We start from the raw sequence: 60175 nt of genomic DNA, 5'->3' as shown, positions 1-60175 counted from the left end.
TTATAGAACGATTGTAAACGTTCCAGAAACGTTGAAAATAGTTCGTTTGACTAAACGTAAAAATTCTCTAATTAGTCTGGAAACGGGGGACCTAATTCTTGCATTCTGTGAAAACGGGTAAGATTAGCTATAATGTAATTATCTTAATCTTCACTATCGTTACTTTTGCCCAGCGAAGCGGGTCCTTGCAGCTAGTATATATATATATAAATGGACGTGTGTGTCCGTATATTTCACTTTTCCGCCAAAACTACACATCGCAAATGAATGGTGTTTGTATGTGATAGTAGCCTCAAGTCTCCATTCGTGCACTATGGTGGTTGCATCTCGATAGCTATAAGGGTGCGGGAGATATGGGGCTGAAAGTGGTTGAAAGTGGAAGAATTTCTATTTCGATTTTAAGAATTTTCGAATTCGAATTGGTTCGATTATAGAACGATNAAAAGTGCTAATAAATATACTAACATTAATACATACAATATACAGTATATATGCATTATGAATTTAATACAATCTCAAAGTTACATTTCCTGAAATAGGAATAAAACAAATTCGTAACAGTTTTGTAAGAAGATATTTTTATCGTTCTTCCTGGACATATAATCCTATTCGATTCTGGGATTCCAACTGACTTCTTTTGTTGTTATAACTAGAATGTAGTTTATTCTATATACATATATTGTATATAGAATAAACTACATTCTAGTTATTTTTACTCAGAAATTTAGTTCATTTCTAGTTTGTATACTACAGTAAAACCACTGACGAACATAAAAATGCCGTTGTTCGGAAATGGTCATTCTTTGGAAGTTATTTTGTATGGATTTCAAAAGAAACGGCCTTGAAAAAATGGTCGTCGTTTAGAGGAGGTCGTCATTGGTGGTTCGAGTGTATAATATAGTTGATTCTATTTTTCCTATTTATCTAAAAATGCGAGTTAGTTTATTCTACTTTTTACAGTATCTAAAAACTTTATTTTTTCCTTTGCATTGTATAGTATATTATTCATCTGCTGTAAATTATATGATTTTTAAATAAAAATGGGGAAAAATGTATATTACTCTAAAAATTAATAGAATACAATATTAAAGTAATTTTCAGATATAAGTAAATAATAAAATAGGAATATTATTACCTAAAAAGTACTTTGTAACTATTCTTGATATAATAGAATCAGTTTTAAAAAATTAAAGTTAAATGATGATAATTTAGCTTAAAGAAATTGATATTTGCAGGTTGGACGCCATCCGTTAATTTTATGTACAGTACAGTTTAAGCAGAGGGAGGTCGCGTAAAGTACTGTACACTACATCATTGTATACGATGAGAGAGTGGAGGTGGAATCATTGTGTACGCTTTATTAGTGGTATTAGTAACATATGAATTTGTACTTATAAACATATTTACTATCATGTGAATAAACTATCATTTAGAAAATATTTGCAACATTTTAGTTTCTCCAATGTCAGTTGGGTCTATGAACTATTATACACGTAATTAAAGAGGAATGGTTTTGACAAAAGTTCATTATTACAGTATACAACAGGAAGAGAGTCAAAAGTAACTCTAAGACTTTACACGTAAATAATTGACTGCCCTTTATACTTCTAAATATTCTTGCATTGACTTCATTTTCAAGGGCCTTATTTTCTCTGTGTTAAAAACCGTGTCCTTCTTTAAATTATATTTTGAGACACCGTAAAGTGTTGATACTAGACGCTGGAAAAAGTCCAGTGTCTAGTATCAACACTTTATGGTGTTTCAAAATATAATATAAGGGCCTTATTGTTAAATTGTATTTAGAATTTTCCAAGATACTTTTATAGATTCACAATAAATGCTGGATTTTATATTATGAATACATAAGAAATCCTTATGGCATGTTAATTATACTTAATTATCTGTAATGATCATTAATTACAATCGCCCTTTGAAAGTTAAAAAGTGTAACAAATTTTGTTTATGTTTAGGAAATAATTACAGTAAAACCTGTGTAAACCGGAATCCCACGGCTCCGAATATTTTTCCCAGTTTGGAAGGTTTCCGTTTTATTCAGATTACGTTTTGGACAGGTTTTACTGTACAACTTTTAAACATTTATTTAAGCCTACTATAAAAATTCCTAATTTACAAACATTTTTAATATGTTAACTAATTATACTATTTAGCGATTAACATTTAGGTATATCGTTTAACATTATACAATAATTATATTCTAAATTTATTTTCGTATATACATTTTTATTAAATAGAATTTATCTATAAAAATACTTTTATATTTATCTTTTCCATACATCATAATTCTAAAAATAAAAATAAAGTTGACTTATTAATTTTACTACAAAATAAGTCAATATCCTTCCCGAATTAACCTGAAAGATCGTGCTAATATTGTAAGAACATTAATAAGCAATTTATCTAGACTTTAAAAAAATATATGACATAATACTCATAAAAATTTTAAAAAAGCAAACATATAATAACACTTACATCAATGAAACTTTAACAGAAAAGTTCAATTAGGAACAAGGGCTCGACTTCTGGAAAATATCCAAAATAAACATTAATTTTTAGAGAGTTTCTTCGAAAAACTAGTAAATATATTCTTAAAATATCAAAATATTTTATTTATATATTAAAATACACATAATTTTGAAAATATGCCAAGTACTGTAATCCTTTCTCATTTTCTTCTTATCTTGTGTATAGAATGACAATAACAAAATTTATTTCGTCCTATTGTGTAATTAATAAAGAGAAGAATGATTTCATATAAGAATAAAAGAAAATTTCGCTTTCTTATAGATATTATTGCTTATTTATCATCTTTTCCTATTGTTAACTTTTATACTTCAACTCAAAACTTACATTAAGGTTTTTCAGCTGATACAATTTTATATTTTTATATTAATATTAGATTTTAAAATTTAGAAATTACATAATTCAAATTCTGTAAATTACTTTTGAAAATATTCTTTCAACAAGAATCTAGCTAATAACTTATCAACTAACGTCTTACTTTAACTATCGGAATTACTTTTTATATAATTTCTAATCCTCTTTACTGTGACTAAATCTGATTTATTCAGATTTATTCAGAGAAAGAGGATTTATAAAATTCAAAAAATAAACTACATTACACTTTATTTTTTTTAATTTTCTTGTATTATTTGTAAACTAACAATGCATTTTTACAAGAAATGTTCGCATATTTACGATTTATTCTTAACTTTGACATTTACTAATTTATATTTATTCTTCATTAAATCGGTTAATGAACAAGAAGATAAAACTGGATTATTTAGTATTATTCTAATAAAAAATTATTATAAGTTATGTAGAATATAAATATACCATTTAATTTATATTAATTTCTTTGTAAAACTCTTACTAATTTTATAAAATAAATCTCAAAAACTAAGTAAAAATGTACTTGGGATCTGATAGAATTTGCTAGTTTTTCCGAAAAATAAAACTATGATTATCTCAGATCAATAGATCGATAATTGTAATTAAATTAATCACCTAAATTTTAAAGTTACTTGTCGGAATATGAGATTAAAAAATGCAATAATAAATTAATTTAAGTTAACAAGAAAGTCATAAGTTTTAGACATATAATTACATTGTCTATAGAAAGTGTTTATGATGAATTATTAATGACAAAAAATAAAATTTATAAAGAGATTTTTCTTAATTTTACATGATTTATGGATGTACGAAAATCGCAGAAAAAATTTTAAAGAAATTACATTTTTTAATTAAAGTAAAATGTAATGTCTCTCATAGCAAAATAACATTTTCATCAATGTGATAATGTTTGTAAAAATGGTGAAGAATAAAACTTTATAAGGTTTTATTGATTTTTAAAATCCCTTAACGACAGAACAGGACTAGAAAATTTGATCATTTAATACCATTTTATACGAGATTTTTGAAAATACTATTTAAAATAATTACAGTCGACCCCCCCTTATAACACTGTTGATAATTCCTTTTTATATGAATTCCATGTTGTGCGAGTCACTTAGATTTTACAAATACGTGAGCCGTTCACAGCCCGGCACACGTATTTGTAAAATCTAAGTGACTCGTACAACATGGAATTCATATAAAACGGAATTATCAACAGTGTTATAGGGGGGTCGACTGTATTTATAAATATCTTCAACCTTGTAAATTTATCAAAAACGCTATTTTCTCTTCAGCAATAAATTAAACTAAGAAAAAGTTTTGATATAAAATTTAATAATTGAATATAACATTTGTAATTTTTCCGCAGTAAAGTTTTATATTCTTAGTTATTGAAATGTGAAAACTAAATATTACAAAAAAATATACCTTGCTGAAGTGACTCGTTGTAAACTCTGGTAACAGTTAAACCACACATCGTCTATGCCTCCTTAGTATTACAGAAAGGGATAAGTGATGTTGCCTCAACAGGACTCTACAGTTAAAACTTAGAATTAAAACTTAAATTCATCATAAAAGATATCTTTCGATAAAAACCTTATCTGAATTGTTGCTTTAGATCAACGTTCAAGTTAATTTTCAAAAAGCTAAATGTTAACACTCTTTTCGGCGGTAGTTTCGATAATAAACTTTTTCAAGTAATGAAAATGTAATATACACTTTATTCTTATATCAGATTATTTATATCGGTTTCGTTTATCTTCGAATACTAATTTTCAATAATATTCTTGTATTTTCTGTAATTCAAGATTTAATTTACTAAGCTGCAGATTTACATCTGTGAGAAATTGGCAGCCAATGTGTGGTAATTAATTCTTTAATTTTCCTCATCTCTGAATTAAAATTTCGAAAAATAATTCATAAAATCTCTTTAGAATTTTCAATCTACTTAACAATGAAATCCGAATACTCAAATTCCACTCTGATGAAAAATTTAAAAATCTATGTTGCAAGTTCTTAAAAAAAAAATATATATATACGTGAATCCACATCCACAGCAATAATGTTTTAAACCTGAAAAATTAACTTAAGTAAACTTGATGATTTTGAAACTATACGGCTCAATTAGTGCCAGAAATGAAGTATTGTATCTTTCTTACGCAGACTAATGAAACAGAAACTGACACCAATCAACACTGGTGCGTTATCAATATCACAGATTCTGGTTTGGGAGAAAAATTTGGTTTCCGGAAGCGTAAAATCTTTAAATATTCAATAAATAATTTCGCCTTTCAATGCCATTCAGAAACTTTTTCTATCAAATTATTGTGTTATGTGAATTGCAATCGTTATTTGCGCTGTAATTGGCATGTTTATGGACTCATCAAACTTTAATGAATAGCAGACACATATGTAAATGTCAGCCATCAATTAAAACTTTAAATTTTAAAAAATTTTTTTTAGTTTTCTCTTTTATAATATTAGCAAATAGTTAAAAATTCTCAATTTACAAAACAACAATTGTTTTATTGTTGAAACATTAAAAAAGAAAACATGCAGCAGACAACATTGGTTCCTTAACGAGTTCTCCATCGTCAATTAGCCTTTTTCACGTAAGAATACGAGCAATATTAGAAAATAATATAATTGCATTCAAAGACTTCTTAACGGATTAGTAAAAATTTCTCTTGAATTGAAATTCCTTATTTTAAATGTACTATACGTACTGTACTTTGGGTTTGTTTTTACGTTATATCAGAGCTCTGCCTTCACCAAAAGTTTTGATTTGTTTTAAAATGTCTTTTAATGTATACAGTAAATCCCCCTATAAGACTGATTCCTATAATTACGATTCCTATAAGACGGCGAAAAAATTGTGGCGGTATCCGTACACAACGGTAAAAAAAAAACTCCTGTAATTACGTAAAACGTCATCGGGCAGCCGAACTACTTTCCCGCCGTCCGTAGCGCCACACTACGGACGTTTAGGCGGGTAAATTGAGTTTAGTTTCGTCTATACATATAATTATATATAAATTATATATAAATTAGGTACTGTATATATAATTATATATTAACTTAATTTATTGTAACTTTATTATAATTATATATATTTTTTCCGCCGCGTAGCGCCACGCTACGGAGAGTTTAGGCGAACTATCGTCTGTACAGTGTGTAAATTAGGTACCCTAAGTCTAATACAGTACTGTAATTTTATACATTTCTTGTGCAAGGACATTAATGGTTCACACTCGATAAGTAATCCTACAATTTTTTGTTTATAGCGTAGTTTATACGGATTATTTCCAAAGAAAATATACGTCTAGAATCGATTAATTTTATGAAAGAAAACCTTTCAAACAGCCGTAGTCCGTAAACTTCACAAGTGTCGGGCTGTGATTGACTGTGATTCCTACAAAATCGGATTCATAAAGAACGGAACGTATCTACCGTCTTATAGGGGGATCTACTTTACTTCATTGTTATTGCTACAGAATTTCCACACAATAAGCAACTACATTTTCTATTATAGGCTAAATGACAAAACAGAAAACCAATTTTGCGTTATCTTTGCCTATTCATATTAAGTTAGTATTTGTTAATGTTCTTATTGTTTTCAAGTCTGTAGAGCTTCTAAGTTTATTTTAAACCATTAAAAAGTATTTTCAGTACATAATTTTAAACTAATACTCATTATTGTCGGTTTATCCGGGTTTCTGTTCATTCAAATCGGGTTTGGTCCCGTTTGATACGGATAAACTGGATTTGTCTAATATCAAACCCAAAAATCCATTGTTAGAATCATATAAATCTGACGTAACCTGGTTTATGCAGTGTTTTTTGATTGTCTGGTGTATAGAGTATAAATTTTTCTTCCGTATTTATTTATAAATGAAGGTGTAAACGAAGATAAATCCGAAATAATTTCTGATTTCGGGCTTTTCTCACTTCAGACAATCTTAGATTTGCTCAAAGCTTCTTGATAATATAAAGACCTCAGTCATTTATGTCATTAATTAAGATATTCAAACAACACAGAGAACGTAAACACTCTCATAAGGTAATCACAGTGACACATCACGTATTTGACTATGACAGGAAAGATTTAAGAGCTAAAAATTTCTATTAGTGGGAATCATCCTATACTCTGCACTTCGCTCGAAACATTCTAGATACATCTCTTGCTTCATTAGCAAGAGATGTGAAAGCAAGATTCGTACTTACACGTCTCCTAAAATTCTTATTGTAAAATTTATTTGTTTAAGAACGTGTTATGTAATTGTAAATTCATAATTCTATTCGCGAGGAATAACGTAATTTCCAGATTGATTACTTTTCCGGCTCTATTATATATAACAGAGGGAAAGTATGGCGATCGGTCAAAAATGACTCCCTAAGATTTTTATATTTTTGAACTCAAGGAACCTTGAAACGTCGAGAAATGAAAAAAAAAATGTTTTTTTTCTGTATGTATAGATATTAGTGTGTGTTTGGGAAGGCACGATCTTGTTCATTCTCTTTGAAGCTTAATTCCTGTGCTTAATGTCGAAAATTTCTGAAATTTCGCAAGGAGGTTTGTGTATGAAAGGGATTGATGTGTTAAAACTGTTTAAAAACAGTAATATGTTCTATTAGATGAATATTATATGTTAGTGATAAATACAATCGCTTTTATTTATACTTATTCAGAAAGTTTACAAATGTAAATTTAAATATACATCGAAGATAACTAGAAAGTGAATTAAAGGATAGTAATGAAATTATGAATTATCTCGTTAAAAACATTTCAGAGATATTAAATTTTAATGATTTTTAAGAAAAGTTACCCTAGTCCTTATATTTATATACTAATTTTAGTTTGTGTCATTATAAGTTCATAGATATCACATGTATTATATATAGCCTACACATACACACACATATATGCATGTAGAATAAAAAAGTATTTTAAGTTTTTCAAATCAAATGTAGTAATTTCTTGTACACGTATAGGTATAGGCTATATTACAATACTTGATATGTCAAAGTTCAAATTTCTTCTATTCTTTAGTGAAGTCATATAAGCTACTTGTTAGTTTCTATTAGTATTAATTTCTTTAGTTATTAAATTATGAAGTTCAAAATGTGTTTTTAAATTATAATTTTTAAACTGTTAAAATAAACTTTTTGTTGTATGAAATGTAATAAAAAACGACATAAATTATTAATCTTACAATCATATTAACTCTACTGGGAATTTGACATTTTTCGGATTATTTGTTGTGATATAAAAAATATACTTAGATAAAGAAGTTTACTCTTCTTAAAGTTGTATAAAAAGAAATATAGTAGAATCTAAATTGTATTTATTCAACTTTTTAGAGCTTGTCAAGAAACGAAAAGTAAAGTCTATCGTATCACAACCAAATCTAAATGGGTCACTTACACCTCCAATTGGTTAAGGAATAGAATACTTTACAGATCCAGGAAAAATATACAGGAATATATATATATATAAATCTCTCAAAAAAATGGATAATGAATAAGCGGAAACCTGTCTAAACAGAAAAAAACTTTGGAACAGAGCGATTTTCTTTGTTATATTTTACTATAAACTAAACTGTAAACATGTCTAAGCGGAAACAGAAAAGGTTTTGGATACGAAGAATGCAATTTAACCCGAGTAGACGAACCTGAGCGATAGCCTACGGGCACGAAGATACGAGGGTGCTACAGTAAATAAAGAAATAATAGATCGTTAAATCTTTTCGATTTTTAATTCTAATAAAATACTGTTTAATTTAATATTAAATAAATGTTATTTAAATATTATAAATAAATATACTTAATATTTTAATTTAATTTAAGTATTCTCAGAAATAACAGTAAAAAAGACAAAAAACTAAAATGTCAAAATCTTACAAGTTTAACGGTTCGTGCTATTTAAAAAAATCATAACAAAATATCCAAAATGTTTGCAAACGGGTTGTCTACTTCAGAGCCGTAACTAGCCATTCCTGTGCCCTGTGCAAGAATTTGCATTTAGGCCCCTTAATTTATTTGGTTTTGGGAAAATAATAAATCAAATACATTACAATAGACTTTTAATAAGATTTATTTTAACTTTTTTTTCGTTTATTAATTTAATTTAAGAAATCCCTTTTCTATACTTTTTGGTTTGTTTTAAGAATATGATCAATACAGGTAACCCCCGTATAACACGGCACTTCTATAGCACGGATTCACTCTGACACGGTTCGAGAAATGGGTAAAATCCTCGTACAACATGAAATGTAATAAATTTTTACATACTGAAGTACTAACAGTTCACGAAAATAATAATTTTCGTAAACTGTTAGTACTTCAGTATGTAAATTTTCTTTTATCGCATTTTGTCCATACACATGGTCCTTCTCGAAACTTGTTTCAATTTTGCCAGATCTCGACGCTTCTAGTATTGCCAGATGTTTCTCCCTTATTCCATAAGTGCTTAGCACCATATAAGGAAATTAATAAAGATCTTTTAACTAGAAGCAAGCAATCTAAAATTGCATATTTTTTGCAAAAGGTAAAGCATGAATCTGAAAATAATGCAGAAATATGCTCAGAGGATAAGGATAACTTGCCAAAAAGAAAACGCTCTCGGTTAATAGTGCTTTTAATGATGACGAAGAAAACATTGTTTAATTTATATTAATATGTATCACTTAAAAAATTTTAATAAAGATATTTATCTTCTAACGTTCCAAAAAACTGCCGTGTTATACGAAACAAAGAACTAGTACGAAAAGGAGGGTTAGGTTCCAAAAATTAAAAAACATGCTANCTTCACGAATGAAGTAGTTTTTTTTTGTTGCTGAGAAGTAAACTCAGGAAAATCCGCATCGCTTGTGAACTCAACGTCATCAGTGTTAACCGAATCACTTGAATGGCAAGTTTTGGGGCCATTAGCTATTGGTGGCATCCTTATCTCCATAAAGCATTCAGAACTCTTAGTAGAGCATGTTGGACCACTGCTTGCAGATTCAGCTCTTGATGACGCTATTTTCCACCAAAACGATGGAGCCCCCGCCCATTGGGGTCTTCCAGTTAAAAACTGGTTACATGTCACTTTTCCAGATGGATTTATTGAGAGGACCAAATTCATAGCCTCTTCCGCTCTCGTGATTTGACGCCATTCGATTTTTTATTGGGCTAAATACAGGACTGGTTTACGAACAGCAATTGAAAATATCGCAGATTTACAACAACGAATAATTAAAACTTCAACACAGATAACGCTTAGGAAGATAGACGAAGACTTTATGAGTCGTACTGCTTACTGTCAGGTAACGCGGGAATCCATTTCGAAAACCTTATAAAATAGGTAAAATGTCTTTGCCAATACTTTCATTTTTTTTTTTAATTTACAAGTGGACTTTTCTTTCATTTCAGCAAAGAAGCATGAAATTAATATGTAATTTTATTTCCAAATTAAAATGTTTCCAATTTAAAACAATCTGGTAGTTATTGTTCAATCAGTATTATACATGTGTGGCAAAAGATTGCTATTCCTATGTTTTATTTTAAATTTTCGTATAATTCCGCGTACCGACAGAATACTGCATATCACGTATGCTCGGTTGCATTTTACTTCGTCAAGCATATGCTTCTATGGTGATTTTATTTCTCGTGTTGCCAGTTTAAAGATTCATCCTAGAATATTATATTTTCATTTATTTATTTTTATTTTTTTATTGTTTTTACAATTGTTTTATTGCAGTTTTATTTATTATATTATATTGCCGCCGTTGTTACTTTTTCTAGTATAATTAACAAATGCTAAGTTTTTACGGTGGCGCGCACACTGCACACGTTTTGTAAAGTTATGGTATAACTTTACTCGATTATGCACTAATTAATGATGTTACGCGAGAGTTTGCTGTATAATAGTGTTATTTTTGTAATTTATTTAAAAAACAATGCTGTAAATAATATTTGTTTTATAATACAATAGTAGTAAATGTATTTTAAGGCTTTTCCTTTCTATATTTATTAATATTCTTCAAAAATTAAAATAAAACAGTTATCTTATATTTACTTTGTGTATAATTTAATGTCAATTACTATTTAATTTATTTTCCTTGAAGAGTAATTAAGCAATATAACTTAATTACTCTTTAATTAATTACTTAATTTAAACATTTTGTTGGATTCTAAGAAAGCAAGTTTAAAACATGATTTTACTGTAAAGAAATATTTTTTATGATACCTTAATATCATATATGTATATAGGCTACTGTACGTCCAATTCTTCTTACTTAACAATAAATAATTTTAATTAATTTGGCACTTAAATTATTTGTAGTTAGAAGCAAAATTATTTTGAATGCATTACACAGTTCAGCCTGATAAACTCTTGTGCCAAAATAATTAACTAACAACTAACAAAGTGTATTATTTTTTCTAAATTAGCAATATTCTACAGAAATTTTAAATTTATTAGGTAAGTATCATAAATTTTAACATCACTTTGAATCTTCAAATGTATATAAAATATTCACTTTAGTATTTATTAGATTATTGTATTAAACAATTTATTATTTTTATAAATATCTACATTATGAGTGCTTGCATGAGTATGATAATATACATATACAGAAAATGTATAGGAGAATTATAAATTTTCTTTGTTTAGATTATATGTACAGTACATCAGATTCTACTGCGACGGCCCTGCTGTAGAGCGTGAGAAGTTGAACTCCATAAACGAATTCGAACCCTTTCAGAAAAACGAAAATTTCGTGGCAAGTATAATGGGTAGGCCTGATCTTGATTGATTAATCAATCAAGATCAGAATTGAATGAGTTTTTGAAAACCGAGTTCTCGAGAACAAGCAACGAATGTAATTTGTTAAAATCAATGAGAATAAGGTAACATTTTCTTTAATGAAACCTAGTCCTCTCAAAATTAAACTTTTTGCCATTTTATAATAATTAAAAATATAAAAAGTTTTTAAAATAAAATATCATAACAGATGGCGCCACATGTAGTTTTAAATGTTGTCGGGAAAGTTAAACTCGTTGATAATTTTTTTTATAAATCTAAGATTTATCAAAAAACAACGCCGCAAAGTGGTCGGAAATCAAAAATTATCTCACGATTCGTTATTTTGCGTTGTAGGATTTTTTCTGGCCAACTTAGCATTGCTACAGCAAAGGTCATTGACCGTAACATATATAATAAAATGTCTTATTTTAAAAATTTAACAATTTGGTAATTTAAAGAAAATGAAATATTTCGGATGTTCGGAAAATAACGCACTACAGGCGCACTTGACGAAGCGTGAATGCCACTCAGCAAAACACTAATGACGGTGTTTTGCAAAATGGCATTCTTAATGTCGTCAGGCGCGCGCTACGGTGTACTTGATGACATTAATTAATCTGACCCATGGTCCCGTCCCGTCTGTGAGAAGTTTGCAGATTGAATTGTTGCAAAATGCTTTCAAAAACTGCCTCTTTAATTCCTGATGTCAATTTTCAATAGCTAGTAATAAATATTTTCTGTATAACGTAAGCATCTGTTATTACGGCAATGATGCACATTACTGTATTTTCCGCGGTAGTATTTTGTTAGTCCAGATAAGTATTTAAAGACTGTTTAGCAAAATGCAAATAGTGTGTTACAGAATGAGATGTTACAACTTTATCTTTCAGAATGCAGTACAAGGGATGGCGTGGCACGATTTCATGAATTGCATTCCAATCGGTCCCATCCTCAGCATACTACATTCTTAAGAATGGTAGCTAAATTTCGACGCACGAATGAGTTGGATGATGTACCAAGACCTGGTAAGCCCGGGAGTTATACGACAGACGACAGAGCTACGTCATAGCCACATTTACAGTAAACCCAACTACTTCCATTTGTCCTACGGCTCTGGTGGCAGGATTTGGGTCAATCTTTGTCATACTATTCTCNCGATTTTCAATAGTTAGTAATAAATATTTTCTGTATAACGTAAGCATCTGTTATTACGGCAATGATGCACATTACTGTATTTTCCGCGGTAGTATTTTGTTAGTCCAGATAAGTATTTAAAGACTGTTTAGCAAAATGCAAATAGTGTGTTACAGAATGAGATGTTACAACTTTATCTTTCAGAATGCAGTACAAGGGATGGCGTGGCACGATTTCATGAATTGCATTCCAATCGGTCCCATCCTCAGCATACTACATTCTTAAGAATGGTAGCTAAATTTCGACGCACGAATGAGTTGGATGATGTACCAAGACCTGGTAAGCCCGGGAGTTATACGACAGACGACAGAGCTACGTCATAGCCACATTTACAGTAAACCCAACTACTTCCATTTGCCCTACGGCTCTGGTGGCAGGATTTGGGTCAATCTTTGTCATACTATTCTCGAAAGGTTATGTTATCATCCGTACAAGTTCCAATGTCGTCAAGATCTTCTTCCTGATAAGTACAATTCAAGGATAACTTTATAGAAATGTTTATGGATCTTGGCAAACAGGACCCTACCATTCCCAGGAAATTTGCTTCACGAATGAAGTAGTTTTTTTTTGTTGCTGAGAAGTAAACTCAGGAAAATCCGCATCGCTTGTGAACTCAACGTCATCAGTGTTAACCGAATCACTTGAATGGCAAGTTTTGGGGCCATTAGCTATTGGTGGCATCCTTATCTCCATAAAGCATTCAGAACTCTTAGTAGAGCATGTTGGACCACTGCTTGCAGATTCAGCTCTTGATGACGCTATTTTCCACCAAAACGATGGAGCCCCCGCCCATTGGGGTCTTCCAGTTAAAAACTGGTTACATGTCACTTTTCCAGATGGATTTATTGAGAGGACCAAATTCATAGCCTCTTCCGCTCTCGTGATTTGACGCCATTCGATTTTTTATTGGGCTAAATACAGGACTGGTTTACGAACAGCAATTGAAAATATCGCAGATTTACAACAACGAATAATTAAAACTTCAACACAGATAACGCTTAGGAAGATAGACGAAGACTTTATGAGTCGTCCTGCTTACTGTCAGGTAACGCGGGAATCCATTTCGAAAACCTTATAAAATAGGTAAAATGTCTTTGCCAATACTTTCATTTTTTTTTTAAATTTACAAGTGGACTTTTCTTTCATTTCAGCAAAGAAGCATGAAATTAATATGTAATTTTATTTCCAAATTAAAATGTTTCCAATTTAAAACAATCTGGTAGTTATTGTTCAATCAGTATTATACATGTGTGGTAAAAGATTGCTATTCCTCTGTTTCATTTTAAATTTTCGTATAATTCCGTGTACCGACAGAATACTGCATATCACGTATGCTCGGTTGCATTTTACTTCGTCAAGCATATGCTTCTATGGTGCTTTTATTTCTCGTGTTGCCAGTTTATAGACTCATCCTAGAATATTATATTTTCATTTATTTATTTATTTATTTTTGTTTTTACAACTGTTTTATTGCAGTCTTATTTATTATATTATATTGCCGCCGTTGTTACTTTTTCTAGTATAATTAACAAATGCTAAGTTTTTACGGTGGCGCGCACACTGCACACGTTTTGTAAAGTTATGGTATAACTTTACTCGATTATGCACTAATTAATGATGTTACGCGAGAGTTTGCTGTATAATAGTGTTATTTTTGTAATTTATTTAAAAAACAATGCTGTAAATAATATTTGTTTTATAATACAATAGTAGTAAATGTATTTTAAGGCTTTTCCTTTCTATATTTATTAATATTCTTCAAAAATTAAAATAAAACAGTTATCTTATATTTACTTTGTGTATAATTTAATGTCAATTACTATTTAATTTATTTTCCTTGAAGAGTAATTAAGCAATATAACTTAATTACTCTTTAATTAATTACTTAATTTAAACATTTTGTTGGATTCTAAGAAAGCAAGTTTAAAACATGATTTTACTGTAAAGAAATATTTTTTATGATACCTTAATATCATATATGTATATAGGCTACTGTACGTCCAATTCTTCTTACTTAACAATAAATAATTTTAATTAATTTGGCACTGAAATTATTTGTAGTTAGAAGCAAAATTATTTTGAATGCATTACACAGTTCAGCCTGATAAACTCTTGTGCCAAAATAATTAACTAACAACTAACAAAGTGTATTATTTTTTCTAAATTAGCAATATTCTACAGAAATTTTAAATTTATTAGGTAAGTATCATAAATTTTAACATCACTTTGAATCTTCAAATGTATATAAAATATTCACTTTAGTATTTATTAGATTATTGTATTAAACAATTTATTATTACTTTTTATTAAAAAAAAATGATGTGTCTTTATAAACCAAGATAAAACTGACATTTTAACACTGTTTATTTGTTAAAAATAAAGAAATTTGGCTTATAGCTACAGTGAAGCGAGGGCCAAGTTAATCAAGACAATTAATCTGTTACTAACAAGAATTGATGTCGACATCCAAACAACATTGTTTCAATAATTTTTAACTTATGCAGGTCGGCTAGTAAAACGGCTTTAATAGGCCTATAGCTGGATAAGCAAACCAATGACATAGTCTGTCTCAAATGATCAAAATAAACAGTCCATGTTATTGGTTTGCTTATCCAGCTGTATAAAGCTACTTTACCAGCTAGAGCGTTCTAAGTAAAAGTTATAATAAGGAATTACACATATAATCTCAAAAGCCACATACAAACACAAAATGAAAATTATTTAATACATTTTAACTTAAATTTTTAAACAAAACTTTGTTTTAAATACCTGAAAATAAAGTATCGCACGTGAAAAACACATTAATATACTTAAACTTTCGTGTTTTTTAATAAATGGGATTTATGAAAAAATTTAGTGTTAAAATATTTAATATTAAAATTAAAAAATTTTCTTTGTATCAATAGTTTATATATTTTTAATGTTAGTAGACTGACTATGGGAATAATATTACTATTTATCTCATAATAGACATTGTGAAACTTAAGGAAGTTGTTAAAATTAAATAGTAGAAATAAAAAGAAAGGTAAACAGAAAGTTAGAGTTTTGTGTTTACTAAAGAACCAGGAAGAAAATAATTTCCTATAAACATTTTTATACACTTTATTCTCCTTTAATCAACCTTACGAGATTAAACAAAACTTTTTTAGTACTTTTCGAATTAATTATAAATATTCTACAAAGTATTTTTTTAATTAAACAATTTGTTTTGTTTGCGTATAACTATTATAAGAAAGAATAATTGCTTCTTATATTCACTTTATAATTTTTTTTTATTCTTTGCTTCCTTATTGATTTTTATAATCAATAAAATCAGTAAAGCAGCAAACAATTAAATTATCTAGAAAGAAAAAACCGCAATTAATATTAATTAAACTGTATTAAAATTAAATAAAATTATTTTAATAATATTTAGTTTTACAATTGTCTTAGTTCATAATCAAAACTTACATATTTGAATAAGTATGTTTAAAAATCCAGCAACGAGTTACTTAACTTTTCCGGCAATATTTGGGGCACCATCTGTCGTCATATTTTATTTTAAAAACTTTTTATATTTTTTAACTATTATAAAATGGCGGAAAACTTAATTTTGAGGGTAGGGATAGGTTTTATAAAAAATTCTAATAAAGTAAAATCATTAAGTCCTACCCTACTCGAGATATGGCACTTCTTTATCACCCCACCCCGATCTTTAACCACTAAGATTTAATAGCCTCAATCCTCCTAATATACAAATCTCCCTGCAAAATTTCAGAAATTTTTGACAAAAAGCACGGGAGTTATTAAGCTTTGAAGAGGGTGAACAAAATCGTGCTCCCCACAAATACACTAACATCATACATGTAGAAAACCCCGAATATTTTTTTTATTCCCCCCGATCGCCATACTTTCATTCTGTTATATATAACAGCCGGAAAAGTAAAAATGTCATTTATACACTGAATTATATCTCTTCATTTTTAGCTCTTTCTTCCTCGTAGACACTAAGAGTTTCAAATTAATTAATTAATAGAAAATCATTAATTAAATCGATAGAACTTAAATAAATTAGTTTATAAAGTTTCTTTAATTTAAAACATTTATATTGATTTAAATGTTAAAGTAATACAATGTTATAAAATTCTTACGAAAGTAATCATTATCTGAAAACCATTCCTCGTAAATGAAATTTTGTTATTTACAGTTTTTCTTAAACTTTCATAAATAATCATAAAGATGTATCTGCAGGAAATTATGTTTTTAATATAAAATTATTTATGTAAATTTCACTTTCGTTTCTTTAGTAAATATCTTCAAAGAAGGAGATAATTCGAGTAAAAATAGATAAAAGTGGATGACGATCTATGTAAAGTATATTTAATAATAAATAAACCTTCTTAAGTTAAGTGTATGATATATAACATCTCTAAATTCTTAGAATGTTTTGTTTAAATTTAATTGAAAAGTGTCATACAGCATCCTTCAAATTGATGATAAATGATACCGAACGAGATGTTGAGATCTCGAATGACGTCTTTCAATAAAGTGATCTGTTGACAAAAATGAAATAAAATAGCGTATTTTATATTTAAAAACTCTGTTTATATTAACTTAATAGAGTATAAATTTGCAAATAAATGTAAAATAATTTTCCCGTACAAAAATATAATAAAAATTAGAAACCATCGGCTTTTAGTATAATTGCACTTTGAATACCGTATTAAATTTATATTTTCAGGAGCTCAAATTCAAAAACTTTGGTCCTTAATACTGCGTGGCGTTTGATTGTATTGGAAAATTTATAAAAAATCGTGGAGTCTGTTGTATATAATCACGAGCATCTATACGGTTAGAATTACAATATAAAATATAAATAAATAATAGTTGAGATATCAAATATTCGAAAGAAGCACTTATGAGTTAAAATAAATCAATACACCACACAATAAAAAATGCATTCTCTTTCTGCATCAAATATATCTTATAAAGTATATTTGAAAGCTTTCTAATGCAATTTACATTTATTTATTTTTAAATTACTATATTTATAATAATGATAAATCATTATATTTACAGTATAATGAGCAAAGTATTGAAATTCATAAAAATAATTAATTATATTAGAACTGTTTCAAACTACGCCTGCGAATATCTCACACCCGATTACATGAATCGCCTGCATTTATATTTAGCTAATACGTAGCAGAAGCAATATATAGCCTGGTGTATTGTTTTTGTCTACACCTTGTACAGTAGGGGAGACCGGGGCAAGATCGGCATGTTAAGCTTTACTTAAATTTTGTGTAATAAATACTGCTGTAAACTGAAAAAAAAGCTTTGCATATTGTCTATTGGAATGTTACCTTACTATAGAACTGGTTAAAATCAGTTTGGAAATAAAAATAATTAAAATAATTACAACTTTACAAGAAGAGAGAAATTGACGAAGTTGCCCCGGGTATAGGGGCAAGATCGGCAACTTCTCTCTTTTTGTAAAGTTGTAATTATTTTAATTATTTTTATTAAAGTTGCCCCTGGTATAGGGGCAACAGTAATGGGGCAAGATAGGCACGTATATAAAATTATGTTATTAACAATGTATAAGTTGGAATTCACTATTAAAACAAAGAAATACAAATCCAACACCCATTTAATATTATTACAACGAAATGCAAGTTCAAAGACATATATACATGAATAACAAATGCAAACATGTTTTCATTTATCATCTGTTTGATTTTTATCCTTTGCTTCTAATGTGGCTTTATGTTGCCGATCTTACCCCGCTAGTCATGATTTCGAAACATTAAGTACAACCCTGAGAACAGAATGCCAAGCCACGATCTGGCCACGTGAATAAGTTGAAGTTACATCCTTCTAACAGGAAAAGTAACTTTCGTTATCATGGAATTATAACAAAACCTGCCAATTCAATATAAATGGAAAAAAAATATTATATGGAATTGAACGAAAATGAAAATTTGCTTGATAATTCAACTACGCTTGTTGGAGAACAATAAAAACACTACACTCAACAAGCCACCAATAAAACTCAACTGCCTAACCTATAACCAAAGTCTCCTTTTAATTTGTTTTTAAAAAAAAGCGCTTGACAAACTTGCCCCGCATGCCGAAGTTGCCCCGGTCTCCCCTATATGGTGAACTTTCGTTTTATAACTGGCATAAATTTCCCATCATGTTTCATTTTGATTATCTCGGTATAGTAAGGATATTATACAGTTCAAATTTTAATTTCCGAGAGTAGAACCTTAATTTATGACACTCTAAATGTATGAAATATCAGAGTTTAATTTACTACGGCTAGGTTTTCAGGAACAATTAAATTGTAAAACCGGGAGACTGTGGTATGCATTCCGTTATTTGAAAAAACTAAAACAGTTTATAATTTAAACACACTATTTTTTTAAACATCGATAACAATTAATTTTCACTTTTTGCAATTAGTACGTGTAATACCGAACTTTGTTTTCTGTTTTGAACACGTTTTGGTATTTTTTCTTTAAATTATATTAGATAAATGTCTCACAGTTGCGTTCATTTGTGAAGTAAAATTACTTTTACATATGCAAAATAAATTTTACTACTATGCTATATCCAAATTAATCCAAGATGCAATTATAAACGGTGTTATTCAAATACAAAAATCTAGAATTATTCGAGTAAGGAAAGTTCTCGTTCCCGAGTTGTGCAAAGTATTTGAATACTAACAGATTTCATCCTTATAAGTTCACACGACAGCCAACAAACCAATTCAAAGACAAAAAGCTGGTGGACTCACTTCCGCGTCCAATTAATTGTCAACCTTCTGCTCTGGACAACCTGGAATCAAATCCGGATGATTGAAAAATTACGGATTTGAATTCAAGGATCTGTTCCAGATTTGTCAGCTGTTGATTTTCATTACTCAGTATTCATTATTGTGGCCTGGCCGAATACACGATAGGCATGAAAAAGAGTCCTTAGAGCTCACAGGGCAGAAAGAATTTAATAAAAGCTGGAAAAATGTCTCACTCTGCCGTCGGGAATTTTGATCGTAATATAGTAACACAGCGGCCAAATTATTCTGTGATCTAACTTCTCGAGGAATTTTAATAATTTAATTAATTGTTTGTTTCAATCTCCGTAATTATCAAGTTCTTTTGGAATAATCGGTACGAGTTAGTTACTAACTACTCTGTACAAGGTGTGAGACTACGAACGATGTTTTTATTTTTTCACTAAATGCGTAGTAAGTGAGGGTGACTTTCGTCGGCTGAAGGTCATCGACGAGGAACCACGATGTCACGTGACCCCCATACGTCCGAGCGACCGGACGCTAAAAATGACTATATAAGGAAATAAGTTTTTCGACGGCGCGGTAATAAATCAGGGAGAGATGTCAAAAGACGTCAACAAATTCCCAGATTTTTCCCACGCAGATCGGGTATATAAAGGGGTCGGATTTTCTACTCGGGGCGCTGAGCCAAGGAGCTAACGCCGAAGAAACCCCTCTGCACACCTCAAGAGCGATCGTCGGGGAAGAAACATCGACGCACGATCTTCCAGCACTCTCAGGATCTACGAAGCTCATAATCGCCGCTCCATGAAAAGGTAAAAACTTTGAATATTTTTCTATTCTCCTGATACGACGGAATTACTCCTCGAAGAGGTTAACAGAAGAAACCTCCGAGCAAACTTCACCAGGAAGAACTCTCTACAGATTAGGAGCGACGGAGCATACACCGTAACCGGACATAGCCGCACGGCTCGGATTACAAGACGACGATCACAGAGTGTTTTATCAACGCCCTATAATTGGAGAACGTTGCCTTCGAGGTAAACCCTTGCCATTATTATTTATCTCTCTCTAACGTGAGCTCTCTCTCGGATTTTAGCGTTAGGTTAGAATAGATTTTAGAATACCTATTTATATCTTGATACGCGTATGTTGTATTTAATATCTTTGTGTAAATTTTCTTAGTTGTTTATTAAATGTGTTCGTTAATTTAAACCNTCTCGGATTTTAGCGTTAGGTTAGAATAGATTTTAGAATACCTATTTATATCTTGATACGCGTATGTTGTATTTAATATCTTTGTGTAAAATTTTCTTAGTTGTTTATTAAATGTGTTCGTAATTTAAACCCGCGTAATCAATTGGACACCTGATCATTACGACTTCCGACTCCTCCCCACTCATATTTTTAGCCCTCCTATGCCATCCGACAACCGAGAGCGGGTTTTTCCGACCCGTGCAGACTAAGTGGTCATTAGGGTTCAACCCAGTGGCCCCCTGCTACTCACAAAGGCAAATTGGCAGCAAATGTTACCTTATTCTCATTGATTTCAACAAATTACATTCGTTGCTTGTTCTCGAGAACTCGGTTTTCAAAAACTCATTCAATTCTGATCTTGATTGATTAATCAATCAAGATCAGGCCTACCCATTATACTTGCCACGAAATTTTCGTTTTTCTGAAAGGGTTCGAATTCGTTTATGGAGTTCAACTTCTCACGCTCTACAGCAGGGCCGTCGCAGTAGAATCTGATGTACTGTACATATAATCTAAACAAAGAAAATTTATAATTCTCCTATACATTTTCTGTATATGTATATTATCATACTCATGCAAGCACTCATAATGTAGATATTTATAAAAATAATATAATTATGAACGTTTTAAAAATTTTTTTATTAATTAACACTAATACATTCGTATACATATATGGTTACTCCTAATATCTGTGTAGGATAAAAATTATTACATCTTAAATACAAAAATTATGAAAAATTAATTTTTCGGGCTTTTTCTTAGGCGAAGTTTTGAATTAATTTGTGTATATCGATTATAGATGCAATTTCATGCTCTAAAGATTTTATTGTTAGAAAAAGGCTCACGCTTGCCCATTCGCAAATCCTTAATCTGAATTTGGAGCGTTTTGAGTATAGAAATTCGAATTTTAAGGGCTGCGATCATGCGACGTTGTTACAAAATTCGACGGCCTTAAATTTAATTGTAATTATTATATTGGAAATTAAGACATTCATATTACCAAAAGCGTTCTTTGACAACAGAAATTTTGACGATTTCGCCATTGGCGAGGAGCATATATATAATTGCTGACCAAAAGGCAAATTATTCCGAGAAGTGGACAACCCATTTGCAAACATTTTGGATATTTTGTTATGATTTTTTAAATAGCACGAACCGTTAAACTTGTAAGATTTTGACATTTTAGTTTTTGTCTTTTTTACTCTTATTTCTGAGAATACTTAAATTAAATTAAAATATTAAGTATATTTATTTATAATATTTAAATAACATTTATTTAATATTAAATTAAACAGTATTTTATTAGAATTAAAAATCGAAAAGATTTAACGATCTATTATTTCTTTATTTACTGTAGCACCCTCGTATCTTCGTGCCCGTAGGCTATCGCTCAGGTTCGTCTACTCGGGTTAAATTGCATTCTTCGTATCCAAAACCTTTTCTGTTTCCGCTTAGACATGTTTACAGTTTAGTTTATAGTAAAATATAACAAAGAAAATCGCTCTGTTCCAAAGTTTTTTTCTGTTTAGACAGGTTTCCGCTTATTCATTATCCATTTTTTTGAGAGATTTATATATATATATATTCCTGTATATTTTTCCTGGATCTGTAAAGTATTCTATTCCTTAACCAATTGGAGGTGTAAGTGACCCATTTAGATTTGGTTGTGATACGATAGACTTTACTTTTCGTTTCTTGACAAGCTCTAAAAAGTTGAATAAATACAATTTAGATTCTACTATATTTCTTTTTATACAACTTTAAGAAGAGTAAACTTCTTTATCTAAGTATATTTTTTATATCACAACAAATAATCCGAAAAATGTCAAATTCCCAGTAGAGTTAATATGATTGTAAGATTAATAATTTATGTCGTTTTTTATTACATTTCATACAACAAAAAGTTTATTTTAACAGTTTAAAAATTATAATTTAAAAACACATTTTGAACTTCATAATTTAATAACTAAAGAAATTAATACTAATAGAAACTAACAAGTAGCTTATATGACTTCACTAAAGAATAGAAGAAATTTGAACTTTGACATATCAAGTATTGTAATATAGCCTATACCTGTACGTGTACAAGAAATTACTACATTTGATTTGAAAAACTTAAAATACTTTTTTATTCTACATGCATATATGTGTGTGTATGTGTAGGCTATATATAATACATGTGATATCTATGAACTTATAATGACTCAAACTAAAATTAGTATATAAATATAAGGACTAGAGTAACTTTTCTTAAAAATCATTAAAATTTAATATCTCTGAAATGTTTTTAACGAGATAATTCATAATTTCATTACTATCCTTTAATTCACTTTCTAGTTATCTTCGATGTATATTTAAATTTACATTTGTAAATTTTCTGAATAAATATAAATAAAAGCGATTGTATTTATCACTAAGATATAATATTCATCTAATAGAACATACTGTATTACTATTTTTAAACAGTTTTAAAACAGATTTCAGAAAATTTTAGCAGAAATTATGTAAATATATACATTATTTAATTTGTCTAAATGTTTAAGATAAATTTTTTCCATATAAAAATGTTAAAATTAATTTAAATTTTAAATTAATTTTTACAAAGCTTACATTAGTTTTGCAAAAATAATTTTAAAACTTAAATTTTTAGCTATTCAATTTATATACTAAGATATAATATTTTTTCATTAATTCAATTTCAATTATTATTTTTTTTTCATTTTTTTCCTTTGAAATTTTACACTTAAATTATTCATTTAATTTATTCAATTTAACTTCTAGCTTACATTTAATTATTTTAGTTTTATTTTATTTACATTGTATCTATGGAAGTGTTTAAATATAATTAGTTTTATTTTTTAATCTTAAGATTTAGGCTAACTAAGATTCAAGAAACAAGAAAATTTAAAAGATTTATGACGACTTTCTTTCATATCTTTTATATTAAAAATTAATAAGTTAATAAAAGAAATACGCTTGTTATTATAAATACGTCTTTTTTTCTGATTATTTTTTAGACTAAAATTCTGATTTATTTCATAAAAAGTACATTATATTACATAGTTTTCCATTAAAATTTCATTCGTGAACATTGAAAAGTTTAAGTATTTTTAAAGGTCACCTGAACTCTTAATCACTGGAATAGATGCATCATTTATATAATAATATCGTAACATATCCTATGGCAATGCTGATAAAAATTAAAATATATAATCTAAAATATAATACAACATTGTAATTCTTGATTTTCAACTTATGTAGAAACTCAATGTCTTCGTTTCCAGGAACGAAGACATTGAGTTTCTTACTTTATCATAATTTGGCAAAGATAAATTGTGCAGGAGACTACTATGGTAACTTAGTCAAAACAAATTAATTTNATCGCTCTGTTCCAAAGTTTTTTTCTGTTTAGACAGGTTTCCGCTTATTCATTATCCATTTTTTTGAGAGATTTATATATATATATATTCCTGTATATTTTTCCTGGATCTGTAAAGTATTCTATTCCTTAACCAATTGGAGGTGTAAGTGACCCATTTAGATTTGGTTGTGATACGATAGACTTTACTTTTCGTTTCTTGACAAGCTCTAAAAAGTTGAATAAATACAATTTAGATTCTACTATATTTCTTTTTATACAACTTTAAGAAGAGTAAACTTCTTTATCTAAGTATATTTTTTATATCACAACAAATAATCCGAAAAATGTCAAATTCCCAGTAGAGTTAATATGATTGTAAGATTAATAATTTATGTCGTTTTTTATTACATTTCATACAACAAAAAGTTTATTTTAACAGTTTAAAAATTATAATTTAAAAACACATTTTGAACTTCATAATTTAATAACTAAAGAAATTAATACTAATAGAAACTAACAAGTAGCTTATATGACTTCACTAAAGAATAGAAGAAATTTGAACTTTGACATATCAAGTATTGTAATATAGCCTATACCTGTACGTGTACAAGAAATTACTACATTTGATTTGAAAAACTTAAAATACTTTTTTATTCTACATGCATATATGTGTGTGTATGTGTAGGCTATATATAATACATGTGATATCTATGAACTTATAATGACTCAAACTAAAATTAGTATATAAATATAAGGACTAGAGTAACTTTTCTTAAAAATCATTAAAATTTAATATCTCTGAAATGTTTTTAACGAGATAATTCATAATTTCATTACTATCCTTTAATTCACTTTCTAGTTATCTTCGATGTATATTTAAATTTACATTTGTAAATTTTCTGAATAAATATAAATAAAAGCGATTGTATTTATCACTAAGATATAATATTCATCTAATAGAACATACTGTATTACTATTTTTAAACAGTTTTAAAACAGATTTCAGAAAATTTTAGCAGAAATTATGTAAATATATACATTATTTAATTTGTCTAAATGTTTAAGATAAATTTTTTCCATATAAAAATGTTAAAATTAATTTAAATTTTAAATTAATTTTTACAAAGCTTACATTAGTTTTGCAAAAATAATTTTAAAACTTAAATTTTTAGCTATTCAATTTATATACTAAGATATAATATTTTTTCATTAATTCAATTTCAATTATTATTTTTTTTTCATTTTTTTCCTTTGAAATTTTACACTTAAATTATTCATTTAATTTATTCAATTTAACTTCTAGCTTACATTTAATTATTTTAGTTTTATTTTATTTACATTGTATCTATGGAAGTGTTTAAATATAATTAGTTTTATTTTTTAATCTTAAGATTTAGGCTAACTAAGATTCAAGAAACAAGAAAATTTAAAAGATTTATGACGACTTTCTTTCATATCTTTTATATTAAAAATTAATAAGTTAATAAAAGAAATACGCTTGTTATTATAAATACGTCTTTTTTTCTGATTATTTTTTAGACTAAAATTCTGATTTATTTCATAAAAAGTACATTATATTACATAGTTTTCCATTAAAATTTCATTCGTGAACATTGAAAAGTTTAAGTATTTTTAAAGGTCACCTGAACTCTTAATCACTGGAATAGATGCATCATTTATATAATAATATCGTAACATATCCTATGGCAATGCTGATAAAAATTAAAATATATAATCTAAAATATAATACAACATTGTAATTCTTGATTTTCAACTTATGTAGAAACTCAATGTCTTCGTTTCCAGGAACGAAGACATTGAGTTTCTTACTTTATCATAATTTGGCAAAGATAAATTGTGCAGGAGACTACTATGGTAACTTAGTCAAAACAAATTAATTTAAAATTTAAAATAGGTGTTTATAAACATTTTTTTAAATATATAAAAATTAAATATTCATCAGTTTTTTAAATTAAGATAAGTATTCTAAATTAAATTTATAAAATGTTAATGAATTGCGTATTTTTAAATTCAGTATTACCTATTAAAAAGCGGTAAGTGAATTTTAAAAGTCTAATTTATTAAATTACATTTACATAAATTAAAGTTTTTTTTAAATAACTTTAATTTAATTTTGAATATAATTTTATTAAAGATTTTTTAGAAAATAGTAAGCGTACTTCGTGCGCGAGATGCAATTAGCACTTTGAAGAAAGTTTAATATGTGGTGATGAAGAAAGTACTATAAAAATCGATCATGTAATATTACTTAATTCAATATTCGTCATTATTAGAAGCAATTATATGTGAATTTTTATATTATTTTGTTTTCTTTTCTGAAAATTATGTACAAAAGAAAGGAAAGCTTTTACAACATTGTATTAAATTTATAATAATTAAATTAAATTTTAGATAATTTAATAAAACTTTATTTTATTTTCATTACTCAGACGTTAAAAATATAACAATTCGCATTCGATTATTTGTGACTAATATTCTCAGTGGCAATATCAAACTCGGTTTCTCATTATCATTTGTTAGAAACGAAAATAATCTTAATGATAGTAAAAATACGAAACTCAATAGGAACTGTCTTCATGTAAAATCATTTCTGCACATAGTTTAAATGACAATCTAACTTAATATAAAACAAATTTTAAATTAAATATATATATAAGTGTGTGTGAATTAAATTTACAGTTTTCTTGATTGAAATTCACTTTTGTAGTAAGTGTTTATAAGAAATTGTTCACCATAAGATATTAAAATAATCAAGAAACAATTGCAATCATCTAAAATAATGAAAACATTATTTTAAATAATAAAAAATTAATATTTTGTATTTAAAATTTAAAAATAAAAATTTAACGGAATCACTACTTGATACATAAAACAATTATTTCATTTTATTATCAGCGTTAGTCAACTTAAGGATGCATTATTGTATCGAGAAATCTAGGAGGAATTAAGCTAACAAAAACTTCCTTAGCATAATATATATACAGACAGATAGATTATAACAATTATGGAAGATGCAAACAAATTTTAAAGTATTTAAGCTGCAGATGTATTCTTATGGAAAAAATAGCCTATATGCATTTATCTATTAAGTCGACATCTATTTATGATATTTTCCATTGTTTTTATATTTTAGCATATATAAAATTTGCAGTTTTAAAACTGTTGTCTTTCCCAGAAAGTTGTTAATAAGTATCTAAAGACGATATTCTAAACGAGCTTCTGTTCACAAACAGGTGGCACTTAAGATAAGAGCATTGTCCCTTAATAAATCACTTTAATGAACGCAAATGTCAAAGTTGCTGACATTATTCTACTTTCTACATTACAAATTCGTTTCATTCTCCTCTTTTTCGTATTATCATCTTCGACATATTACAGGAAGAAGTAAACAGTTGATAGACAGAAATGTATTCAGTCGAATAATTTAAATAATATTATTAAAAATTATACATTTAAAAAAAGATAATAGCATAATAGTTTAATTATAACTTTTATATCATATTTGATATATCAGAGACTTTTATCTACAAAAAAGCTTTACTATTATTTATAAAATTTAATTCATTCAATTTCGAAATCTCACTTTCCTTCTTTTTTATTTTAGTTAAAAAAACCTGTCTATACTGTATTTTTTTATTAATTAGACCGATGCGTTAACGCTTTTAATATAAAAAACAAGATTATTTTTAATAAAACTTTAGATCTTATCTTTTATAAAAGACACATGCTTTTGTCAAAGATAAACACTTCAAGTGACAAGATGTCAAGTAACGTGTTTACATAGTCTTTTTAAAAATTCTATATTTCTTTTCTAAACAGTCGAAAAGGACTTACTTTTCATATCAAATTATAATGTTTTCGCAGTAAAAATTTTAAATTTATTTTTAATATGATTTTATTGAATTGTTTCTTGCTTTATTGAATTGTCAACTAACGTTTTTAAACGTTGTTTTTTATTTTTGTCTCTTTTTTGTTGAGAAATAACCTTTTAAACGTATACATGCAATGGAATATACACATATACACGTCACAACTGCACAGAGTCTAAAGCACGACTAACTTTATTCACGAGAAAGAAAAACATACACGGGACTAATGGACAGGAAGTAAAAAAAAGTCCACACAAGTAGATCGAAAACATGAGTTATTTAAAATTAAAATTAAAATTCTTACAACCTAGTTAACTACATTTTTGTAAAAAGCATCGTAATTTTTTGTTTCACAAACAATTAAAAAATATTCTTTCCTGTAATACGTTTAATATTTATTAAGAGCATTAAAACTTCGTCGTAAACGCAAGTTCTACCACGTTTTCCTGTACGTCTCTCATCATCGGTTAATTTCAAAATTAATTCTCGATTTGTTGTTATAGTCGATAAACTACTTACAGAAATTCCATACAATATCTTTCTTTTTTGAGCCTTTATCGACTTCCGGCAACACACTAATTTTTTTAGTAATGTTTAAACACTATATTAACAGTTCTTCAAATTCCAACTGAACGACTTATTAATAAAATAAAATCTCAACAATTAGTCAAAATTATCACCTTTCTAACATTTACGACATTCGTTAATTGTAAATCTTTTATCTGTCAACGACTACATTTTGACCTAATCTGTCTCTCTCCTTTCTTGTGCTCACGTATGGACAGATTACACGATGGTTTTAAAACGACTACCATTTCTCATACTTGGGCCACGGTTTTATAAAAGGTTTACAGATTGATACATGAAATTGAACCTAAATTCGAACTCGACCCAGAGGGAGTAATCGACTTTTAATGATCAACGGTCTTTACAAATTAAAAAAAAATCGTTATACAAAAATTTAACTTATTTAGAAGCAATTTTACATATATTTTTGGCTAAAAGAGCTTGAGAAAAGTTTTAAATTATGATACGGAAAACCTAATCGAATATTTACGTAGCATTGCATACAATTGTAATATGAATTAAACAATTTAAAATAAAAAAGTTTGTTTTGAATTTCATGTCTTTTCTTTTGTTTTAATGTACGTAGCATGTAGGCTATAAATATGTTTGTTAATTACAGAATCTTTAAAATTACAAAATGTTTAACTCGTTTTTAAAATATTATTTAAATTTACCATATAGTAAATCAAAAGAATGATGATTTTTATAAAGAAAACAAAAAATTTGTATTTTCTCTAATGTTCATACCTTGTTTTGTCCCCCAGTTGACGGTGTCCCTTTGCGGTTATGGTTCTTTCTTAAATATGATATTGCTGTTGCCCTTTATCTAAACACCATACAGTACATTTGAAAGAAAACGTTTATTAATGAGAACAATACAATTGCTAAAGCAATTTCCGCTTCATTTCTATCTTTATTTTCAGTTATATTTGTTGTTGTAACAGTTCTTTTTGAGTTCGTGGATCGACAGCTGCAACTTTGTGATCGGCTTTTCCCCATTAAATTTAAAGCAAATAAAAGACGATTTTTTTCATTATTCTTTCTTTCTTGTGGTGCATTGTATCTTTGCTTTTTGCTATCTTGTGTTGATAGTTCAGTAAATATGACTGTATCTTTGTTTCTTTCCTACTATAAGCGTCATACTTGTTCTTGTAACAAACTATTTTTAACTACTACTGTCGATATTGGAATTAGATTCAAGTGCTGCTATCAAATAATTGTAACGTTCTGGGCATAACATAGGGATAATATCTTCCTCAGTAGCCAATTCAAGTTGTTTAGCGATTGCAATTAATGTAGTAATAAATTCTTTTGTGCTTTCTGTTTTGTTTTATTGAACTTGCATATTAAATATAGGTATCTGGCTAATCTGTTTCCTTCGTGTGCTTCCGTTAACTTATCCCATACAGCCGTAGAACTTGTATAGTTACGTACTGTACATGATTTAGTTCTGTATTCTTGACTCCTAATAAGATCGTTGCTACAGCACATTGGGATTTTGCATCCCATCTAGCATGAAGTTCTGGTTCTGTAGGCCCAACAGCATTTCCCTCTACTACAGTCCAAAGCTCTTTTTCTATAAAGATCATCTTCATTCGTAGTTTCTATGAATGATAATTTGATGAATCAAGCCTCTCGATAGGATACGACACAAAAGGGTTATCATTGTAAGACTTAGTTATGTCTTGAGTAGTTATGTATGAGTTTATCCATTCAATCCCTTTTAGTAAGAAAGAAATTTAACTTTTACAATGTTTATGTGCTTTTTTTGAAGTGTTGAAATCCTAAGAAGTGCAAATTAATTGTTCTAAATTATTTTTTCAACTTCAGATAGATGTTTCCAGTCAATACTTTATAAATACTGTAAAATGTAAATTTATTTTTATAAATAAAATTTATTATTTTATCATCGAATCTGTTCAATATTTATTTAAACTTTATTGTTAAAATTTGAAAATTTTTGATTGAATTTTAGTAAAAAATAAATAAAATTTTCAAATTATTCAGGCGTTTAAATTCGAATTTCAAACGGATTTTCTAAAAAGCAGTTTTTATTCTTTTGTTCTATAATTCGATAAGCAAAATGGCTATTCCTTTACCCGAAATTTTTCTAAATTCAGACTTGGATCGACTTTTCAGTAACAAGCGTGTAATCTTGTTAGGCGATTCTAACGTAAGAGCAATTTACAAAGATCTAGTAGCTCTGTCTCAAGATAATTTATTCAGTACCGAATCAGGATTGAAAGCGAAAATGGAAGATTCTTTTATGGGCGATAAATTAATCTATTGCGATAAATTAACGATTGAAAGGATTTATAAAGAAGAAAGGTTATATCAGTTTAAAGATTATGAGATAAGATTCTTTTTTATAACAAGAGTTTATGACGATTATATGGAAAATATTCTAAAAATCTTACAACGAAATACAGTAGATATAGTGCTTATTAATTCCTGTTTATGGGACATTACACGATGGGGCCCGAAAGGAGTAGAAAATTACAAGATAAATCTGCAAATCATAGCCAGGAAATTTCGTGAAATTCTTCCAGAAGATTGCTTAGTTATCTGGTTAACCACATTACCGATATCGCAAGATGTGAAAGGAGGATTTCTGGTGCCAGAGTTGGAATTCCTGAAGTTTTCACTTAGATTTCATGTAATGGAAGCCAACATATACGCTCGAAAGGTATTCAACAAGTATGGTTTGGACATATTAGATCTTCATTATCGTTTACAAATGCATATACATCAGAGGAAAAAGGACGGAATTCATTGGGAAGCTAAAGCAGTTAGACACATGACCAATTCTATTCTAACGCACATTTCTTTAGCTTGGAATGTAAAGTTGCCTTCTATATTTAACAAGCACGTGAACATAAAAGATGAAAGGAACTTAGAAGAAAAGGATAATAAGAAAAACACTATAGAATATAATATAATAAGTAAGGTGAGTATCGATTAAAAATGGTTCAATGATTTTTTGTGCATTTTACGTTAATAACATGTTTATACAAGATTGCATGTATTATTTCAGTACAAAATTGACAGAAGAAAGATTCCTGATAACAATTAACATGGAATTTTGATTAAGAATTTTTCATATTTGACTTGAAGTATCATTACAATATTTAACGTAAACTGTCTAATAATTTGTTAACGTCTTCATATTGAAAGTTTGTTTAATCAATGTTTCATTATTGTCAGAATTGTATTTCAATGTGATTTATGTAAAATTCATTACAAATCAATACTAAATTTTAACATTATTGTTTTTTTCAATCAAGGAAAGAATTTAAGATGCCACTTTTAACTTTCATAGATAAATACTTTCAAGATTTCTCCATTTTCAGTTATTGTTTTAATAAAATTGAAATATACGAGACGTTTAAAATTTTGAATTTCCAAATGAGACGTAATTTTTTCGAATATAAAGTATTAATAATTGTTCTTTGAAATTATGTAAAATAAAAAAATCTTTAATACTCTTTTCCTTTGAAAATGAAACCTAATTTCTTAACTTAAACTGTTTCTTGAAGTTATTTAAATAATATAAGCACATTGCACCAACTTTCTTTCCATAAATTTATTACTTTTTAATCTGTCATATACAATTTTAATTATTTCAAATCATTAAATCATATTGTACTCATCGTGTACAGTACATAGATATAATTCTACTTAAATATATGATTATTACAACATGATTTATACTTCCATATGATTGTTTTAGCACAAAATTAGATACACTCAGCTATGAAAAGTAATAATTTTGAAACGTAAACGTAACACAAAGCGTAATTTTACAAACTATAATATAAAAAACTTAAATATAATCGAGCACATCGTTGTATATGCCAGTAATCTACGTGAAAATTGTTCTTAATCTGTGGTTCTTACTATTCTGGCTGTTAAATGTAAAAGACGGAAAGTATGGCAATCTGTCAAAAAATGGCCCTCCAAGATTTTTATAGTTTTGGACTTAGGACACTTTGAAACGCCGAGAAATGCCAAAAAACGGAATTTTTTTCTATATGTATGAATGTTAGTGTGAGAGGCACGATTTTGTTTACCTTATTTGAAGCTTAATAACTGCTGTGATTTTTATCGAAATTTCCTGAAATTTTGCATGGAGGTTTCTGTATTAGGGAGATTGATGCTATTAAATTTTGGTGATTAAAAGTCGAGGAGATGGGGTGATAAAGGGGATCGTGTGTATCTCCAATAGGATCTGATTTAATGACGATTTTACTTGTTATTAGCATTTACAATTTTATATAAAACCCATTCGTACCCTCAAAATTAAGCTTCTTGCCATTTTATAAAAGTTAAAAATATAAAAAGTTTTTAAATAAAATATCATAACAGATGGCGCCACTAAATGTTGCCGGAAAAGTTAAACAACTAGTTGCTGGATTTTTTTTCACTAATTCTTTAAATTTTTTTCTTTTTCAAAATTTTGTACTCAAGACATAATGTATTACAATATTAATTTGTTTTCGATTTAATTTGAATAAATTTTAATATATTACACTAAAATAAAAATTAAAATATTTATTTAACTTTGTATTAATTATACGGTGGGTGATCGGTTAACGAACAGATCGGATAACGAACAAATCGGATAACGAACACTTTCGCGAAAGATTTTTATGTTCGGACAACGAACACATGATCGGATAACGAACACCCCACAGAACAAACACAAGAAGAAGCGACGTAAAATAATGAATACCGATTGGTCTCCCTTGTCTTCGGGCAACAATTCGAGACTTTTCGGAGGTATGGGAGACGTCGACATCGACGCTCAAGCCGGTATATACCGATCGGATAGTATTCCTTCTTGTAATTCCAGCCTTTTATTTTTCTGACAAAACAATTCTTTTATGTATTCGCGAGACTGTCGGGTAGGCACTCGTTAAGTTTTGCGTCTGTTTTTCTTTTCGAAAGGTGAGAGTATAATAGCAAAGATAGAGAGTGGGCAGAAGATGACTAATGTTGCTGTGCAGTATAGCGTGAACAGGTCTACAGTAGGCCGCAATTCAATCTTATCTAAGAAAAATACTGTATAATCAAAAAGACTGAAGCAGCTGAAGGAGTAACAAAAATCATATCTGAGAAATAAAGAACATCGAAGAGTTCATAATGGAACCTGAAACGGATCTGACGACAGAAGAACGCCAAGAACGCACGTATATATGCAAGGGAATACGAACACATATACACGTCACAACTGCACAGAGTCTAAAGCACGACTAACTTTATTCATGAGAAAGAATAACATACACGGGACCAATGGACAGGAAGTAAAAAAAAAAATCCACACAAGTAGATCGGAAACATGAGTTATTTAAAATTAAAATTAAAATTCTTACAACGTAATTAACTACATTTTTGTAAAAAGCGTAGTAACTTTTTGTTTCACAAACAATTTAAAAATATATTCTTTCCTGTAATACGTTTCATATTTATTAACCCTTTATTGCCTAAATTTTTATTTTTTGATAAAAAATTTTTATATTTCTCATTTTATCATCAGAAGAGGTGTTTATTAAAAGATAAGTAAATAAAAAAAATTAAAATGTTAATTAAAAATTTTTTAAATATGGGACTTATTAGTCCCGTCAGGCTTTAGCGCACATTTGGATTTAACAAGTTTTTTCTTGTTTAATATTTCGAAAATAAAATATTTTTGTTTTATATAGAGATCTTTTATCATAGAAATTTGCAAATTAAATGCATAATTATATATATTAAGTATTTGTTAACTTTTACTGTATAATAAGGTCAAAATATTAAAAAAAATTAAAATGCATGACAAAACTAAAATAAAATTTATTGGTTTAATAATTTATGATTATTAAAGATGTAAAAAACTATTTTTTCCCATTTACACACAAGAAAACTTTACGTAATGTGCATTTTGTATATGGTTTTGATGTGTATCAATATCAAATGGGAATTTTTTTATATAAAATTATCTATTTATATATGTATAAAGTCTTATATATATATTAACTATAAAAATGTTAAACAAATTCATAAATTTATAAAGCACAATGTAGAAAATACAAATTTCTAACATTTACAAAAAAGATTCCCTCAGGCCTGATGGGACTCATAAGTCCCAAACATATTTTGATCTCATACAGCTTGCATACCATTAATTCTACAAACATAATACATTAAAATCAAACTATACATATCTAGAATACATATTAAAAAATACAAAGACATTTAACTTGAAAACAATAAGTATAATTTGGCAACAAACAAAGCAATATCAGCTACTACCATTCAAACAACACACGATGTAAAACTCTTTTCAACAAAACTAAAACAGGAACAGTTTGAAAGTTACTACCCTATAGAAGAGAAAAAGAACACTTTATACAATGATAAAATGTGAAAGAATTTAAGATGCCACTTTTAACTTTCATAGATAAATACTTTCAAGATTTCTCCATTTTCAGTTATTGTTTTAATAAAATTGAAATATACGAGACGTTTAAAATTTTGAATTTCCAAATGAGACGTAATTTTTTCGAATGTACAGTATTAATAATTGTTCTTTGAAATTATGTAAAATAAGAAAATCTTTAATACTCTTTTCCTTTGAAAATGAAACCTAATTTCGTAANAATTTAATTCATTCAATTTCGAAATCTCACTTTCCTTCTTTTTTATTTTAGCTAAAAAAACCCTGTCTATACTGTATTTTTTTATTAATTAGACCGATGCGTTAACGCTTTTAATATAAAAAACAAGATTATTTTTAATAAAACTTTAGATCTTATCTTTTATAAAAGACACATGCTTTTGTCAAAGATAAACACTTCAAGTGACAAGATGTCAAGTAACGTGTTTACATAGTCTTTTTAAAAATTCTATATTTCTTTTCTAAACAGTCGAAAAGGACTTACTTTTCATATCAAATTATAATGTTTTCGCAGTAAAAATTTTAAATTTATTTTTAATATGATTTTATTGAATTGTTTCTTGCTTTATTGAATTGTCAACTAACGTTTTTAAACGTTGTTTTTTTATTTTTGTCTCTTTTTTGTTGTGAAATAACCTTTTAAACGTATATATGCAATGGAATAGGAACACATATGCACGTCACAACTGCACAGAGTCTAGAGACTAACTTTCTTTATTCACGAGAAAGAAAAACATACACGGGACCAATGGACAGAAAGTAAAAAAAATCCACACAAGTAGATCGAAAACATGAGTTATTTAAAATTAAAATTAAAATTCTTACAACGTAATTAACTATATTTTGTAAAAAGCGTCGTAATTTTTTGTTTCACAAACAATTTTAAAAAATATTCTTTCCTGTAATACGTTTCATATTTATTAAGAACATTAAAACTTCGTCGTAAACGCAAGTTCTACCACGTTTTCCTGTACGTCTCTCATCATCGGTTAATTTCAAAATTAATTCTCGATTTGTTGTTATAGTTGATAAACTACTTGCAGAAATTCCATACAATATCTTTCTTTTTTGAGCCTTTATCGACTTCCGGCAACACACTAATTTTTTTAGTAATGTTTAAACACTATATTAACAGTTCTTCAAATTCCAACTGAACGACTTATTAATAAAATAAAATCTCAACAATTAGTCAAAATTATCACCTTTCTAACATTTACGACATTCGTTAATTGTAAATCTTTTATCTGTCAACGACTACATTTTGACCTAATCTGTCTCTCTCCTTTCTTGTGCCCACGTATGGACAGATTACACGATGGTTTTAAAACGACTACCATTTCTCATACTTAGGCCACGGTTTTATAAAAGGTTTACAGATTGATACATGAAATTGAACCTAAATTCGAACTCGACCCAGAGGGAGTAATCGACTTTTAATGATCAACGGTCTTTACAAATTAAAAAAAAATCGTTATACAAAAATTTAACTTATTTAGAAGCAATTTTACATATATTTTTGGCTAAAAGAGCTTGAGAAAAGTTTTAAATTATGATACGGAAAACCTAATCGAATATTTACGTAGCATTGCATACAATTGTAATATGAATTAAACAATTTAAAATAAAAAAGTTTGTTTTGAATTTCATGTCTTTTCTTTTGTTTTAATGTACGTAGCATGTAGGCTATAAATATGTTTGTTAATTACAGAATCTTTAAAATTACAAAATGTTTAACTCGTTTTTAAAATATTATTTAAATTTACCATATAGTAAATCAAAAGAATGATGATTTTTATAAAGAAAACAAAAAATTTGTATTTTCTCTAATGTTCATACCTTGTTTTGTCCCCCAGTTGACGGTGTCCCTTTGCGGTTATGGTTCTTTCTTAAATATGATATTGCTGTTGCCCTTTATCTAAACACCATACAGTACATTTGAAAGAAAACGTTTATTAATGAGAACAATACAATTGCTAAAGCAATTTCCGCTTCATTTCTATCTTTATTTTCAGTTATATTTGTTGTTGTAACAGTTCTTTTTGAGTTCGTGGATCGACAGCTGCAACTTTGTGATCGGCTTTTCCCCATTAAATTTAAAGCAAATAAAAGACGATTTTTTTCATTATTCTTTCTTTCTTGTGGTGCATTGTATCTTTGCTTTTTGCTATCTTGTGTTGATAGTTCAGTAAATATGACTGTATCTTTGTTTCTTTCCTACTATAAGCGTCATACTTGTTCTTGTAACAAACTATTTTTAACTACTACTGTCGATATTGGAATTAGATTCAAGTGCTGCTATCAAATAATTGTAACGTTCTGGGCATAACATAGGGATAATATCTTCCTCAGTAGCCAATTCAAGTTGTTTAGCGATTGCAATTAATGTAGTAATAAATTCTTTTGTGCTTTCTGTTTTGTTTTATTGAACTTGCATATTAAATATAGGTATCTGGCTAATCTGTTTCCTTCGTGTGCTTCCGTTAACTTATCCCATACAGCCGTAGAACTTGTATAGTTACGTACTGTACATGATTTAGTTCTGTATTCTTGACTCCTAATAAGATCGTTGCTACAGCACATTGGGATTTTGCATCCCATCTAGCATGAAGTTCTGGTTCTGTAGGCCCAACAGCATTTCCCTCTACTACAGTCCAAAGCTCTTTTTCTATAAAGATCATCTTCATTCGTAGTTTCTATGAATGATAATTTGATGAATCAAGCCTCTCGATAGGATACGACACAAAAGGGTTATCATTGTAAGACTTAGTTATGTCTTGAGTAGTTATGTATGAGTTTATCCATTCAATCCCTTTTAGTAAGAAAGAAATTTAACTTTTACAATGTTTATGTGCTTTTTTTGAAGTGTTGAAATCCTAAGAAGTGCAAATTAATTGTTCTAAATTATTTTTTCAACTTCAGATAGATGTTTCCAGTCAATACTTTATAAATACTGTAAAATGTAAATTTATTTTTATAAATAAAATTTATTATTTTATCATCGAATCTGTTCAATATTTATTTAAACTTTATTGTTAAAATTTGAAAATTTTTGATTGAATTTTAGTAAAAAATAAATAAAATTTTCAAATTATTCAGGCGTTTAAATTCGAATTTCAAACGGATTTTCTAAAAAGCAGTTTTTATTCTTTTGTTCTATAATTCGATAAGCAAAATGGCTATTCCTTTACCCGAAATTTTTCTAAATTCAGACTTGGATCGACTTTTCAGTAACAAGCGTGTAATCTTGTTAGGCGATTCTAACGTAAGAGCAATTTACAAAGATCTAGTAGCTCTGTCTCAAGATAATTTATTCAGTACCGAATCAGGATTGAAAGCGAAAATGGAAGATTCTTTTATGGGCGATAAATTAATCTATTGCGATAAATTAACGATTGAAAGGATTTATAAAGAAGAAAGGTTATATCAGTTTAAAGATTATGAGATAAGATTCTTTTTTATAACAAGAGTTTATGACGATTATATGGAAAATATTCTAAAAATCTTACAACGAAATACAGTAGATATAGTGCTTATTAATTCCTGTTTATGGGACATTACACGATGGGGCCCGAAAGGAGTAGAAAATTACAAGATAAATCTGCAAATCATAGCCAGGAAATTTCGTGAAATTCTTCCAGAAGATTGCTTAGTTATCTGGTTAACCACATTACCGATATCGCAAGATGTGAAAGGAGGATTTCTGGTGCCAGAGTTGGAATTCCTGAAGTTTTCACTTAGATTTCATGTAATGGAAGCCAACATATACGCTCGAAAGGTATTCAACAAGTATGGTTTGGACATATTAGATCTTCATTATCGTTTACAAATGCATATACATCAGAGGAAAAAGGACGGAATTCATTGGGAAGCTAAAGCAGTTAGACACATGACCAATTCTATTCTAACGCACATTTCTTTAGCTTGGAATGTAAAGTTGCCTTCTATATTTAACAAGCACGTGAACATAAAAGATGAAAGGAACTTAGAAGAAAAGGATAATAAGAAAAACACTATAGAATATAATATAATAAGTAAGGTGAGTATCGATTAAAAATGGTTCAATGATTTTTTGTGCATTTTACGTTAATAACATGTTTATACAAGATTGCATGTATTATTTCAGTACAAAATTGACAGAAGAAAGATTCCTGATAACAATTAACATGGAATTTTGATTAAGAATTTTTCATATTTGACTTGAAGTATCATTACAATATTTAACGTAAACTGTCTAATAATTTGTTAACGTCTTCATATTGAAAGTTTGTTTAATCAATGTTTCATTATTGTCAGAATTGTATTTCAATGTGATTTATGTAAAATTCATTACAAATCAATACTAAATTTTAACATTATTGTTTTTTTCAATCAAGGAAAGAATTTAAGATGCCACTTTTAACTTTCATAGATAAATACTTTCAAGATTTCTCCATTTTCAGTTATTGTTTTAATAAAATTGAAATATACGAGACGTTTAAAATTTTGAATTTCCAAATGAGACGTAATTTTTTCGAATATAAAGTATTAATAATTGTTCTTTGAAATTATGTAAAATAAAAAAATCTTTAATACTCTTTTCCTTTGAAAATGAAACCTAATTTCTTAACTTAAACTGTTTCTTGAAGTTATTTAAATAATATAAGCACATTGCACCAACTTTCTTTCCATAAATTTATTACTTTTTAATCTGTCATATACAATTTTAATTATTTCAAATCATTAAATCATATTGTACTCATCGTGTACAGTACATAGATATAATTCTACTTAAATATATGATTATTACAACATGATTTATACTTCCATATGATTGTTTTAGCACAAAATTAGATACACTCAGCTATGAAAAGTAATAATTTTGAAACGTAAACGTAACACAAAGCGTAATTTTACAAACTATAATATAAAAAACTTAAATATAATCGAGCACATCGTTGTATATGCCAGTAATCTACGTGAAAATTGTTCTTAATCTGTGGTTCTTACTATTCTGGCTGTTAAATGTAAAAGACGGAAAGTATGGCAATCTGTCAAAAAATGGCCCTCCAAGATTTTTATAGTTTTGGACTTAGGACACTTTGAAACGCCGAGAAATGCCAAAAAACGGAATTTTTTTCTATATGTATGAATGTTAGTGTGAGAGGCACGATTTTGTTTACCTTATTTGAAGCTTAATAACTGCTGTGATTTTTATCGAAATTTCCTGAAATTTTGCATGGAGGTTTCTGTATTAGGGAGATTGATGCTATTAAATTTTGGTGATTAAAAGTCGAGGAGATGGGGTGATAAAGGGGATCGTGTGTATCTCCAATAGGATCTGATTTAATGACGATTTTACTTGTTATTAGCATTTACAATTTTATATAAAACCCATTCGTACCCTCAAAATTAAGCTTCTTGCCATTTTATAAAAGTTAAAAATATAAAAAGTTTTTAAATAAAATATCATAACAGATGGCGCCACTAAATGTTGCCGGAAAAGTTAAACAACTAGTTGCTGGATTTTTTTTCACTAATTCTTTAAATTTTTTTCTTTTTCAAAATTTTGTACTCAAGACATAATGTATTACAATATTAATTTGTTTTCGATTTAATTTGAATAAATTTTAATATATTACACTAAAATAAAAATTAAAATATTTATTTAACTTTGTATTAATTATACGGTGGGTGATCGGTTAACGAACAGATCGGATAACGAACAAATCGGATAACGAACACTTTCGCGAAAGATTTTTATGTTCGGACAACGAACACATGATCGGATAACGAACACCCCACAGAACAAACACAAGAAGAAGCGACGTAAAATAATGAATACCGATTGGTCTCCCTTGTCTTCGGGCAACAATTCGAGACTTTTCGGAGGTATGGGAGACGTCGACATCGACGCTCAAGCCGGTATATACCGATCGGATAGTATTCCTTCTTGTAATTCCAGCCTTTTATTTTTCTGACAAAACAATTCTTTTATGTATTCGCGAGACTGTCGGGTAGGCACTCGTTAAGTTTTGCGTCTGTTTTTCTTTTCGAAAGGTGAGAGTATAATAGCAAAGATAGAGAGTGGGCAGAAGATGACTAATGTTGCTGTGCAGTATAGCGTGAACAGGTCTACAGTAGGCCGCAATTCAATCTTATCTAAGAAAAATACTGTATAATCAAAAAGACTGAAGCAGCTGAAGGAGTAACAAAAATCATATCTGAGAAATAAAGAACATCGAAGAGTTCATAATGGAACCTGAAACGGATCTGACGACAGAAGAACGCCAAGAACGCACGTATATATGCAAGGGAATACGAACACATATACACGTCACAACTGCACAGAGTCTAAAGCACGACTAACTTTATTCATGAGAAAGAATAACATACACGGGACCAATGGACAGGAAGTAAAAAAAAAAATCCACACAAGTAGATCGGAAACATGAGTTATTTAAAATTAAAATTAAAATTCTTACAACGTAATTAACTACATTTTTGTAAAAAGCGTAGTAACTTTTTGTTTCACAAACAATTTAAAAATATATTCTTTCCTGTAATACGTTTCATATTTATTAACCCTTTATTGCCTAAATTTTTATTTTTTGATAAAAAATTTTTATATTTCTCATTTTATCATCAGAAGAGGTGTTTATTAAAAGATAAGTAAATAAAAAAAATTAAAATGTTAATTAAAAATTTTTTAAATATGGGACTTATTAGTCCCGTCAGGCTTTAGCGCACATTTGGATTTAACAAGTTTTTTCTTGTTTAATATTTCGAAAATAAAATATTTTTGTTTTATATAGAGATCTTTTATCATAGAAATTTGCAAATTAAATGCATAATTATATATATTAAGTATTTGTTAACTTTTACTGTATAATAAGGTCAAAATATTAAAAAAAATTAAAATGCATGACAAAACTAAAATAAAATTTATTGGTTTAATAATTTATGATTATTAAAGATGTAAAAAACTATTTTTTCCCATTTACACACAAGAAAACTTTACGTAATGTGCATTTTGTATATGGTTTTGATGTGTATCAATATCAAATGGGAATTTTTTTATATAAAATTATCTATTTATATATGTATAAAGTCTTATATATATATTAACTATAAAAATGTTAAACAAATTCATAAATTTATAAAGCACAATGTAGAAAATACAAATTTCTAACATTTACAAAAAAGATTCCCTCAGGCCTGATGGGACTCATAAGTCCCAAACATATTTTGATCTCATACAGCTTGCATACCATTAATTCTACAAACATAATACATTAAAATCAAACTACACATATCTAGAATACATATTAAAAAATACAAAGACATTTAACTTGAAAACAATAAGTATAATTTGGCAACAAACAAAGCAATATCAGCTACTACCATTCAAACAACACACGATGTAAAACTCTTTTCAACAAAACTAAAACAGGAACAGTTTGAAAGTTACTACCCTATAGAAGAGAAAAAGAACACTTTATACAATGATAAAATGTAAGTCCCAGAAAGCTATAATGCATACACTATGAAATAAAAAATATCAAAGATAGTGGGACTAGAAAGTCTCGTCAGGCAATAAAGCTAAAGTTGTTAAAAAAGAAATTTTGGAAAAATTGGAAATGTTTTTATTGTGGTTTACAAGATTTATATATTGATTTGAATATTATAGGAAGAAAATTCAATAGCTTTAAAACAAGATAATATAAGTTATTGATAGTTTACGTAATAAAACTATATTAAAAATTGTTTCATTAACACTGGCAAAACATCAAAATCTATCATGAAAGAGCACAAAAAATTGAATATTTATTATTATATAATATTTATATAATAATAAATCATAACTTGTATAATTTATTGTAATATATTTAAGTTATATATATATAGTCTACATATATAACTTGTAATCTGATAATATAAAATCTATAATAAAGATATGAATGAATTTTAATAAAAAAGTAAAATATAAAACAAAAAGTAATTAACACAAATTTTCATTTTGGTATAATTCCAAAAAATAGAATTAATGCGTTTTCTCAGTCTAAATACACGAAAACAGCTTTCACAAAGTTTACATATTGATATTTTTAGGCCTAAATAGTAGCTTTTATAACAATCATTTACCAGATAATAGCATACAAATGAAATAATTTTTCTCTTAAATCTTGAATTAACTTACATATTAAAAGAAGTCAATATCGAAAGATTGGAAAGAAAGAAATTATCTTATTTATATAATGGACATTCAATTTCGGTACATAATTTGAAGTACAGTTGACCCCCCTATAATTACGGTCCCTATAATTACGATTCCTATAAAACTACAAAAAAATATACGTATTTTGGAAATGTTGAGTCGGATTAGTGTAGAATCGATTAATTTTATGGAAGAAAACCTTTCAAACAGCCGTAGTCCGTAAACTTGACACGTGTCGGGCTGTGAATGGAACGACTTGTAAGAAATCGGATTCCTAATAAATTGGAACGTATCTATATCTTATAGGGGGATCGACTTGTACTAAAGTTATAGTTTTGTAATGCAACTTAAAATGAAAAAGGTAGAATATAAAAGATCGAAGAAATACGCAAAACTGAAAAATGAGGTACAAAATCTCTTATGATTTTGTATACTGTTTTGAATCCACCAACCCGCCAATACAAATTAATAAGATTCATGTCATCCTTCACATGAGATTAAATCGGGATGAAGTTATAACGGAAGATAAGCTACGTGACCAATCGGTGGCTTTATATATTTCTTTTGAATTAATTTTTGAAGGATTTGAAATTTAAGAGAATTATATGATTAAATTAAATTTGTAAAAAGCTTTTGTAGATGTTAATAAAATTAACTTTTAATGGAAATCTATCAAATTCTAATTTATTGAATATTCGCAAAACTACGAACAGAATTATCCAATTTAAAGAGCATTTTTAAAATTTCAATTTGAACCTTCTTCACTTTTAAAATACTTTGAATAAATATTATAGATAATTTTTTCAATTTAATATTGAAGAAATTTATAAAATATTTTTGTAAAACTAAAAAATTAGAAATAATACGTGAAGTAAATTTAATCTTTTATTCATATAGGGTGATCCAAAAGATTGTTTAGTATCTAATAATTTATAAATAAATGCAAATGTGAAAATTCATATATATTTGTATAAACAAATTCAATAATAATATCTCTAGCTCTAGTTATAGATTTAATGTATCGAAATTAAATTATTTTACTCTAATTACCAATAATTAAAATTAAAATTATAGAACGAAATTATTTATTTTAAAAACTTCTGAGAAGTGACCTAGTACTATTAAGTGTGATGCCTACGCTGCTGATGTATATAGAACATTGTTTCCAATAATACATTACATTTCTTATCATTGTCTAACGTTACACAGTTATTTGTCTCAATTTCAAAAATTACTTATGTTAAATTTATAAGTAAAAATTTAAACTTATTATTTATAATAAATTACTTATTTTATTAAATTAACACTAGCAATACTTTTCCTCTTCACTTAAATAAACTAATCTTAAGGCAATTTTAACTTTATTTTTTCAGTTAGATAAATATCGGTATTGTTATTGTATTGAGATAAAAAATAAAAGATTAATTAGAGGAATGTAATATCTACAGTCGTTTAGTAACTTGAAAAGAATATATATATAAATATATGTTTATACAGAGAAAGATTTATCAAAATAAAAACTACTGGCAAAACTGTTTCCTATACTATGCAATCAAGCATTCACTATTATTGACTTATTTAATAATGTTTTGTTGTTACCTTATTTTTTTAATAAAAAATAAAAATTTATTTAAGTAAATAAAGTTGTTTTAAATAGCATACACTTCGTTAATTAGAAATGATAAATGAATAATTCCTAATCTTCTTACCTTCTTATGTAAACTCCTCTTAAGATAAGTTAGTTTGTCTCTAATGTTGAGGCTTTATATTATAATGAATAGGCGACAGGAATAAAATAAATCCAAATAAACTTTGAAATTTAATTATTAAGAGATCTTTACTTTGAATTATACATATTTATGTAAGAATCCTTTTCACTAATTAGTGAAGAAGAATTTGTATCATTAATAGAATAGAATAGAATATTAGTCTTTATAACGTATCTGTCAACTTTGCAGATGTTAAAAAATGAAAAGTATTAAGAAATACTACTAATGTAAAATCATCTGTAATAATTTCATCTATAAGCATTTATATAAGTAATTCTTAGGACCAGTGATTTTGACAATCTCTTTTGAAATTATCACTGCGATCAGATCGAAAAATAATTACACGAGAACATAAAAGAGAATTATAGTTAATTATTTTATTATCAAACATTTTAATAAAAACAATAATTTAAAAGGGTAATATTTAGTAATAATGAGAAAATATAACTAATTTCTTCATTTCTCTTTATGCAAAGATGGCTGAAAATACAAATTCGTGGTATGAAATGGGCAACATCCTACACAGGAACACGATTGATTTATTTAGTAAGAGATGAACAAATCTATTTAGAGCTCTCTTCTAACCCCAAACTGCAAAATAATTCGATACAAAGTCTTTGTGTCATTGGTATAGGTTAGTTAGATTTCTGGTAAAGCAGTCACCTATCGATTGTGAAGTATAAGTTTAAATCCTATTAAGACATTTGGATCTTTCTTTCTCATTCATCATCGTGCTGATCGATGGTGATGCGGATCAGACTTTTCCAGGAAGGATTTGAACTTTATCATTGCCCCGATAAGGACGCCATAAAATGTTATACACTCTAGATAAGTGTTTTTCAAATAATAGCGGCACCCCAATCCCACTGCTCTAGATCATGGTGAAGAAAATGTCAATTTAATTCAACTTCAGATGAAATAAATAGGCCTCTAGTAAATTAATATTTTAATTAATGTACATGGTATCCACAGAGTGTCCAGACTACTTTAATTTTTTTTTAATACTAATGAAAAGCCAATTCTATGAAGTTTGATATTTATACTGTATATTGTAAACCAAAAGTTTTAATATATTTTTATGTTTCAGATATATAAGTGATATTATTAGTGCTAAATGTTGACAATGACTGCTATTCGAAAAAGACACAACGTGTGGCTTGGTTCGTTAAGCACGTGAAGAAAATTCGAAAAACTTCACATGATTGACATTTTGAGAATTTCTTTTTATAATTGTCTAAATATCAGTGGCGTGCCGTCATTGGAAGAGGTGGATGCGCCGGATTCTAAAAAATAAATACATANAATGAGACGTAATTTTTTCGAATATAAAGTATTAATAATTGTTCTTTGAAATTATGTAAAATAAAAAAATCTTTAATACTCTTTTCCTTTGAAAATGAAACCTAATTTCTTAACTTAAACTGTTTCTTGAAGTTATTTAAATAATATAAGCACATTGCACCAACTTTCTTTCCATAAATTTATTACTTTTTAATCTGTCATATACAATTTTAATTATTTCAAATCATTAAATCATATTGTACTCATCGTGTACAGTACATAGATATAATTCTACTTAAATATATGATTATTACAACATGATTTATACTTCCATATGATTGTTTTAGCACAAAATTAGATACACTCAGCTATGAAAAGTAATAATTTTGAAACGTAAACGTAACACAAAGCGTAATTTTACAAACTATAATATAAAAAACTTAAATATAATCGAGCACATCGTTGTATATGCCAGTAATCTACGTGAAAATTGTTCTTAATCTGTGGTTCTTACTATTCTGGCTGTTAAATGTAAAAGACGGAAAGTATGGCAATCTGTCAAAAAATGGCCCTCCAAGATTTTTATAGTTTTGGACTTAGGACACTTTGAAACGCCGAGAAATGCCAAAAAACGGAATTTTTTTCTATATGTATGAATGTTAGTGTGAGAGGCACGATTTTGTTTACCTTATTTGAAGCTTAATAACTGCTGTGATTTTTATCGAAATTTCCTGAAATTTTGCATGGAGGTTTCTGTATTAGGGAGATTGATGCTATTAAATTTTGGTGATTAAAAGTCGAGGAGATGGGGTGATAAAGGGGATCGTGTGTATCTCCAATAGGATCTGATTTAATGACGATTTTACTTGTTATTAGCATTTACAATTTTATATAAAACCCATTCGTACCCTCAAAATTAAGCTTCTTGCCATTTTATAAAAGTTAAAAATATAAAAAGTTTTTAAATAAAATATCATAACAGATGGCGCCACTAAATGTTGCCGGAAAAGTTAAACAACTAGTTGCTGGATTTTTTTTCACTAATTCTTTAAATTTTTTTCTTTTTCAAAATTTTGTACTCAAGACATAATGTATTACAATATTAATTTGTTTTCGATTTAATTTGAATAAATTTTAATATATTACACTAAAATAAAAATTAAAATATTTATTTAACTTTGTATTAATTATACGGTGGGTGATCGGTTAACGAACAGATCGGATAACGAACAAATCGGATAACGAACACTTTCGCGAAAGAAAAAGCAGTTTTTATTCTTTTGTTCTATAATTCGATAAGCAAAATGGCTATTCCTTTACCCGAAATTTTTCTAAATTCAGACTTGGATCGACTTTTCAGTAACAAGCGTGTAATCTTGTTAGGCGATTCTAACGTAAGAGCAATTTACAAAGATCTAGTAGCTCTGTCTCAAGATAATTTATTCAGTACCGAATCAGGATTGAAAGCGAAAATGGAAGATTCTTTTATGGGCGATAAATTAATCTATTGCGATAAATTAACGATTGAAAGGATTTATAAAGAAGAAAGGTTATATCAGTTTAAAGATTATGAGATAAGATTCTTTTTTATAACAAGAGTTTATGACGATTATATGGAAAATATTCTAAAAATCTTACAACGAAATACAGTAGATATAGTGCTTATTAATTCCTGTTTATGGGACATTACACGATGGGGCCCGAAAGGAGTAGAAAATTACAAGATAAATCTGCAAATTATAGCCAGGAAATTTCGTGAAATTCTTCCAGAAGATTGCTTAGTTATCTGGTTAACCACATTACCGATATCGCAAGATGTGAAAGGAGGATTTCTGGTGCCAGAGTTGGAATTCCTGAAGTTTTCACTTAGATTTCATGTAATGGAAGCCAACATATACGCTCGAAAGGTATTCAACAAGTATGGTTTGGACATATTAGATCTTCATTATCGTTTACAAATGCATATACATCAGAGGAAAAAGGACGGAATTCATTGGGAAGCTAAAGCAGTTAGACACATGACCAATTCTATTCTAACGCACATTTCTTTAGCTTGGAATGTAAAGTTGCCTTCTATATTTAACAAGCACATGAACGTAAAAGATGAAAGGAACTTAGAAGAAAAGGATAATAAGAAAAACACTATAGAATATAATATAATAAGTAAGGTGAGTATCGATTAAAAATGGTTCAATGATTTTTTGTGCATTTTACGTTAATAACATGTTTATACAAGATTACATGTATTATTTCAGTACAAAATTGACAGAAGAAAGATTCCTGATAACAATTAACATGGAATTTTGATTAAGAATTTTTCATATTTGACTTGAAGTATCATTACAATATTTAACGTAAACTGTCTAACAATTTGTTAACGTCTTCATATTGAAAGTTTGTTTAATCAATGTTTCATTATTGTCAGAATTGTATTTCAATGTGATTTATGTAAAATTCATTACAAATCAATACTAAATTTTAACATTGTTGTTTTTTTTCAATCAAGGAAAGAATTTGAGTTGCCACTTTTAACTTTCATAGATAAATACTTTCAAGATTTCTCCATTATTAAATTTTGTTTTATTAAAACAGTTATTGTTTTATTAAAACAATAACTGAAAGTTATTGTTTTAATAAAATTGAAATATACGAGACGTTTAAAATTTTGAATTTCCAAATGAGACGTAATTTTTTCGAATGTACAGTATTAATAATTGTTCTTTGAAATTATGTAAAATAAGAAAATCTTTAATACTCTTTTCCTTTGAAAATGAAACCTAATTTCGTAACTTAAACCGTTTCTTGAAGTTATTTAAATAATATAAGCACATTGCACCAACTTTCTTTCCATAAATTTATTACTTTTTAATCTGTCATATACAATTTTAATTATTTCAAATCATTAAATCATATTGTACTCATCGTGTACAGTACATAGATATAATTCTACTTAAATATATGATTATTGCAACATGATTTATACTTCCATATGATTGTTTTAGCACAAAATTAGATACACTCAGCTATGAAAAGTAATAATTTTGAAACGTAAACGTAACACAAAGCGTAATTTTACAAACTATAATATAAAAAACTTAAATATAATCGAGCACATCGTTGTATATGCCAGTAATCTACGTGAAAATTGTTCTTAATCTGTGGTTCTTACTATTCTGGCTGTTAAATGTAAAAGACGGAAAGTATGGCAATCTGTCAAAAAATGGCCCTCCAAGATTTTTATAGTTTTGGACTTAGGACACTTTGAAACGCCGAGAAATGCCAAAAAACGGAATTTTTTTCTATATGTATGAATGTTAGTGTGAGAGGCACGATTTTGTTTACCTTATTTGAAGCTTAATAACTGCTGTGATTTTTATCGAAATTTCCTGAAATTTTGCATGGAGGTTTCTGTATTAGGGAGATTGATGCTATTAAATTTTGGTGATTAAAAGTCGAGGAGATGGGGTGATAAAGGGGATCGTGTGTATCTCCAATAGGATCTGATTTAATGACGATTTTACTTGTTATTAGCATTTACAATTTTATATAAAACCCATTCGTACCCTCAAAATTAAGCTTCTTGCCATTTTATAAAAGTTAAAAATATAAAAAGTTTTTAAATAAAATATCATAACAGATGGCGCCACTAAATGTTGCCGGAAAAGTTAAACAACTAGTTGCTGGATTTTTTACGAACAACAATTGCTCGTAACAGAGTTAACCTACGAACAATTAGCGTCTGTGTTCTTTTGTTGTAAGTAATAGTGTATTGTTTTGTTTTGTACAATAAAACTTTGCACCGCGTAACCGTAGCATGGTTCCTGGTCGAAAAAATCGGAAGTATGCAAATTGCGAGTGCCAATTTCCTCGATTTTCGGCTTTTAAACAGTCGTACGTCAGAAGTTCGACAGCGAATTCGAATTACAGACGTATTCCTAAAAGGTTTAGTCGCAAACAGTTAAGAGAAATCAAGAAGCGAACGAACTTCCCAGAAAGACCTGTGTCTTCATTTTTGTTATACTTCCGCGATCACCAGGGCGCTCTGAGATCGGAAAAGAAATGGAAAATAACAAAAGTTGCCAAAATTTTGGGGAAAAAGTGGAGAAATTTAGACGAAGATACAAAAAATCGTTACGTAAGTATGGCCGAAAAAGACTGAACTAGATATCGGAAGGAGAAAAATGCTCTTCATCCTTTGGCGTCAAGTCCTACGAAATTGCTCAAATACGAATCGAGGCCATATTTGCCGAAGAAAAATGTACCCGCTTTCATGTTCTTTTATAAAAATACGTATCGGTACGAGAGAGAGAAAAATCTTACGTTGAAAGTTTGGCAAGTAGCTAAGAAATTAGGAAGAAAATGGAAGGGTATGGAGAAAGAAGAGAAAGAGGAATACCTAGAGATGGCCGGCAGAGACAGAGAACGATACTATCAACAGAAGAAAGGAATGACTCATCTAGATCCAAAAATGGTTTCGTCCGGTCGTGAAATAAACTATTTCGATCCGTTTAAATTGCTGTTCAAAGACAACGAACGAGGCAAATATAAAAGTCTAAATGGGATACTCGAGTATAAATATCTGTTAACTGTGTTGTTTCTGAGAATTGTATTCGATACCAATCCATTCGCAACTCTGCAATAATTGCAAAAAACTTTCAAAATTGTCAAATCCTTTCCGAATTAATAAAATAAAGCAATTCTAGTTATTTTCTTCTCCCGCCGGCACTGAAAAGACATTTTTCGTATCTCCAGACCCGGGTTCCTTGGCCAGTCACTTACTTCGAATGTCGTGGTGGGTCGGATCCTTCTGTAACGGGTGGAATTATGCCTTGTTCGTATAGCTTTAATATGCTGTTTTTTAAAAGTATTTTATATATTTAAATTTTATACAAATACAGATTATATTGTTATTATACGTTTGCAGAGGTGAATCGTGTGCTAGGAAACGTGACGTCATTGCCGTATCGCGTAATGCCTCCACTATTCGGCGAAAAAAAACGAAGCATCCACCAGGAGAATGTTCTCGGGAAACGTCACGGATGTCACATGACTGCAAGACGTAAAATGAGGTCATGTGACACGTTCTTGCATGGCCTAATTCGACTGGCTACTTCAGGATATTAGTAGAATGCTCTTCTTACATCTTCCTGTTCGAATGATCAGTAGAGCAGTTTGGGTCACTCATCTATTGTAATTAAATTACTCTTTTTTGGAGTTGCCATTAATCTAATCCTTGCTCGGTAGAGCATTCGTCCGAATTCTCCATAGGACTCTCACATATAGACTATATAGAGCAGTGGGCATATAATAGTCATTGAGGGAGCTTTAATGTCTCGTTGCAAAGAATCAGCTGAAGCCAATCGCTGCCATATTGGTAATCCTTAAATTCGTATCTTTGCAGTTGGAATTGGATGCTCTTCNATACAGTCGACCCCCCTATAATTACGGTCCCTATAATTACGATTCCTATAAAACTACAAAAAAATATACGTATTTTGGAAATGTTGAGTCGGATTAGTGTAGAATCGATTAATTTTATGGAAGAAAACCTTTCAATCAGCCGTAGTCCGTAAACTTGACACGTGTCGGGCTGTGAATGGAACGACTTGTAAGAAATCGGATTCCTAATAAATTGGAACGTATCTATATCTTATAGGGGGATCGACTTGTACTAAAGTTATAGTTTTGTAATGCAACTTAAAATGAAAAAGGTAGAATATAAAAGATCGAAGAAATACGCAAAACTGAAAAATGAGGTACAAAATCTCTTATGATTTTGTATACTGTTTTGAATCCACCAACCCGCCAATACAAATTAATAAGATTCATGTCATCCTTCACATGAGATTAAATCGGGATGAAGTTATAACGGAAGATAAGCTACGTGACCAATCGGTGGCTTTATATATTTCTTTTGAATTAATTTTTGAAGGATTTGAAATTTAAGAGAATTATATGATTAAATTAAATTTGTAAAAAGCTTTTGTAGATGTTAATAAAATTAACTTTTAATGGAAATCTATCAAATTCTAATTTATTGAATATTCGCAAAACTACGAACAGAATTATCCAATTTAAAGAGCATTTTTAAAATTTCAATTTGAACCTTCTTCACTTTTAAAATACTTTGAATAAATATTATAGATAATTTTTTCAATTTAATATTGAAGAAATTTATAAAATATTTTTGTAAAACTAAAAAATTAGAAATAATACGTGAAGTAAATTTAATCTTTTATTCATATAGGGTGATCCAAAAGATTGTTTAGTATCTAATAATTTATAAATAAATGCAAATGTGAAAATTCATATATATTTGTATAAACAAATTCAATAATAATATCTCTAGCTCTAGTTATAGATTTAATGTATCGAAATTAAATTATTTTACTCTAATTACCAATAATTAAAATTAAAATTATAGAACGAAATTATTTATTTTAAAAACTTCTGAGAAGTGACCTAGTACTATTAAGTGTGATGCCTACGCTGCTGATGTATATAGAACATTGTTTCCAATAATACATTACATTTCTTATCATTGTCTAACGTTACACAGTTATTTGTCTCAATTTCAAAAATTACTTATGTTAAATTTATAAGTAAAAATTTAAACTTATTATTTATAATAAATTACTTATTTTATTAAATTAACACTAGCAATACTTTTCCTCTTCACTTAAATAAACTAATCTTAAGGCAATTTTAACTTTATTTTTTCAGTTAGATAAATATCGGTATTGTTATTGTATTGAGATAAAAAATAAAAGATTAATTAGAGGAATGTAATATCTACAGTCGTTTAGTAACTTGAAAAGAATATATATATAAATATATGTTTATACAGAGAAAGATTTATCAAAATAAAAACTACTGGCAAAACTGTTTCCTATACTATGCAATCAAGCATTCACTATTATTGACTTATTTAATAATGTTTTGTTGTTACCTTATTTTTTTAATAAAAAATAAAAATTTATTTAAGTAAATAAAGTTGTTTTAAATAGCATACACTTCGTTAATTAGAAATGATAAATGAATAATTCCTAATCTTCTTACCTTCTTATGTAAACTCCTCTTAAGATAAGTTAGTTTGTCTCTAATGTTGAGGCTTTATATTATAATGAATAGGTGACAGGAATAAAATAAATCCAAATAAACTTTGAAATTTAATTATTAAGAGATCTTTACTTTGAATTATACATATTTATGTAAGAATCCTTTTCACTAATTAGTGAAGAAGAATTTGTATCATTAATAGAATAGAATAGAATATTAGTCTTTATAACGTATCTGTCAACTTTGCAGATGTTAAAAAATGAAAAGTATTAAGAAATACTACTAATGTAAAATCATCTGTAATAATTTCATCTATAAGCATTTATATAAGTAATTCTTAGGACCAGTGATTTTGACAATCTCTTTTCAAATTATCACTGCGATCAGATCGAAAAATAATTACACGAGAACATAAAAGAGAATTATAGTTAATTATTTTATTATCAAACATTTTAATAAAAACAATAATTTAAAAGGGTAATATTTAGTAATAATGAGAAAATATAACTAATTTCTTCATTTCTCTTTATGCAAAGATGGCTGAAAATACAAATTCGTGGTATGAAATGGGCAACATCCTACACAGGAACACGATTGATTTATTTAGTAAGAGATGAACAAATCTATTAAGAGCTCTCTTCTAACCCCAAACTGCAAAATAATTCGATACAAAGTCTTTGTGTCATTGGTATAGGTTAGTTAGATTTCTGGTAAAGCAGTCACCTATCGATTGTGAAGTATAAGTTTAAATCCTATTAAGACATTTGGATCTTTCTTTCTCATTCATCATCGTGCTGATCGATGGTGATGCGGATCAGACTTTTCCAGGAAGGATTTGAACTTTATCATTGCCCCGATAAGGACGCCATAAAATGTTATACACTCTAGATAAGTGTTTTTCAAATAATAGCGGCACCCCAATCCCACTGCTCTAGATCATGGTGAAGAAAATGTCAATTTAATTCAACTTCAGATGAAATAAATAGGCCTCTAGTAAATTAATATTTTAATTAATGTACATGGTATCCACAGAGTGTCCAGACTACTTTAATTTTTTTTTAATACTAATGAAAAGCCAATTCTATGAAGTTTGATATTTATACTGTATATTGTAAACCAAAAGTTTTAATATATTTTTATGTTTCAGATATATAAGTGATATTATTAGTGCTAAATGTTGACAATGACTGCTATTCGAAAAAGACACAACGTGTGGCTTGGTTCGTTAAGCACGTGAAGAAAATTCGAAAAACTTCACATGATTGACATTTTGAGAATTTCTTTTTATAATTGTCTAAATATCAGTGGCGTGCCGTCATTGGAAGAGGTGGATGCGCCGGATTCTAAAAAATAAATACATATTAATTTTAATTATATAAAAATAATCGCACAATCGAATGGACCCTAGACCATCACTGACGCGCAATTGACTAATTGCCCCTGGATGTGGCTTCTTACAGAAACACAGCTTCCCCTATCATCAAATGTCACGGCACGCTACTGCTAAATATTCCTTTGATATCATTGGATGTTTTATTTTTTCCTGATTATGATAAAAAAAAATTATATATAATCTCTCTTTATTGTTTATTTAACTTTTAATGCTTCCTAAATATTATACAGTATGTTAATTTAACATTGGCATATTAACTTCCTACATATACTTATTTATGCCACATTATTTATTAAAGAAAAGTATTGTACATATATTTTTAGCACATTCAAAGAAAAAACTAAATGATAATTGTGATAAGTTTCTCAAAAATTAGAATAAAATATTGTAATATTTAAGTATAATAAAAATTAATTATAATCAGCAAAGTACTATCTAAATATTAAAACCAAACGATTGCCGGATTATATCGGGCTATATTACTATTATATTACTATTATTATTAATTAAATGTTATATAATTTGGTTCTAGAGTCGGGCGTTAGGCGCTCATCGCTCATACATACTATCGGGTTTAAGAAGTTTATACTTGCACTATTTAGTATTTTATTCGAGTGAATAATTAAAAATACTTCTCTGATATATCATTAATTCATATTTAAAGATTATATACGACTAAATATACTTTTAATGGAAAGAAACTAACATAAATTACATGTTACATTGTGTCTCACGTTTGCGTTAATCGGATAGACTCCAACTTAAATATCACATATCAGTTAATAAATTTTTCAATGATACATTGTGTTGTTGGTTAACCAAAAATTAAATTTGAGATGATTTATTTTCTGAGGAGTAAGTCATAAATTTCGCAATTCTATTAATCTTCGTAAATTCTATTTTAAGTGGTAAACACTCGTGTCAGAATGTTAGGATAATTTTTGTTAATGTTGATACAAATCTCTTTATTGTTAGTGGTGAAAGAGAAATACTTGACAAAATAATCGATTCTGTAATACAACTAGGATTAATATTTCAGATAACAGCTAATTTTTTTACAAATAAACAAATAATGCAATAGACTAAAAATTAAATATTTAAGTACTTTTGATGCCTTAATTTCTGACAGTATGAAAACAATATTGTAAATAGACCTAAAAGACTTATAATAAACGAATTTGTCTATTTATATAAACGAAACTGTTATGTTCTCTTGAAAATAGTAAGAAATTACATTAATGATCCTCAAGCTTTGTGTTAACAGATTTTTTTTTATTCTGATCTCTGGGAGGCCAGAATTTTTGTGAAATTAAATAATAATAGTTATAAAACGGAGAGAATGGAGTTCAAAAACATTTCTTTATTTTACGTTTTAGACTGAATTAGTAGGAAAAGTACAATAACAAAATTGACTCTAATAATTTAAAAAAAAAATTATGATTAGTTTTCAAGTAATTTGTAGGCCGATTTCGATTGTTAGTCCATCCACTAAGTGTTTAAATAATAAATAAACGAAAGTTATAAAATAATATATTTTTAAAAGACTTTTAAAGTTATATGTTACATTAATAAAGCAATTTAAAATAACGTTATGAACTTTTAAATGAAATCTCGTCCTAGTACGGTAATAAACTGTTGACGGATCATTGTTGCTTCTGCGAACCACAGTTTGAGTAGCATTGAATTACATAAACATTCAGATATATCAAACATGATAATTTTCTTTTGAACTATGGCCAAACATTCAAATTCGTTTACAGTAGCTATTATTTCTGTATATCTATAAATACAATATATTACAGTTGTATAATTAAATCTACGTTCCATTTGTAAAATCAATTGATTTTCTTTTCTATATGTCAGTATTTATTTAAATATTAATCAGAAAGATACTTGTTAATAATTATTTTAAAATAATATTTTCCTATTTTTATCAATTTGAATTGTCTTAACTTATTTATTTTTTATTTTTAATACATTAATAATTTAAAATTTAAAATTGAAGTTACAAAAACAAATTAGAAAAAATTTTAATCTGTAAAACTTAAATTTATTTAGAAAATATTAATTTTTTCAAGAAAAATATTAAATAAATTTACAAGTTCAAATTTAATTATAAAGAAACAAAAATGTTTGGAAAGTAATTTTATACAGTATATAATTTTTCATCGTAAAATGTTATTTATTTATTTTGAGTAAGATACCAAATAAAATTATGTGAAGATTTTTTTAGTAGTACACACACACACACCATACTGAGTAAAAAAGTTAGTAAACTAGGTCGAAAACTTAACCATTTCAGCAACATTAACAATTTTGTATGTATGTCAATGTCATTCATGACTGAGTTATTGTCTTTTACGTGTTGCAAACGACGTAAAAAAATGAGGATAATCTCTCCAGTTCTTTGTCTCGATATTTACAAATGTTCCACGTGTCCTGCTTCAATTTCCATGCACGCTTGGCATATTAGAGTCGCGATCTTTCAAATATTTCAGGTCTTTTTCAGGTTATTTTTCTCAGAAACGGTTGAATTTTAGACTTATAAACGTTTACTACGGTCTTTTATATTTGGTGTAGCGTATTCTATTCACCATATAAATGCTGACTGATTTTTTAATACTCTGCATAAATCTGAATAACATAAATCGAAAATATATCGGCTCATATTACAAAATCGTGTACAAAGTGAAAAAGTACAAATAATATTCGGAGAAAAGCTTAACTTACAGCACAGGATATTAATTTTATTCATTATTTTTAAGTTTTTTCCTTTTATTTATTTATTTATTTTTATTTATTGTTTAACTCTTAATCATCAATCCAAGTGATCATTTTTCCAAAACTGGACTTGATGCAATATTAAAAACTAGATTAATATTCAACGTTTGATACGCAAAATTTGCTTTAATAAAATTTCAAATGTAATTAATATACACAACTCTGATTTTTTCTATATCCATACTTTTATATCCATTAACAAATTAAATAAGTCAATGTATTTTCTATTTAAATAATATTACGTTTATACGCTAATTACAACTATTCGTAAATATGAATAATATATACTTAGCTTAATAATATTATTAAAGAAAACTGCTATTCGAATGCCACCACACCGCTGGTCCGATAGGAAGAAGGGCTGTTGCGGAAGGAGGCTGAAGTAATTCGACTAAATTAGTAGACTTGGTCGAATAGTAGACCAGATTAATGAGTAGTCGACAACGATTATTCATTAATTTGGTCTAATATTAATATTTGAAAAGTGATCCATGTCGCATAAGTTTTGATGGCCCCGCACGTGATCGAAGTTGCTAATCTGAACTTCCTGAAAGACTTGATATAAAACTCGTTTAAATAAATGCGATAATAATTGCTTTTACGTGATTCCATAAAAGACAAAAAAACAAAAAACTAGTGAAACTAGGTTGAAAAAGCAAAGTTTCCTTTATTTAGATGTTTTTGCTGAGGTTGTAGCACAGGAATACTGAAAGCAGATTTAACAGTAAGACTCAAGATGTGAATAAATGCACATTACACAGACTACAAGATATTTTGAATGAAGCAATGTCGCCATGATAATAAATAGGAAAATTAAACATCGGCACGGCAAAAGACTTCGAGCTCTACTTTGTGACTTAAAATCGTTTCATGTACAGTACATTAATTTGGCTGAACAGTAGAACGTCTTTAAACATATCAGTGAAGAAAGTTTGAGGCAATAGTTTATGAGTCAATAAGGGAAGATAAAACCAGGAGAGGTGCGGGGTCTGCCAAGAAGGATGCATTCCAGGAAGACTTTTATGTAAAGCTGGTTCCTATTTAGGTATTACTAACGTGAAGAAAGCCAGAAAACTGCACATAGTCAGTCCGTTGTACAAGGGCACCTAATTATTTACTCTAGTTGATTTCATACATTAAGTTAAAATTCTGCGTTTTGGATCATTGAATAACCGATAGAATTCTTTACACCTTCAAACACATGATTACAGAATTTTAAAAAATTATTTAATATATGTATAATCGGTGATCTCAACAGTAAAGTGCAGAAAATTCGATTTTTTTTTAAATAATTTTACACAAAATATACTAACAAATAAGTCTTATATTAAAATAAGTAAATACAATATCTCAATAGATTTTGATTTTATTACCGATTTCTTGTAGACATAATTGTTTCATTAACGAATAACTTTTATATCTCAGTTATCTATTTTACTAGCCAGTGCATTGCAGTTTCAAAAAAAAAAAAAAAATCGTTTCTATAGATAATGATTTATATCCCATTATGCTGAATACCGAGAACGTTTTCTCGCTCATTTATTTTATCATAGAAACATTTCATAAAATTCAACAATATGGAATTAATGTTTCTTTGAGGCATCCATATTAAAATTAACCGCTTTATCATCCTTTTCGAATTTCTAGTCTATTTATTAGCTGAGCAACGTTTCAGCACTTGATAGATTTTGCAAACAAATTTTAGTCAAAAAATTTAGATTTATCATTTTTCTAAACAAGTTGAGAAAAATTGATCTAAATTTGACTTTAGCAAAAATTTATTAACGTTAATATTAGATATTAATTTTCAGTTCTGCATTTATTATTTGGCATAGTTTAAAAATTTATCTGTTAAAAATAATAAAAGAGTTCGTCCGAATCAATAAATAATATTTTCTGAATTGTAAATTCAAAATGCTAAAATTATTCAATGAAATAATTACGTTTTAATTTTACCATTAAAATATTTTTTAATTCAAATAGTTTTGAAGTATTCTCTACATTATTTTCTAATTATAAAGATGGATTATTAATTTCATCGAATATTTTAATGTATTTTTAATGAATATTGTGAGGATTTGAATATTGTGAAGTAAAAGTTAATGTAATTCATTACTGAATATTTATTTTTATTTAAAAAAAAACAAATTAATGATCAGACTGTAAACATGCTATTATAATATTCAATAAATATAGCCTAAAGCTTTACGGATAGTCTATGAATTACATAAAAAATATAAATTTAATTAAATAGCAAATAAATAATATTTTAGGCAATTATAAAATTAATGTTATTTCACGTGCAGATTTTAATAATGTAAAATAATTATATTAAATATTATTAATTTAAATTTAGTATTATTAAAAACTTCCAGCTTTTTTACAAAATAATGTATTAATGTAGAATAAATATACATTTAATAAAATACTAGAATTATTAGACGCGACATTGTTATAAATTATTTTGATAAAAAATATTTTACGGAATAAAAATTGGACAATATATATATTGTA

At 27.9% G+C, this 60175-nt stretch overlaps 3 protein-coding genes across 4 annotated transcripts; all 3 read left to right on the top strand.

Annotated features, from left to right (window-relative positions):
* The first annotated feature begins 30749 nt into the window (after positions 1–30749).
* On the top strand, positions 30750–48978 carry LOC111627832 (PC-esterase domain-containing protein 1A-like). Of its 2 annotated transcripts, XM_023371486.1 has the most exons (3): positions 30750–30831; positions 47733–48596; positions 48684–48978. In XM_023371486.1, the coding sequence occupies exons 2-3, from the start codon at positions 47733–47735 to the stop codon at positions 48720–48722; spliced, it is 903 nt and encodes a 300-aa protein (XP_023227254.1). In that variant the 5' UTR covers positions 30750–30831; the 3' UTR covers positions 48723–48978. The 2 variants fall into 2 exon arrangements, with proteins under 2 accessions (XP_023227254.1, XP_023227253.1); XM_023371485.1 differs by lacking the exon at positions 30750–30831 and having other exon boundaries at positions 47695–48596.
* Positions 30756–31919, top strand: LOC111627831 (PC-esterase domain-containing protein 1A-like). Its single transcript, XM_023371484.1, has 2 exons — positions 30756–31695; positions 31783–31919. Exons 1-2 carry the CDS (start codon positions 30832–30834, stop codon positions 31819–31821), a joined length of 903 nt encoding a protein of 300 aa, XP_023227252.1. The 5' UTR covers positions 30756–30831; the 3' UTR covers positions 31822–31919.
* On the top strand, positions 38282–39444 carry LOC111627833 (PC-esterase domain-containing protein 1A-like). Its single transcript, XM_023371487.1, has 2 exons — positions 38282–39220; positions 39308–39444. Exons 1-2 carry the CDS (start codon positions 38357–38359, stop codon positions 39344–39346), a joined length of 903 nt encoding a protein of 300 aa, XP_023227255.1. The 5' UTR covers positions 38282–38356; the 3' UTR covers positions 39347–39444.
* Positions 48979–60175: the final 11197 nt, after the last annotated feature.

This window comes from Centruroides sculpturatus, unplaced genomic scaffold (genome assembly GCF_000671375.1).
Source record: "Centruroides sculpturatus isolate CEXI.00-Female unplaced genomic scaffold, Cexi_2.0 scaffold377, whole genome shotgun sequence".
In the NCBI taxonomy this organism is placed as follows: Eukaryota; Metazoa; Arthropoda; class Arachnida; order Scorpiones; family Buthidae; genus Centruroides; species Centruroides sculpturatus.
This window is presented reverse-complemented; position numbering and strand designations above follow the sequence as displayed.

What these genes read in the sequence shown, in the direction of transcription:
- LOC111627831 (XM_023371484.1), top strand. Translation starts at nt 30,832, where the DNA reads ATGGCTATTCCTTTACCCGAAATTTTTCTAAATTCAGACTTGGATCGA. An exon ending in AATATAATATAATAAGTAAG is followed by an intron (nt 31,696 to 31,782) that starts GTGAGTATCGAT and finishes GTATTATTTCAG; the next exon opens with TACAAAATTGACAGAAGAAA.
- LOC111627833 (XM_023371487.1), top strand. Translation starts at nt 38,357, where the DNA reads ATGGCTATTCCTTTACCCGAAATTTTTCTAAATTCAGACTTGGATCGA. An exon ending in AATATAATATAATAAGTAAG is followed by an intron (nt 39,221 to 39,307) that starts GTGAGTATCGAT and finishes GTATTATTTCAG; the next exon opens with TACAAAATTGACAGAAGAAA.
- LOC111627832 (XM_023371486.1), top strand. Translation starts at nt 47,733, where the DNA reads ATGGCTATTCCTTTACCCGAAATTTTTCTAAATTCAGACTTGGATCGA. An exon ending in AATATAATATAATAAGTAAG is followed by an intron (nt 48,597 to 48,683) that starts GTGAGTATCGAT and finishes GTATTATTTCAG; the next exon opens with TACAAAATTGACAGAAGAAA.